The sequence below is a fragment of the Brachyhypopomus gauderio genome, chromosome 8 (assembly GCF_052324685.1).
Source record: "Brachyhypopomus gauderio isolate BG-103 chromosome 8, BGAUD_0.2, whole genome shotgun sequence".
In the NCBI taxonomy this organism is placed as follows: Eukaryota; Metazoa; Chordata; class Actinopteri; order Gymnotiformes; family Hypopomidae; genus Brachyhypopomus; species Brachyhypopomus gauderio.
Window position 1 is genome coordinate 972,223 of NC_135218.1, and position 72,089 is coordinate 1,044,311.

Genomic DNA, 72,089 nt, shown 5'->3' on the forward strand with positions numbered 1-72,089 from the left:
GTCTGAGATTTTTTATTATTAATTTTTTTGCTGATGCTGGTCCAGCGTGCCGCGTGCCAGTGATTATGCTTTGGCGTGCCATAGGTTGCCGACCCCTGGTCTAAGCCATGTTAGTAGTTGGAGTCTTACTGATTATGTGGGGTGGGTAGGTGTCGTTATGCAGCTAACAACCTCAAACAGGTGCTTCTAATATAGGATAATAAGTGGAGCGGAGGTGGATTAACAGGTCTTTGAGGGCCAGAATTTTAGCTGATTGGCAGATATTCAAAAACGTATTTGCAGCAGTAACACAAATACATTTTTTAAAAATCATACATTGTGATTTTCAGATTAATTTTTTTTAGATTATAGCCCTATCCGGACGGGATTAGTTTTTCAGGGGGACGTCTGTGAAAAATATTTCACCCTTGTACTCAGTGATAAAACTCTTGCATCCGGACAGCAATTGAAAAAACAGGAGGACCCGCGAGTTTTTGGCTTTCTCGGTCACATGACATCGCCTTGTCACGTGATAGCATGTTTAATAATGTCACACTGCCAACTCTGATGATTCCTTTTTAACTTTACTACTGTTCAGTTCAGCATTTAAGATCTCAGTTTAAGTTAAGCTATTTTGTTAAACCAATACAGAAAACACATTATAAAAAATCGCTAATGAATGTAAATAGCTAAATAAATCCGTTAAATAAAATAAAATAAATCCATTAAAAAATCCAGTAAATCCATTTTCGCTCGCCGCTGTCTTTACGTAGATCTCCGTGAAAACGCGCGCCCAACGTGTAACTACGGTGCGTGGCAGTGGACATATAGCTGTTTTATTAAACGCGAGGTGATGTCTGCATGTATAAACTCAGACATGTGGATCCGGACGGGACTAAAATTACCAGACGACCACGGAGTACAGCGAAAAACAGTAGGTAATTCCGCCTGTAATTTTCTCTGAGGACGTCTGAGAAAAACACGGACATGCTCGTTCCGGACGGGATTAAAATCACAGAGGACCCCCCGTAAAAGAGAAAATTACCCCAGGACCCCCTGAGAAACTAATCCCGTCCGGATAGGGCTTATGTCTCTCACAGTGGACATGCACCTAAGATGAAAATTTCAGACCCCTCTAAGTGGGAGAACTTGCACAGTTGCAGGGTGTTCTATTACTATTGCCTCAGATTCTGGTAGATTCTAGGCTTCTTATCATAGCTTTGTTGCTTGTTAGCTGATATTGGCTGTAATTAGTCACTCCAGGTGTAGTTTTGCCCTGGTCCAAGGTGTGAATTAAGGGGCGGATACAGCACTGACTAAAACAGATCAATTAGGACAGCTCCACTACAGATGCATGCATGCGGTATGCAGTAACTTTCTACGCTCTTTGATTCATCTACTTTCCTCCATAGACACTGAACCCAGCTAAGTATCAACTTATTCTGCCATTTTCTTTCCCTGCTAGTATTCATAAAAGCTTGTTTTATTCCACAATGTGTCTGCCAATTCCTGTGTATGTATCCCACAGAGCTCATAGATACCATCATAGCCATTGCAACACCAAGAACCTAATTTACCCACAATGTTCACCACAAACTTCAATCACAGTGACTGGAGGACTCTGGAATTGCCAATCTGCTGTCCAGAAGGCTGACTTCATCTCAGCTCTTGCATCCCTCCACTCGCTACACTTCTTGGCTCTGACTGAAACCTGGATCACTCCAGAGAACTCTGCAACTCCGGCTGCTCTGTCCTCTACCTTCTCATTCACCCATTCCCCACGACACCTTGGAAGGGGAGGTGGCACAGGTCTACTTTTATCTCCAGAGTGGCGTTTCACCCAACTCTCCTTTTCAGCTCTTTCAATTTCTTCCTTTCAGTTCCATGCTATCACTGTATCCTACCCCACTATTCTTCACATCATTGTGATTTATCACCCTCCAGGTTCCCTTGAGAACTTCATTGATGAACTTGATACCCTCCTTAGTCAATTCACCATTGAAGCAAACCCACTCATTCTCCTTGGAGACTTCAACCTTCCAACCGACAAACTTAAATCATCTTGCATCCTTCCTCTGCTGTCGTCATTTGACCTCGCCATCAACCCATCCACTGCAACTCATAGAGCAGGCAACATTCTGGACCTGGTCTTCACACGAGACACTGGAACATTGGACATCACAGTCACCCCACTCCACCTGTCAGACCATCACCTTTTATCCTTTTCTTTCCCCCTCCCTGCCATTTCCACTCATACTTCCCCTGTACATTCTTCTTACTTTCACCCAAGTTTGCGCTCCATCAATCCCTCAACCCTTGCTGCCACTATTTTGCCCTCCCTTCCTCATCCCTTCCTACTCTTCTCTCTCGCTGGACACAATTACTGATACTTTCCTCTCTATGCTCTCTTCATCCATCAATCTTCTCTGTCCTCCCTCCTCCAGGCTTAAGATATCTGTTCCATCCACCCCCTGGCTAACTGAAGTGCTTCACAGCCACAGGAGAGATCTAAGAACTGCAGAAAGGAGGGAAAGGAGGTGGAAGAGAAGTCGCCTAGATTCAGACCTCCGCTCATATCAATCTCTCCTTTCAAATTCTCATTGGAAGTCACATCAGCAGTCAGCCTACTACAGAAAGAAATTTTAATCATCTGCATCCAATCCACGCAAGCTATTCAGCATTTTTTCTTCACTCCTTAACCCTCCCTCACCCCCTCCTCCATCCTTTCTCACTCCTTAACCCTCCCTCACCCACTCCTCCATCCTCTCTCACTCCTGATGATTGTCATCTTCTTTGAAGAGAAGATTGCAGCAGTCCGTCAGTCCTTCTCCCCAGTTCACAATCTTCCTACTAGTACCCCTAACCCAACACTCAACTCATTGGCTTCTTTCTCCCCTCTCTCCTCAGACAAGATACATCAACTTCTGACTTCTAGCAATCCTACTACATGCCCACTGGATCCAATTCCTTCCACTCTTTGCCAGAATATGTCAAGAGAGCTCCTTCCGTTTATCTCGGCAATCATCAACAACTCCTTAGTTTCGGGTCATGTGCCTACTGTGTTCAAAATGGCAAGGGTGGTACCAATCCTGAAAAAAGCAACACTTGACACCTCTGACATGAACAACTACAGACCGCAATACACTCAAGTGTATCACTTCTTTCTTTTCTATCAAAAACTCTGGAGCAAGCAGTCTATGACCAATTATCTCTCTTCCTCACCCAGAACCAACTCCATGATCCTAATCAGTCTGGCTTCAAACGGGCACAATCATCAGTTTTAATTTTTCTAGATCTTTCTGCAGCCTTTGACACTGTCAACCACAACATCCTTCTCTCTGTTCTTTCTAGCCTAGGTGTGACTGGCTCTGCTTGGAAATGGTTCCAGTCATATCTTGAAGACCGTTCTTATCAGGTAACATGGAGAGGATCTACATCCAATCCATGTAAATTTTCTACTGGAGTCCCCCAAGGCTGTCCTAGGCCCTCTTCTCTTCTCTTTATATACTCGTTCCCTTGGTGACATTATTTTGTCTCATGGTTTCTATTATCATTGCTATGCTGATGACACCCAGCTAATTCTTTCCTTCTCTCATTCTGACACCCAGGTCTCTAGGCGTATCTCAGCATGCTTGGCAGATATTGCTTCATGGATGACTACTCACCACTTGAAGCTCAACCCTAGCAAAACTGAGCTTCTGTACATTCCAGGAACCCCAAACCCACACAATGACCTCAGTTTCCTTTGAGAACATCTTGTTAACACCATCAGAAACCGCTCGAAGCCTGGGTGTAACGTTGGACGAGTTGTCCTTCTCAACACATGTTTCAAAGCTGACCAGATCCTGCAGATTTCTCCTCTGCAACATACGGAGAATACGACCCTTCCTTACACAGGAAGCTACTCAAGTGCTTGTGCAGTCTCTAGTAATCTCTAAGCTGGACTACTGCAATTCTCTACTTGCAGGTCTTCCTCTATGGGTCATCAGACCTCTACAACTAATTCAGAATGCTGCAGCACGACTGGTCTTCAATCTACCCAAGTTCTCACATGTGACTCCTCTGCTACGCTCTCTTCACTGGCTTCCAGTAGCGGCATGCATCAGATATAAAACCTTGATGCTTGCTTACAAAGCCAAAAATGGACTGGCCCCTCCCTGTCAGTCCTGCCTCCCTCCAGTCAGTCATGTCTCTGTTTGTACTCTTATTTTGAAATTCATTGAGTCTGGTTTTAGTGTGTTTCTGTTCACTCCTTGTTTGTAACCCTGCCCCCCATTTAGGGTTCCCAGGTGTTTGTATTTGGTTTCCCTTGATTTCCCCTGTATTTTATCCCTGGTTTCTGTGCAGTCTGTGCTGGCCATGATATTGGTAACATCTCTGTGGTTCATAGTTCTGTCCAGTGATTTCTGTATGTAAGTCTGTTATTGTTGGTTTTGGTTAACAGTATTAAATATGAATGACTCTCTCATGGATTTGACCCTTGCCTGTTTATATGACCCTGATTTTGGATTTCCCTTCAAAACACCTTGCTCTGCTCAGCACATGCGTCCACCTCCTCACTTCCAGCTGCCACAAACGTTACACTCCCTACATGATGTCTTCATTGAAGACCAGGGTAAGATGTTCCTGACTGTTGATGAAGTTGGATAGCTTCCAAGTACACCATGCATCATTGTGTTTAGTATGACCCCTCTCCCCCCTATTGAGCTAAGCTATAATTTTAGTTTAGTTTATTTAATTTGATTAAAGCTTTTATTTTAGTTTATCATTTTTAGCAAAGAAGCTTGTGCAACTTCCTTACCAGCTAGATAATGGAGATGTCATTTATATGCATGCACCAATATCTCATCTGTGCGTACAGTTTGTCATTGTGCACTAAGATTCATTACAAAGTGCCCGTTTTCTACTCATTACTGTATTCTTTGACAAATTAGCCTTGACCTCATTAATTTCAAGAATGTAAAATTATTTCTACATTCTAAATTAAGTCTATTCTTAGTCTATTACCTCCATATTTATGTAATCTCATAAACCGCAGAGAAATTGGAAATTGTGCATTGGGCTCTCACATATTGTATCTTCTTAATGTCTCCTTTGTATGCACAAAATTAGGATAACAGGGTTTTAAGTATGCTGTGCCATCAGACTGAAATATACTGCACAATGTTGTGAAATTGCAGGATTTGTTGAGGGTTTGATTTGAAGAATATGCTTCTTAAAATGGATATAGGGAAATGGTCTGCAAAATGATTTAAAATGATCTTGTTGTATGCAATTGTTGTATGTTGTGAGGTTTAGGTAGCTATGTAATATGCTGCTGCATGCCTTGGCCAGGATTCTCCTGTAAATGATATTGTAAATCTCAGTGAAACTATTTTTTTCGCTAAAAATAAAAGTCTCTAATATTCTGGAGATGGGGGCCTCTAGTGATGAGAAGAGAAATTACCGTCAGTCCTGACAAAGAACTGCTTCTTGGAACATTTAGGATTAAATGGTTAACTCTAAATGAAGCTTCTGTAAAATCTCAGATAGCATCCAGCCAGAAGAGAGTCCACACCGGTCTGAGATTTCAATAACCTCACACCCCCATTTACCTACACGGAAGTATTGATCACTTACACTGACATCTCCACTTACACAATCAATACATATAATCTGCTCCTCCTTACTTACTCGTCTCTTCTTCAGCAGGACACTTGAAGTCAAGTCAAATTTATTTATATAGTGCTTTTCACAACACATGTTGTCACAAAGCAGCTTTAATCAATCAATCAATCAAAGTTTATTTGTATAGCGCTTTTCACAACACATGTTGTCACAAAGCAGCTTTAATCAATCAATCAAAGTTTATTTGTATAGCGCTTTTCACAACACATGTTGTCACAAAGCGCTTTACAGGATTTAAATGGTTAACAATACTACGGGTCCAGAACCCTAATGAGCAAGCCAAAGGCGACAGTGGCGAGGAAAAACTCCCTATGATGGTGGGGAATAGGAAGAAACCTCGGGAGAACCAAGACTCAAAAGGGAACCCATCCTCCATTGGGTGGCCCGTTAACACACAAATTACACAAAATACAGACAAGTACACAAGTCACACACAAATCACACAATCAGACAATGTCTGTTGATGAACGCCAGGCTTTCATTCCGTGTCCGAGCAGCGATGCTAGTATTGTAGGCTCCTACTGCAATGTTACTCTCCAGGTGAACCTCGGAGAAAAGATACGAGATGTAGTAAATATGTAACAGATTAATCAAAGGCCAAACTACACAGATGAGTCTTTAATCGAGTTTTAAACATTGAGACTGTGTCTGAGTCCCGAATAGAGGCAGGAAGATTATTCCACAATTGTGGAGCTTTAAAATAAAAGGCTCTTCCACCTGCTGTGATCTTTTTGATCCTAGGAACAGTTAATAACCCTGCATCCTGCGAGCGAAGTGAACGCGCTGGGTTATATTGTTCAATAAGTTCACTAAGATAGTCTGGAGCTAAGCCATGCAGCGTTTTATATGTTAATAAAAGTATTTTATAGTCAATACGGAATCTAATTGGCAGCCAGTGTAACAATTTACAATCGTATGGGTCCATACTTTACAAGTTGTTCATCTTATGTTCCTCTTCACTCTGAAATTACTCTGAATAAATTATATTGAATAAAGCCAGCTACTCTGAAGTTCAACCAATCAAATTTTATTTTATAGCGCTTTTTACAACAGTTGTTGTCACAAAGCAGCTTTACAAGTGTACGAGTCCAAGCCCCCAGTGAGCAAGCCAAGGGCGACAGTGGCAAAGAAAAACTCCTGAGGAAGAACTTTCATGAGGACGAAACCTTGAGAGGAACCAAGACGTCCCGGACGCATTTTGGACGGTTGTTCCAAAGCTGGGGTGACTTACAAGAAAAGGCTCTTGCCCCTGCTGTTACCTTATAAATTTTTGGGACTAATAGAAGGCCAGCACCCTGTGATCTTAGTGGACGTGGGGGTTCATAATAGGAAATAAGTTCCTGGAGGTATTCAGGAGCAAGCCCGTGCAGTGCTTTATAAGATAAATATAAAATAATTTTTTAATTAATATGGAATTTAACAGGGAGCCAATGCATGGCTGATAGGACTGGTCTGATATGATAAAATTATCTAGTTCTAGTCAGAACTCTGGCTGCAGCATATTTGAAGTTTATTTAGATTCCTATTTGAGTATCCTGACAGTAATGAGTTACAGTAGTCTAATCTGGAGCTAACAAAGGCATGCACCAATTTTTCTGCATCATCCTGTGATAATGCATTTCTTAACTTGGCAATGTTGTGGAGATGTAGAAAAGCTATCCTAGTAGTATTATCTATGTATTTATAAATGATAGGTCAGAGTCGAGTATGATGCCTTGATTTTTGGCTACTGTGCCAGGTGTAATGGGGTAGTCTGCGAGATTAAGCATTACATCTGGAATTTTTTGTCTTGCGGGCTTAGGGCCCAGGAGGAGAACTTCTGTTTTGTCCTCATTAAGTTGGAGGAAGTTTAGAGACATCCAGCATTTAATATCTCTTACACAGGCCTCAATATTTCCTAAACTGAGTTTGTCATCAGGTTTGGCTGATATGTAAAGTTGAGTGTCGTCTGCATAGCAGTGAAAATTGACACCATGTTTGTTTATAACTGTGCTCATTGGTAGCATATATAATGTAAATAATAGTGGTCCTAAGATGAAGCCTTGCGGGACCCCATAATTCACTTTTGTTTGTTTGGACGGAATATTATTGAGCTGTACAAACTGATAGAGGTTAGTTAAGTAAGAAAGCACTGCGGCTACCACTCTGCCAGTGCAAGAGCTGTAGAGAGAGGCAATGGCACAATAAAAGGAGGGCTTTCTAAACTGACTCAGGAAACAGGAAACGGTGTTGATCAAAGATTTCTGCAGACAGAGGTGGAACCAACCCAGGTGGCTGGGACCATTCCACGTGCTGTTGACGACCAACACAGCTGTAAAGACCAGCAGGTGAGCCACGTGGACCTATTATACACATTACAAGAAGAACCCTAACCCAGAGCAGCCGCCAGAGTGACAGTTTCCCTGCTGTTCTTCCACATGCTACTCCCTCACACCGGAAGAAAGATACAAAAGAAACACTGGCTGCCCAATGTCCATCACTGCCACCGCAGTGAAACCAAACCAGACCTGCCTGGTTTGCCACCCTTTCCATGTGCTGTGGACCCTGACCCCAATCACCTATGAAATGCCTACAATGCCCACTAGCGGGACCACGTGTAAAATCAACAGGTTAACAGGGCAGCTGTACAACATGATTCATGCTATTATTCAGAGTGGTAGCATCCCCCACTTGGTAGGCAACTGCATCGCAGACATGGACTACAGGAACCACAACTGTGATACCAATGACAAGTAGCCACAAGCTTGCATTTGCAACATGACGTTTGACACTACCCCTGTTGAAGGAGAGTGATGTCTCTGCTCAGAAGGAAGCAGGAGAAATTATCCTTGGCTGGGGCATATGAAGTACAAGGTTGATCTGGAAGGACCAACAAGGAAGGATCAACATGCACCATTAGATACAAAGATTCCACTGCATAACAAAACTACGCCTCATATGTAAGCATCGTTAACCCAGTGACAGATGGGGCAATGATGTGGGCCTGCAGAAAGAAAACCTACTCTGCCCTACCTGAGAAAAGAATCAATACAACAGGAGTTGGCATTCAATTAGCTTGGAAGGGGTGTGGCACCCTGGGTTTTTTCCCCTAATATCAATTTATGCTGCACAAAGCCATATCACATGGGACACTTCACAGGAGGGGACCCCATATAAGTTTAAAGGAAACACTCTAGCAGACCCCTGGACTACCCCAGGGGCTGCCATAGGCTGGTCACTGTTCCTCGGTGGAAGCACCACAGCAGCAGATCATGGCAAGTTTTGACTCTGGCCTCTTGCACCGAACCTGCATTGGAACTATTGAATAAGGAAGTGAAAGCAATCAGACAAGTAGTGGTTCAGAACAGACTACCCCTAGAATAAGGAAGTGAAAGCAATAAGACAAGTAGTGGTTCAGAACAGACTAGCCCTAGACCTTCTCCTCGCTAAGGAAGGAGGTGTATGTAAAAAGATCAATGCCTCATGTTGCTTCAGCACACGAGATTATTATGACAATATAACTGACCTCGCAGGCTGATGATTCATGGTCTGAGTGGATCACTGCATGGCTAGGCCCATGGGGGCATTGGGCGCTGACTGAAATTCTACTGATTGTAGCAATAATTTTGATAGTAATGTGTGTACTACCATGTATAATGTCTTGTTGTACATCCTGGATCACTGGCCTTATGCACAAACATAATCAGCTACTCCTGCAGGGAGACTTGGAGGAGCCTGAGATAGCATACGCATGTTTAACGAACTTAGCTGGGATGATCTTTCAGAATTCAGTGCCTGACTTAACCCTGGGAAAATATAACAAACCTGATGGCCTGAAATAAATTACTGTCTTATTCTCCCTTTTTAATGATTATACAGAATCAAAGGGGGTAAGTGTGGAGGAAAATACATCATTCTGATTACAAGAAAACTAAGAACAAAAGCAAAGAAATGTGCAAAGGTGCAGAGAACTGTGCACTCTGCACAGAAATGTGCAGAGAACACTTCCTAAACTACAGTCATGGCCAAATGTTTTGAGAATGACACAAATATTATTTTCACATGATCTGCTGCCCTCTGGTTTTGTGTTTGTCAGATGTTTTTATCACATACAGAAATATAATTGTAATCATATTATGAGTAACAAAAGCTTTTATTGACAGTTAGAATGAGTTAATGCAGCAAGTAAATATTTGCAGATTTGACCCTTCTTCAGGACCTCTGCAATTCTCTGTGGCATGCTCTCAATCAACTTCTGGACCAAATCCTGACTGATAGCAGTCCATTCTTGCACAATCAATGCTTGCATTTTTGTTTGTCCACCCATCTCTTGATGATTGACCACAAGTTCTCAATGGGATTAAGATCTGGGGAGTTTCCAGGCCATGGACCCAAAATCTCTGTTTTGTTCCCTGAGCCATTTAGTTATCACTTTTGCTTTAAGGCAAGGTGCTCCATCATGCTGGAAAAGGCATTGTTGATCACCAAACTGCTCTTGGATGGTTGGGAGAAGTTGCTCTGGACATACTGGACATACTGGTACCATTCTTTATTCATGGCTGTGTTTTTAGGCAAGACTGTGAGAGAGCAGATTCCCTTGGCTGAGAAGCAACTCCACACATGAATTGTTTCAGGATGCTTTACAGTTGGCATGAGACAGGACTGGTGGTAGCACTCACCTCGTCTTCTCTGAACAAGCTGTTTTCCAGATGTCCCAAACAATCGGAAAGGGGATTCATCAAAGAAAATTACTTTACCCCAGTCCTCAGCAGTCCACTCCCTGTACCTTTTGCAGAATATCAGTCTGTCCCTGATGTTTTTTCTGGAGAGAAGTGGCTGCCCTCCTTGAGACCAGGCCTTGCTCCAAGAGTCTCCGCCTCACAGTGCGTGCAGATGCACTCACACCTGCCTGCTGCCATTCCTGAGCAAGCTCTGCACTGCTGGTAGCCCGATCACGCAGCTGAAACACTTTTAAGAGATGGTCCTGGCGCTTACTGGTCTTTCTTGTGCACCCTGGAGCTTTTTTGGCAACAATGGAACCTCTCTCCTTGAAGTTCTTGATGATGTGATAGATTGTTGACTGAGTTGCAATCTTTCTAGCTGCGATACTCTTCCGTTAGGCCATTTTTGTGCAGTGCAATGATGACTGCACATGTTTCTTTAGAGATAACCATGGTTAACAGAAGAGAAACAATGATGCCAAGCACCAGCCTCCTTTGAAAGTGTCCAGTGGTGTCATTCTTACTTAATCATGACAGATTGATCTCCAGCCCTGTCCTCATCAACACCCACACCTGTGTTCATGGAGCAATCACTGAAACGAAGTTAGCTGGTCCTTTTAAGGCAGGGCTGCAATGAAGTTGAAATGTGTTTTGGGGGATCAAGTTCATTTTCTAGGCAAATATTGACTTTGCAATTAATTTATGTTAAGCTGATCACTCTTTATAACATTCTGGAGTATATGCAAATTGCCATTATAAAAACTGAAGCAGTAGACTTGGTAAAAATTAATATTTGTATCATTCTCAAAACTTTTGGCCATGACTGTACTGTAGAAGTGACAGAAATACTTTAATTACATTTATTTCCTAAGAATTGTTAGGGATGCCAATGATTTTGGAACAGGTGATTTTATGAAAAATAATTATTTCTTAGTCAGACATCATCCACAAAAAGGAGACGCGGGATCCTGAGGCCCCCAACTCCCTCCACCACTTGGCTACACCAAGAAATTCTGTCCATAAAAGTTATGAACAGAATCAGTGACAAAGGGCAGCCCTGGCGGAGTCCAACTCCCACCGGGAACCAGTCTGATTTACTGCCGGCCATGTGAATCAAGCTCCTGCTCCGTTTGTACAGGGACTGGATAGCCTGTAATATTATAGTTATATTACAATAATATTAGTTATTTTGTAAGCTACTAGTATTTAGCCCTGTCAATGCTGATAGTGCTAAATGTGTGGTAGGCTATTCATAGCTGTCTAAGAATGCTGGGTGTTTTGTACTAAAATTTAACTTTTATTCCAAAATGAATTCTATAGCTGTAGCTTTTTCTGAAAGGCTTTTCAGCATTTTTTCTCCGCCTTCTCTCTTTGTTTCTTTTCAAAACTGATGAACAGTTTGATATTTTGGAATTTCAAAAGAAGAACACTTGATCTTTTGAGTCAGAAAATATATAGCTGGAGCATTATGTTCATCTGACCCCGTAGTATGTTTTGCTTTTGTTGCATACTAGATACTGATATGAGGACCAGTAAGCACTAAGCAGTATCCAGTATGTAGTAGGCCATTTTGAATATAGCTCATGATAGCAGTAATTCTGAATATTCTTTTGATGGTTAACATTTTACTGAGCTATGATATTTTTATTAACTGCAAATTTGTATATTCAATTTTCAAATTCTAATGTTACATGAAAAATGGTTCTTTTCATTACAGCATGCAGACAGAAAAAAACTGACGATGCATTAGTGGATATGATTATGAAGTAACCATTTTCTGTTGCAGACATTAGGGGTTTTAGGGCATTTTATAAGTTATTGGACTTACATGCACTATTCCTGGGATGAAAGCAAAAAAATCCACAGCTGAAGCCAGGGTAGGGTTGACAGAGAGAAGGCTATTGCAGAGGTCAGCCTGCACTGTTGTCAGTATTGCTGCTGATATGTGGACATCCATGTCAAAGGATGCATATGTGGTAGTCACTTGTCACTATATTGGTGATTAAATTATGCTTTCCTTTGTCCTTTTGGTGATAAGACAATTTCCTAAAAAAGCTGCACACCTTGCTGAAGCCAAAGTACAACTTGTGGCAGAGTGGGGAAACAGGGCTATGATGAGATGCATAGCCATTTATGGGACAGTTAATGGGACTGTGTGAACATGCTACATTTGCAGCAGGTGACCTATCTTGCACATGACTTAAATTTAATAGATAGGAAATCACTAGGACAAACTCCATAATTGGATTTCATTCACGTAAATGCATGGAAAATAGTAGCACATTTAAAGCTGAGTACCACAGGCAAAGAGAAGCTGTGTGATATCCAGGCACACGTGGGCAGACCAGTGAATAAACCTATTCAAGAGGTGGACACAAGTGGAATAGCAATTTTCAACTTTCAATGCTCCAGAGGCTGAGCTGATGGAAGATGGAAGATGGGAGACCCTTGCGAGATGCTCACACCACTTTAAGAACTGACCTTGTGCCTTTCACTGCTAAGGAGTACTTTGAGTTACATATACAGTTGTGGTCAAAAGTTTACATACACTTGTAAAAAACATAATGTTATGGCTGTCTTGAGTTTTCAATAAGTTCTACAACTCTTATTTTTCTGTGATAGAGTGATCGGAACACATACATGTTTGTCACAAAAAACAGTCATAAAATTTGGTTCTTTCATAAATTTATTATGGGTCTGCTGAAAATGTCACCAAATCTGCTGGGTGGTTTTTTTCCTCTAAAATTGCAGATATGTACAACAAAAATGGTATGAAGCATAGCCAATGTGTTACTGTTATATGAAAGCAGTTTTTCACAGATAATGCATCATACCTGTCATGCTACGGAGGCACCCTGCCGGCTACCCCCATCAGCAGCTGCGGTATTTCATGTTTTCCTGTTGTGTTCCTCCCTCAGGTGGGCATGGCCCATTAGGAAACCCTACACGTGAGGGTCATTTATTTGTCTATATATGTCTTGTCCTTGTACCAATTGAATGCTGCTTATTGTATCTTTAATTTGGATTAGTTCATGGGGTTTGAGTTTGTGCAGTTTATCCATTATGTCCTCCATTTTCCCTGAAACTGGCATGATCACTTCATTTTGTATTTACACTGCCTTGCCCTTGATGGCCATTCTGTCTGGAAATTATTCCACACCACAGATCTTGCATAATCCTTATTATTGTTACCTCATTATTTTCTTCTATAATCTCACCTATAAGAAAACTCCTCTAACTGGGATTCTTTTGAACTATTTAATTTCCTGAGAATTTATGAGGTTATTCTGGTATATGGGATAAAATTACTGACTTGGTCTGTTAATCAATCACAGGTTGAAGCAGCAGATTTCAGTTGCTCCTTGACACATTCTGAAGCCTTGTTTACCTATGATCATTTTACATTTGCATTTCAACAGCACTTTGAAGAAGTGCATCAAAACGTATACACTTTGCAAACTTTTGTTTACGAATAACATATAACTAATTGTTATGATGGGACAGCTCTGTGACCTTATCACAGTTGTTATATTACTATCTCCCCAAATGTCTCTCTAATCACAAAAATTGGGATGAAGTTGGGGTGTGTTTACTTGAGATTTAAGCATTTATGGAGATTCGTGATCAAACACAGGAGAGGCAAGTATACTACTGTTAAAATGGGTGAAAAGCAACAGAAGCTTAGCTTATCCATGCTGACATATCAGTATCAAGATATATCCTTTTGTGTGCTCTTTTATTTCCTGTGAATATAACCTGGAGTCAGGGCTGGCGCCAGGACATATACAGTGGGGGTGGTGAACGTAAGTTGTTGGGGGGGGGGGGGGGGGGGGGGGGCAACCACTGGGCGCCAGTGGTTGGCCCCACAGCGACTAGTAACTCGTTGAATCATAAATATGGATCAGAGGTAGATAAACCCTGAACCCTGAATAATTGGGTCTTATTATTAAGGGGGTGGGACACTTAGCCTGAGGGGGCAACGCCCCCTTTCGAACCCCCCCCCCTCCCCCCAATTTCCAAATTGAAAAATTCCAAATGTTGTCTATTTGTCTATAAATGCATGTCTATTTGTATAAGCAAAACATATTTATTTTATGCATTGCATCTTTTTATTTTGTGCCTGATTGTTTATTGTTTATCTCCTTGCAAGTACTATATTTGTGATTGCATAATACCTAAAATATAGTCTATAAATAAGGACAAAAAAATAATAATGAGGAAACTCATTAGATTTGTCGTTGTATTTGCTGTGCCATTGACCTTTTTAGTTGCGTCTGCTTCGCCCTGCAACTCACTCCACTCATCCTTGAGCTATTTAGAACCGCATTAGTGTCACTTTGACCTACTTCATTAACATGGATAATCCAAAAATGAAACTTGAAAAAAGTATAAATAAAATGTTAATAGCCTATATTTATTTCGGTATCTTTTTTTAAAATTTAGATAACATTTATTCATTTTTACTCTATATTTTTAGTAATTTATGTATGGTTTTTGCATTTTTTTACATTTAATTATTTGTCACCTTTAGTTCTCCATAGAAAACAAGGCTAATAATAATGTGTTTGCATTTCCACTCTTCACTGTTGATAAGGCGTGTCCTCGCCCGCCACAGCGACTTTGAGGTTTGGGACAAGGAGCGTTTGCGCGGCTAATTTATTTATTTGTTATTTTATTACTGTGCTTGTCTTGTAAACATTTACTCGTCATTGACGTTAGGAAGCGACAATGTTTTTTTCTCAAGAAGCAAGGTCTGTTGTGTCTACGTTTCGTTATGGTAACTTTGCGAGAATACCGCAATACTTTGCATGGACATTGCGTAACTACTACAGTATTTCTCGCCCTGTAGGTAATGACCGATGCACAAGCACATTGTGTGTTTCACGTCGGTCGAGGGAAACGTTCGAAGACAATTTCCAGAGCAGAAGATGTAAGATTAAACTTAGTTCGGTTTCGGGAGTAACTCGGGCATGGAAAACCACATATGGCTTGAAATCGGATTCAGTGGGATCACTTGAATTCACTCTTTTTTGTCTTCCTCGCATGAACAATAGAAAGATACCCGATACACTACATGCATCTCAACGTTTATTCTGTCGGGGTGTCGGGGTATGTACCGTTCGGTCCTCCACGGATATGGTTCCGTCAAGAGCTTTATCCACAGGTACTAAGCAGAAGCAAGTCACTTGGGTCAAGGAAGAATCGTCTCCCGAGGATAAAAAGGTGCATAACTTAAATTAATAGCTAACTAGCTAGTTTATAAAACAGTTTGAATATCCCTTCTTTATACTAACTTGTTGTATTATAACTGCCTATGTTAACTAACTCATTGTCATTAAAAACACATTAATTTATTATGTCCGTTCAGCGGTGTTGCAGTTTTGTCGTTTTGTATATTTTGCTAGTTAGCTAGGTTAGCTAATTAGCTTTCTTGTTAGCTTCATAGTTGGTTGAGGCCGTGTTGCGTTAGGGTGTAACTACTGATATCGTTCTGCGTGTGTTTCTTGCTAGTGGAGATAAAGCCTTCTGAAAAATGGCAAATGACACCAGTGGAAAAGTGAAGTGGTTGTGGTGTGGCCTACTGAACTGCAGCTTCATGCTGTGTGTGGTGTGTTTATCTGCTCCTATGACTCTAGTTATGGTCTGCGGGGGTTCTGTAGGTGGTGTTAAGATTTCCAACATGTTGAACTATTGAAATTTGGAGAGGAACGGAATCACTAGACTTTCTGTTGTAGTACTTTGACCCATGGAGTTGTAAAATGTATAATTAAGCTTCATAAGTGCATAGCCATTTTTTATGCTAAAGAGAAACCATCTATAGTTATTTGTGGTTATTAGTTGCACAGTTGATATATATGGGCGTGGGTGTGGCTGTGTTTTTTCTGCCGTCTACTTGTATTATTAAAACTTTGACACTCACTACAGTATTACTAGTCTGCCCTTTTCTGAGCTAACAGGTCTGAATTCATGTTACCTTTGACCAGCTCCCTTGTAGACTGGATTGTAAGATAAGCATGTCCTGTTTTTGCTATTTGCTATATGTGTTTGCTATTTTGCAATGGCAACTGATAAAAAAACTTTTCAAAACAAAAGAAGCAGACTCTGCCTTATTCAGTCAGTATGAGGCAAGGACACCTTGGGAGGGCCACAGCTAGTACAAGTCCATTATTTGGATCACATATGTCAAAGTCAAGGCCCGCGGGCCACATCCGGCCCGCGAATTGATTATCTATGGCCCCCTGGATGATATTTAATTACTATTAGAACTGGCCCACAGGCCACAGCCGCCCGCTGGTGTTTTGCACGCACAAACACTACATTCCCCACAATGCAACGGTAGCCCGAGAAGTCACTGCAGCGCGCACAAGCGGCGAGGGTCAGCGCGGCGAAAATGACGTAATTGCAGTGGCTCTGCCCGTGCGCGAGGGCCTCGCGCGCTGTCGATTCGCGAGGTTGTGTATGGGGTGATTTTTGTTTCAATAGTTCCATAAAAGCAAAAGTAAATCCAAGAGCAGAAAGTATATGTTATGAATGCAAAACAGAAAAAAATATATCAAAAGTATATTTTTTAAATATAATTGGTTATTTGAAACTTATTTTCGTTTGCATTTTGACAAGTTTTTGGTTCCATTATTTTTGTTTTTTTGGATTTTCCCAGTAAGGTCTTTTGCTTCTGGAATCTCTCTTTGCCTCTGCTTCGTTTTTTGCTTCTGACTTTTGGAACACATTTCACGTGTGGGAGGGTCTTAGATGAAGGCGTTCCTCACCAATCTCCATTGGTCACTGATTCCGGACTGACACAGAGCTCTGAGACCGCCTCTGGGACCAAGCCACGCCCACCCCACCAGCTTCCCAGCGTTTTCAAACATGGCGGAACACGGGGGTTCTGTTTCACAGTAGCATGTAAACTGAGTTTTACCATAAGTTTCTACAAAGGTTATAATTAATTGCTAAATGGTCTGTAGATATTGCAAATGTACAGTGTATCCACTGTATCCATAGTCGTGCACCTCTCGAAATTTGTAACTTTGCACGCGCCGCGCCTCAGCGCAATGAACAAAGTCATATTTGCAGGGTTCATACACCTTTACAAGGTGGAATTCAAGCACTTGTACGTCATTTTCAAGGTCCATTTCAATATTTCTCAGCACGTTAAACTTAATTAAGTTAAATATTTATACATATATTCGAAATGATTCGAAATAATTCGCTTTTTATTCACATTATTTAATGGTTGTTTATTTTCAAAACGCCCAATTTTAACGTCTTCACGTTTTCTCATGTTTTGTCCTGGAATTACAAGAGGCTCGTATTTGTTAACGTAATACAAGTGAACTGTTCAGTCAGATAGCTATTTGTTGTGAAACGAAGTAGTTACAATTTCAAGCATTTTCAAGTACTTTAGCCTAAATTCCAGCACTTTTTAAACCTTTATTACTTTTTTCATTTAATGTACAGGACATGTTTTCTTTGAAGGAAATTTGTTTTTATCTGTTTGCTTGTTGAAAAATGATTTCACTTGAAATTACTGACAGATCCATAAGAAAGTATTGCTTTATTCATTTAAGCATTAAATAATAAACACTGTGTTAGGTCTTGGTTCAATAGGCTATGTGCAATCATTTCAATATGTTTTAATAAACATTGAACCAGTCCGGCCCTCGGCTTGTAGCAAATTTGTTTTTTTGGCCCTCGGTGTATTTGACTTTGACATCCCTGATTTAGATGTTAAGTCTAAGTAGTCACTTCAGTGTAATTGTGGATCCTGTTATTCTAGTGGATCCAGGGTATATGGGCTATTTCTGAGGTAGCAGAGTGGCATGTTATATGGTGAAAATGTAACATTTGGTACAATGGTACAATGTTGGCATCATTTCTGCATTAGTATGCAAATAAAACAGAAAGCCATGCCATATTATTGGTTAATATTATATTTGTATAATAATATTACCAAATTGTATAATATTATTTTGTCTTCCATGTACAGTGATGCAGGGAAATGTCAGAAGTGGTTCAGCCAAGCAAAAGTTGGTTTAGCTGAGGTGTATAACTGTCATCAGCATAACAGTGAATGCTATCAGTGTTTGTGCAAAATGTCACCCAGAAGTAGCATATATAAAGAGAAAATCAAGGGCCCTAGAACAGATCGTTGTGGGATACCAAAACTGACCTTAATGTATGTCAAAGAATCTCTGACAGTGATCAGATAAGTAAGATTTAAACCAGGAAATGGGTACACGCTTAGTCCCAACAATGTTTTCAAATCTATCTAGACAATGTTGTGATCCATGGTGTCAAATGCTGCATTGAAGCCACCAGCAGGTCATTAACTACTTTGGTTATTGCTGTCTGTACTTTGATTAGGTCTAGGTAAACCCTGACTGAAATACCTAATGTATCTGGTTCTGATTTAGGTACGATTTTTGTTGCTAAGTAGGGATGCAAATTATCCATTAATTCATTAGTTGATTGATCTTATCGATCGACTTTCAATTAATTGATAAGCGGTGTTTTTCACCTGAATTTCAGTGTTTCAATGGGGTATTTAAAATATCAGCTAAATGGATAAAACACTGAGTTCAAAAAGTATATATTATATTGTATATTATATTATATTATTATATTGATAATTGTATTATATTATATATTCCTCAAGTAATTATGTATTAGGAAAAGAAAGCAGATATGTTGTTTATGGTATAACAAAGTACATTCTTTAATTTAACAAAATAAATAAATAAAGGTTTAGCGTGTGTGCAAAACATGCAACTGATTTCCAGCTGACTTGTGTGGGGTTGTTTGTTTGGACAATGTTTCTTGCGTTGTTGTGAACTAGGGTTGCAACGGTATGAGATTTTGACGGTATGATAACCGTCTCAGAAAATACCGCGGTATCAAGGTTATCACGGTATCACATATTGTTACATATATTATTAAAAGATACACTGACCCTTAAAGAAATTACAATTTTGTTCAATGAACTATTTATTGTAAAAACCTTATTTTTTGTATTGTATACAAAATGTCTCCTTAAAAAAAATAAGCTGTACACCTGTTTATATAAATACTGCAAAATTAGAGAAACCTAAATCATGGATTTCAGTAGGCCTACAATTATTTAAGTTTAAATTATTTAATATCTGATAAACTGAGCCTGGGTCAGTGTCTGATCAACAACTGATCAAAAACGTCCGTTTTACTGCCAAGTTGGAATATAACCAGATACTGCAGAAAGAGAGGATTTATTTCTGACATGATCCTCACAACTGGTTTTAACATATGAAAAACATGCACGTCAGAATTTGAAAATGAACGCATGTAAATTAATGGCGTCTTTCACATCCATTGAAAGCAAGGACTAGGAAAAAGCTAGGTTTATACTTTCGCGAGTGACCGTAGTGTGCGACTCCGCACACCTCGCACGTTCATACTTGCCGCTACTTCGTTTCACAACAAATATCTGTCTGACTGAACAGTTCTCTTGGATTACGTTAACAAATACGAGCCTCTTGTAATTCCAGGACGAAACATGAGAGAACGTGAAGATGTTGAGATTGGGCGTTTTGAAAATAAACAACCATTAAATTATGTGATAAGTCATTTTGAGTATATGTATAGCCTAAATATTTAACTTAATTGAGTTTAAGTGTACAAGTGCTTGAATTCCACATTATAATATTGTATGAAGCCTGCAAACATGACTTTGTTCATTACGCTGAGATGCGGCGCGCGAAGTTACAAAATTCGAGAGGTGCACGACCTCGCGAATCGACAGCGTGCGAGGCCCTCACGCATGGGCGAAGCCACCGCGATTACGTCATTTTCGCTGCTGATTTTAGTTTAGCCTTTTTTTTGTTAAGTTTTTTTTTAGGTCTGATGCACTTTCTGCTATTCTCACCGCTGTGTGCTGAGTAGCTGAACCGGAGTGGAGTTGCGCATGTGCGGGTCAGTTTCTCCGCTGGCTTGCCTTTTACCAGTAATAAGCAAACGCACACGGTATGATAACCGTGCATTTTAATACCGTGATATACCGTGAAACCGGTTACCGCTGCAACCCTATTGTGAACACACACTGTAATGCGACCGGAGAGTCCCCAAGTCTCCACAACATCATTGAACTTGTCAGCTAAATTGTCAGCGGTGTGTCTATCCAATATGTTCGTCGTAATCAGCACTGCAGATTTTAGCTGCCAGTTCTCGTCAGTGTAGTGGCACGTCACGGTAATGTAACTTTCTGTTGTTGGAGCCGTCCAACAATCTGTTGTAAGGGCTACAGCAGTAGCAGTAGCTAACTTTGTTTTAGCTCACTCTTCTTTTTTCGTAGCGAGCTTCGAAAACGCTCGCCTTCCCAGTGTAGCTGTGATTTTAGGTTGACCAGGTGCACTGGTGATATGCAGGACAGCTGCACGGTGTTCAAATGATAATTGAGTGAGCTAGTGGAACTGTTGTACTTCAATACCGCATTACACAGAGAACATCTGACTTCTTTGCCTAAATTAACAATGTTGAAATTGTAGCGACTACTACTCCTCGCAGCGAGTTCCCTAACAGACAGGCACTTGGCCCTTTAAGTGACACTGGGAGAGCGGCGCCTGCGCGCGCCAGGGGAGGGGGAGAGAACAGTGCTGTTGTTTGAGTTGCGTGGAAAATAAAGTTTCCCTCCTCTGGTTTTTCTGGATTACGCAGTTTCTGCCTCGTTTCCCGAACCCGCTTCAAAATGGTCCCACACCGCACGTCTTTTTGCCCGCTTCATTTTGTTTTCCACTCTGGTCTTTCGCGACACGTGTTCACCTCTCGTTCTTACGCTCTGTTCAAGTTAATACAGGAGCGCTCTCTAATGATTAATCGTGATGAATACATTTTGATCGAGTAACGTCTTAATCGACAATTAATCGAAAGTCGATTAATCATTTGCATCCCTAATATATGTATATATTTATGGGTTAAATGTGTGTGAGTGCATACGTGTATGAAGGAAATGTGTGTCTAGGTGTATGTGGATGTGCGGACCGGCTGCTCTCTGTGGTGGGGGTGGTGTGGATCCGGGCTTGGATGTGGTGGTGGGGAGGATTGCTGGCACGGGACTGGGCTGGTGGCTTCCTAGGACCACTGCCGGTCCTTGCTGGTCCAGCCATTTGCCCCTGCCGCAGAGGGTGTGCTAGTCTGGATAAGTGTGTGTCTCTGTCCTTGTTTTCTTCTTGTTTCTGAATGGGTGGATGAATGAGTGCGTGTTGGAGGGAGGGGACATATGGCCAGGTTTGGAGGTGTGAGGATGAATTTGAGTGTGTGTGTGGGGGTGGGTGTGTGCATGGTGGGGGTGTATAGGGGCGAATGTAGTGTGGGTTTGGGTGTGTGGGTGAGGACAGCTGGTTCTGGGTCGGGGCTGGTCGTGCCCGGTTCACTCCCGGACGCTCCCCTGAGACTACTGCACCACTCCAGAGGGGGGGGCGCCTTGGGGCTCCGGAGTTCGGCTTGGCCCCTCGGCGTAGGGGCGGTTGGCCCGCTCCCCTGGGCGGTGGTGGTATGGGGTGGCCGGGTGCTCCTCGGCGGGAGGTTGGGCCCTGCCAGGTGGTGGGTGGCTTTCCGGGCGCATGGCGCCGTGGCTTTGCCGCTGGCCCCTGGGGGGGGGGGGGGGGGAGGCGCTCTGTTCCCTCTGGTTCCCCTGGACCTGCGCTCCTTGACTGGTGGGGCGCTCTCTCCCGCCTGCGGGGGCGGGCATGTGAGGGTTTCTGGGAAGTGCGGCTCTGGTACTCCACCGCTCCGTGGGGGGCCGTGGGCGGGTGGCATTCCCGGGTCTCTCTCCGCCCGCCTCTGGCCTCTGGGGGAATGTTGTCGCAGCTACCCACCCTTGCTGCTAAGTACATTCCATACATCTATCCTATGTTGCACTTCTAGGTTGCACATAAACACACACTCACACACACACCCATACATCGCAGTCATCTGTACTATATGTATTTGGTTTACTTTCTGTACTTCTTTGCAGTGGTCATTTGAGCTGGTTGCGTGTTTTATTTTATTATTATTATTTTATTTTATTTTTTTCTTCTTTTCTTTTTCTTCTTCTTTCTTCTCCTACCTCTTTGTCTTTTCCCTTTTTATTATTTCTCTCCCCCTCTTTTCTTGGTCCACCTAACCCCAATAATTATCACTTTGCATATTGTTATCACTATATATTGTTATCACTATACTATATATTATACAGAATTGTTATAATTGCCATTTAAATCTGTACATAAAAACAAAGTTGTCCTCCAAAGATGGGGGGTGGAGGTGGGCCAAAAAAAAAAAAAAAAACTTTAAACTGAGATAAAGTTTAAAGTCAGAGATAAAGTTTATTTATCTCTGATCCATATCTATGAGTTACTAGTTCGCTCTGGCGCCAACCACTTTCGATCGATCTCGATATAATACTTAATTTGTGTCCATTTTACAGGCCGCCCGGTAACAACTTACGTTCGCTAACCCCCCCCCCCCCCCCCCCCGTCAACTATTAATGTTCGCCACCCCCTCCAGGTTCAAATCTCACTCCAAGCGATCTTGAAAAGTTGGCAACCCTGAATAAATAGGTAAATAGATAATTAAAATGGACTACTAAATAGAGGAAACCATACAACATTTACTCCCTATTGTAATGTACTCACAAAAAAGCAAAAACACACCGCAACTTCCATCGCAATTTTTTTGAAAAACACCCGCAACATCAAACATTTTAGCCCGCAACAATCACAAAAAAGGCCCGCGAAATCCTGGTGGGACTGATAAATAAATAAATAGATAAACGGCGGTAATAAGCTTAACACAGCGGTAGGCATTACATAACCGCGGTAATGCGGTTATCATCACAGCCCTAATAGTGAGGTGAGTTCACTGTATTGTGGAGGATTCATACTTCAAATGAAATGAGGTCTGAGAGAGCATCAGGCTGGGGTAAGTCACCAACATTAATAACTGTTAATAATAACACTTCCAAGTGACTAGATTAGAGAGAAAATCTGCAGACTCATTAAAAAGAGATTGTCGGAGGATGGCTCTCGCTTTCCATCATGAACTTTGAAACAAAAACTGTACCAGACCAACCTCTGGATATTGATTTCGGGGATGTACAGTGTGTATATGTATACGGGTAATGCGGAATTCTTTCTATCATCTCTAACTCCATAGGGCCTTGTCTGACAAAACAAAAAATATTGAACATGTACTGTACATGCAAGTATTGGAGTTGTACAACATTGCGCATTAAATGTCCCAAGGAATGTCCATAGTGCCACACCCTTGTCTAAATGTGGCACACCCTGATCCAAGATGCTGGCTCATACATCAAGAGCATGCAACTTTTTTGCAATTTTGGACATTCCAAATGAAGTTAAAACATAATTTGCTAATAGACCAAGAGATGTCCAAGAGGCTAACTAAGCTAACCATGCTAGCTAAGAGCCTAAACAATGCTGAGAAGGTACTACAGTACATAAATAATCTAATATTTAGCTGATATTTTGTACGATATTCCACAATTGTTTATTTATACTCGCAATATCAAACGTGTCCTTCGTAGCTGTTGTCCATGCTACTTCCGGTTCAACACTGTTCAACTCGACATAAACTTCAGCCAAAGTTTTTTTATATGCCTTTTTTCTTTTATAATAATAATAATAATACTTTTATAAAGCACCTTTCAAGAGACCCAAGGACACTGTACAGTATAAAAAGAAATGATAAACAGATGATACAGCAAATATTATCAGCAATATATAAAATAGACTAAAAATCAAGAGCAACAATAAAATAGAATAATAATTTAGACAATAACTGACATAGCATTTATACAAAATCAAATAAAATTCTCACTCATATGCAAGCTGGAAGAGATAAGTTTTAAGACCGGCTTTAAAACAAGGTAGGGAAGAACATATACGCAGCTGTAAAGGGAGCCCATTCCAGAGTTTTGGGCCAGCGACACAAAATGCTCTGTCGCCTACAGTACGAAGTTTTGTAGAAGGCACGATTAGGAGATGAGAATTTGGGGAGCGTAAAATGCGAGTTGGAACATACATCTGAAGTAGATTCCTCAGATATGTGGGGGCAAGATCATGGAGAGATTTAAAAACAGTTACCAGTATTTTATACTGTAATCTAAACTGAACTGGGAGCCAGTGAAGATCCCTCAATACTGGAGTAATATGATCCCACGATCTTTTCTGGGTCAACACCCTGGCAGCAGAGTTTTGCACATACTGCAGTCTATTTAAAAGCCGGGTATGGAGACCATGTAACAATGCATTACAATAGTCTAGTCTAGAGGTCACAAATGTATGTATAATGATCTCAGCTGCAGCAGAAGACAGAAATGGGCGAATTCTGGAAATGTTCTTTAAATGGAAAAAGGCTGTTTTGCAGACATTTTTTATGTTGGGTTTGAACGACAGTGTTGTATCAAAAATGACACCCAAGTTTCGAACCTGTGCAGAGGAGGAGACTACAAACCCTGGAATAGAAAAGGGAAGGTTACTGAACTTCCTAGCAGTAGCAGGTGAAGAGATCAATATGGCTTCAGATTTGGTACCATTGAGACTTAAAGTTATCAACCATCCAAGCACGTACATCAAGCAAACAGTCAATCAGCACACTGGGTGGACAGGTATGAGATGGTTTAGTGTAAACATAAATCTGCACGTCATCAGCAAAACTGTGGAATTGGAGGCCATGCCTTCTAATAATGTTACCCAGGGGGAGCATATATAGTATAAAAAGTAGAGAGGGCCAAGTACAGAGCCCTGGGGGACACCACGAGACTGGAAGCCTCCAATAGAGACAAACTGCTGCCTATCTGAGAGGTAGGAATTAAACCATAAAAGGGCAGTACCACTTACACCTATAAGAGTTTCAAGCCTAGCAAGTAGCAGGTTATGGCAAACAGTATCAAACGCAGCTGTCAAGTCTAAGAGAATCAACACATTCATCATCCCCTGGTCAGCAGCTATTAACAGATCGTTCACAACCCTAAGTAGCGTCATTTCGGTGCTATGCTTCCTCCTGAAACCAAACTGGAACACCTCAAATAAATCATTCGATTCAAGATGTTCAGTTAGCTGAGCAGCAACAGTTCGCTCTAGTAGTTTGGCCAGGAAATGAAGATTAGATATAGGCCTAAAGTTAGCAAAATTCTCAGGGTCAAGGCCAGGTTTTTTTAGCACAGGAGTAACAACAGCTAACTTCAAACAGGGCGGGACCAAACCTGCAATGAGTGATGCATTTATGACCTTGGTGATAAGGGGACAGATAGCAGGAAGGCAAAGTTTCACCCACTGAGTTGGGATGGGGTCTAACTGACACGTGGTGGCTCTAGATTTCAAAATGTGCTGACCCACATAACTCATTGACAGTAGAAAAAGTAGAAAAGCAACTACCAGAAAATTGCACAGGCAGAAAATGAGAATTGACTGTAGACTGGGTAGAAGGGAACTGCGAGTAAATCAAGTCAATTTTCAAATTAAAAAAGTTAATAAACTGTGTACAGAGCTTAGCCGAAGATGTTAAGGGAAAACAATTCAGAGGGCGAGTCAACTTATTAACTAATTGAAAGAGAGCCCGTGAATTGCCAGTGGAGCACTGTATGATATTCGAATAATAAAATGTTTTTGCTTTTTGCAGTTCCTCTTTATACCTGCCAGCATGATCCTTGTAAGCGAGGGCATGCACCGTCAGGCCAGTTCTCCTCCAGCAGACGACCAGCAGATTTAAATTTACACAACTCTGGTGTAAACCAGGGGGCAGGCTGTGTGCAAGATACTTTGCGAGTCTTTAATGGTGCCAATTCATTAAAGATAGCAGAGAGAGTATTGCCATAGTGGGTCACAAGCTGGTTTGCATTGTCCCCAATAGGGTCAGTGTGATCAATCAGACTGAGCATGTCCATAAGGACAGAGGGAGAGATGTTTTTGGTGTTTTTAAATGAGAACTCGTGTAAATTGCGCTGCCCACGCTGAGAACATGGTAAAACAACATTAAAAAACACGGCCTTATGATCAGAAATAAACAGCTCAACTCCATGCAGGTTAGTAGGAGTAATGCCAGTAGAGCAGACAATGTCCAGCACATGACCTTTGTTATGGGTAGGAAAATCCAAATTCTGAGCAATTTAGAAGATCTAAAAAACTTTTGGCAAGTGAACAGTTTTCAGAGTCAACATGAATATTAAAATCACCAAGCAGCAGCACATTTGAATACACAGGTAAAAGAGAAGAGAGCATGTCAGCAAGTTCAGAAATAGACAGGCGACATTTTCGGTGGTCGGTAAATAAGCAGAATTAAAACAGATCTTGGGGTAGAGATGAGCAGTAAAAGACATTCAAACGAGGTCGCAGGGGGATGTGGGATCATTCTAACTTTAAAATTAGATCGGTACACCACCGCAAGTCCCCTACCCCGTCCTGTTAAACGTGGTTGACATACATATAGGAAGCCCGCCGGTAAGGTTTGATTCAGCGCAAAGTAATCATTGGGCTGCTGCCAAGTTTCTGTTAAAAACAGCAGGTCCACGTTGCGCTCCACAATAGCATCCGCAATGAGCGGTGCTTTATTATTAAGCGTGCGCACCTTGAATAGGGCACAGTTAACATTAAAATCAGTGTTCAAAGCGGGCACATTTACGGTTTTGACATAATGCAGTATCCGACCTCTAGCTTGAGTAGATATTTCCAGAGCAGATCGACGACGACGTGACGACCAAAGTGTAGAGACAGTGTTCGTGTGCTCCTTATACATAAACATCCGACCTGAGCCCCGGTGGCAGTATTTAGGTCTCCGTAAAATGCAGAGATAACGAAGATGATGAAGCGAGTCAGGGGGTTTACACCGTGTGTTTTGTAGAGCATATAGTTCACTAAAAGAGTACCTTAATGTCCTTGCTGCCATGCTGTAAACCTCCGTACACACCAATACAGAGACGTAGGGCCAGAAGTGATTCCCAATTGCCCAGAGAGAATCGGTGAGCAATCCTGGACTCACACTATCACAACAGCGCAAGCAAGAACAAGGCAGGGGTAGGTGATCCAAAAGTTGACACTGGTGCGAGTCCAAGCAACAGGCACAAAGATCAGGTGGAATAGGCTTGAGAGAGCAGATGTCACCCACAAAATAAGCGATCCAAATCCAGAGTAAACAATACGAGTGAAAATTTATACCTGAACATAACTAAAAAGCTTAAAACTTTAAAGCTTTAAAACTTTAAAACTTAGCGTGATTCAACGGGAGGAGAAGAGGCAGCTAGTCGCGCCAGCGTGTCTCTCGCAACCCGGCAGTGACACACACATTGCAATGTCAAATGAATGACGTCCTAGGAATACACAGGACAGATGGAGGATGACCAAATGATATGTAATCAAAATATCAGCTAACAAAATAATCCACGACTGCTTTAGTTTCGCCAAATGGAGTCAATCGCGTGGGCTCTGGAGATCTTGGCATGTTACAACCTAGCAGGCTTCTCTTGTGGTATGCGTCTCACCATGTTTCTGCTTCCTTGTCAAGGTGAAACTTTCACCAATCACGGCAAGTGAGGTGTTAATGTTTTCAGCTCTGAGTGAACTATTGGTTAAAACAGCCGTCGATAGATTTGTAATTGGAGCACAGATTTTGTAAAATTATATTGCATGGTTGCTGATAGGTCGAGAATTGCTTTGTTTCCCCAACATAGCATAGGATTATGCGTTTTTATGTGATGAATAGAGAAGGCAAATAAATGTATTTACCAACATTTTATACTCTATTTGAAAGTGATTCTGATTAGGGCTGAACGATAAATTGCATTTGCGATAATCTCGCGATATTTTAAAACACAATTCTCTAATCGCACAAGCTGTGATTTAAACTGGTCACGTGACTTGGGAGCGAGCCAAGCCAGGGACAAACGGAGCAAACCCGAGTAGGAGGCAGAGAAGTGAAGTTAACACTAGGGTTGTCCCGATCTGATATTTGGATCGGATCGGCTGCCGATATTAGCAAAAAATGCGTATCGGTATCGGATCGGCAGACACGAGAAAATGCCGATCCAGACTCCCGATCCAGTTTTTTTAAGTCCGATCCCGGTTTTCCTGCGCACCCATTTAGATAATCCATTCCAGTTTTTGCTAGTGAGAGTAAAATCCGGTCCGCATTTTCCAGCACACCTTCAGCACACGAGCGTAGTTTCTGCCCCAATTTAGCTCCGTGGCATCTCGGACCGCCGTGTAAATTTGAAGTTATCGGTCAGTTGTGTGGGATTATTTTACCTTAAAGGATGACAAAGACGAAGAGGTAGAATGCAACATATGCCACAGTAAAGTCAAGCGTTGTGGTAAAGCTGTAAGAACTTTTAATACCACCAATCGAATCAAGCATTTAGCGAAATACCACCATAAACAACATGACGAGTTTCTAATGAAAACCGAAGACAAAAAGAAAGGTCCTACACAACTAACACTGGCAGAAACGTTTGAATTGAAGGGAGTGTATAGATGGGGATGGAGCAGCAAAGTGTGGAGTAGAAGGCATTTTGCTTTTAATTAGTTTACGATATGTGCACGGATTTTTTTTAAGCTTTGGTTTACACTTGTTCAAGAGCACTGATGGATGTTAATGTTAATGTTAATAATAGACTATTTTCCACTCAGGTTGTGTGTTTTTTTTTAAATATAATTTACAATAATATTTGCACTTGTGGCTTTTTAATCCTTGGTTTGCTGATGCTATTTCTGTTTGTTATTTAATATTTTGTCTATTTTGAGTTTATTAATTGCTAAATAAACAGGTCAGTTTCTCCTTACCAACCATTGTGTATTATTCAAACACACCTAATTCAGCTGGCTACTTGTTATCAAGAGTAAAACGCTTTTCAACATGAGTTTGACAACAAAGTAAGTTGGCTAAATAACTTTAAACTTTAATACATGCTCGGATAGGCCGGTATCGGTATCGGCCGATATCGGTATCGGATCGGAAGTGCAAATAAATATCGGTATCGGATCGGAAGTTCAAAAAGCTGGATCGGGACATCCCTAGTTAACACAACTTTTAAACGGAACTTACAAGCTGGATTTTCAATTTCGTCTTCGTTTAATACGTGATTTGACGGGGCAGGGGGGCCCTTCTGCACAAAGGAATTATTTCTTTGGAAATGTTGGCATACTTGGCTCCATGTTTGGGCTAAAATGCCGACTTGGATTGTACTTTTTGTCAAACGCCACTGCTTCATAACACGGTTTTTCTCCTTGAAGCACAAATTTATTCACTTTCCCATCTTTCTTGAAACACCCTTCCATCATCTTCTTTCGGCCATTCCCGTTTAGGGGTCGCCACAGCGGATCAAACTCCTCCATCTGGCCCTGTCCTCTACTGACACACCAGCCACTCTCATATCCTCTACCACTGCATCCATAAACCTCCTCTTAGGTCTACCTCTCCTCCTCTTGCTTGGAAGTTCCATCCTCAAGACCTTCCTACCAGACAAGGATGCTCACTCTCTCCTTATCTATTCTCTATCTTCATAGAACCACTGGCAGCAGCAATACGACAAAACACAAACATTAAAGGAATCCAAACACCCAACATGGAACATAAAATCAGTCTATATGCAGATGACATCCTACTATTTCTACAAAAACCACATATCTCAATAACAAAAACAATTCAAACAATTGAAACCTATTCAATAATGTCAGAGTATTCAATTAACTAATAATAATAATAATAATAATTATTATTATTATTATTATTATCATTTTACTGAGGTTGGTTTGAAATGATCTTTTGAAAACCTGAGCGATTAAAAACAATGCCCTGAAATGAGCCACCACCTCGCACACACCCGACCTCTCTCTTCCTTTAACACCAGATGCAATGCAGCAGCAGTTCACTTCAGCGAGTGGAAGGAAGCGTCTTCAGCACAGCACGCACGGTCACAGATAGACTTCTTCTCCTGTGCCCCACCAGCCAGGTCACATACACATCAAGTCAAATCGTACCGTTTGCCCTCTAAGCCCAACGTGAAACCATTTTCTTGTGCAGTAAAATGTCTCATACAGCACCAAACTACTAAGCATTTTTAGCCGACTGGGCACCTGATAAACTAGTCGCTTTAGCCCAAATCAATGATAGATAACGTGAGGACAACCACATACAAATAATTAAGGTAGAGTTTGCAAATCTATGTGTTAAGCTGAACGTTTTCTGTTGTATAGGTTTTGTTAGGCAACATAAATTAAAACATTAGTTTGTGAAAGAAGAAACGGGAAGTTCCCCATTACCTGTGAAAAATGCCCATCTGCATTCGTGTAATGAAAACACTCAGTAGCCTATAACTCCTTCTCATACTTTTTGGTCTTTTTACTGTCTTAATTGTAGGCCTATATTCAGGGCCGGCGCTAGGGGGGGGGGGCAGAGGGGGGCATTGCCCCCCCAAATTGTGTCTTTGCCCCCCCAAGCACAATGCAAGCAACGGCTTATTTTTATTATCTCTGAACCAATCACAAAAATGCATTTTGCTTTACAGCGTGAATATATTTCCTTGCTTATTCCTGATTGGCTCTTTGAGTCATATAAAAATCGGCAGACCGCCCCAAACGGTTCAGTTCGGCAGTATATGTTCTGTTAGTGTGAGTGAAAGACAGGTATACTGGTAAACACTCTTCTGAGTTTAAACTGACTTCCACATGGTAATATTTGCTTAACTGTGGTTTTTCGTTGCTTTAATGTTACTCACCTCTTACATAGGTGTTGCTTAAATTATTTTATTAGCCGTTAGCGGTTAGGCTAACTTGGTTCTCCTAAACCTGCGCGAACGGCGGAAGCGTTTAAATACTTGCTGCGCAGTGTTGTCCGAAACGATATGTGGTAATAAAAAACAGGGGAATGAACATTTACCTGACGAATTTTAATGTTGCTTTTTCAGATTTGAAAAGTGCTGGAATTTAGGCTAAAGTACTTGAAAATGTTGAAATTGTAACTACTTCATTTCACAACAAATATCTGTCTGAATGAACAGTTCTCTTGTCTTAGGTTAACAAATACGAGCCTCTTGTAATTCCAGGACGAAACATGAGAGAACGTGAAGACGTTAAGATTGGGCGTTTTGAAAGTGTGATTAAAAAAGCGAATTATTTTGAGTATATGTATAAATATTTAACTTAATTAAGTTTAACGTGCTGAGAAATATTGAACTGGACCTTTAAAATGAGGTACAAGTGCTTTAATTCCACCTTGTATAGGTGTATGAACCCGGCAAACATGACATTGTTCATTGCGCTGAGGCGCGGCGCGCGCGAAGTTACAAAATTCGAGAGGTGCACGACACCGCGCGAGGCTGCTCTTTCCCCCGTGCAAGCCGTCGCGGCTCATGGTTTAAACCACATATGTCAAAGTCAAAGCCCGCGAGCCAGATCCGGCCCGCGAATTGATTATCTATGGCCCCCTGGATGATATTGAATTACTATTAGAACCGGCCCGATGGTGTTTTGTACGCACAAACACTACATTCCCCACAATGCAACGGTAGCCCGCGAAGTCACTGCAGCGCAAAGCGTCACGATGGTCCGCGCGGCGAAAATGACGTAATCGCAGTGGCTCCGCCAGCGCAATGAACAAAGTCATGTCTGCAGGGTTCATACACCTTTATAAGGTGGAATTCAAGCACTTGTACGTCACTTTAAAGGTCCATTTCAATATTTTCCAGCACGTTAAACTTAAATATGTTAAATATTTATACATATACTCGAAATAATTCGCTTTTTATTCACATTATTTAATGGTTGTTTATTTTCCCCAATCTTAACGTCTTCACGTTCTCTCATGTTTCGTCCTGGAATTACAAGAGGCTCGTATTTGTTAACGTAATACAAGAGAACTGTTCAGTCAGACAGATTTTGTTGTTTGTTTTGTTGTGAAATGAAGTAGTTACAATTTAAAACATTTTCAAGTACTTTAGCCTAAATTGCAGCACTTTTCAAACCTGCAACACAAAGCAACATTAAAATTCGGAGTCGCGCACTATGGTCACTCGCGAAAGTATAAACCTAAATCAGCAGTCAGAGCAGACATCAACGTTCAGCTATCCCCCTTCTCAAAAATGTCTAAACGTAAGGTGGACACTGAGAACAGGTTTCAAGCCAGGTGGGAGGCAGAGTACATGTTCACGGAGGTAAAAGGTAAACCTGTGTGTCTTCATGTGATTTTTCTTTGAAGGAAGTTTGCTTTTATCTGTTTGCCTGTTGAAAAATGTTTTCACTTGAAATTACTGACAGATCCATAAGAAAATAGTGCTTTATTCATTTAAGCATTAAATAATAAACACTGTGTTAGGTCTTGGTTCAATAGGCTATGTGCAATCATTTCAATATGTTTTAATAAACATTGAACCAGTCCGGCCCTCGGCTTGTAGCAAATTTGTTTTTTTGGCCCTCTGTGTTTTTGACTTTGACATCCCTGGTTTAAACGATTCCTCGCCATCACAGCCAGTATTGTTATACTGTGCATAAATACCGCATTGTACCAGTACGTTTCATAACATCAATAAAAACTTCAATACTTTACCAGATTTTTTACCATTAAAGTGCAGTAGATAGATTTCTTATTTTATGTACTTTCATATTTTTTTCTTTTTCAAAATAGAAATGTGACGAATACTCCCTTTTATAACAGAATTTGTATTCTTTTGTTTTCTTTATATTTTAATTTCCCAGTAATATAAATATTCTCACTCATTCCTATTTCCATGTTTGAATATTCTCAGTCTGTGTATAGGTACATTTGTCAGCCTTTCAAGAAATAGAGTTGTTCTATTAGTAATGGCAGTATTGAAATGAAATACAATTAGATAATCTTTGTTCTCCATTTACATAATCAACATGTATTTTTTTATCATTGTGTTTTAAGTTCGAAAATGTGCATTTTTATTTCTTTACCTAATACATCACTTTAAGCCAGTATCAATAGTCATCATTCATGCACAAATCAAGCCTTGAATATATTTCTGGCTTCATAAACATGACTATCAACATGCCCCCTCATTATGTTTTACTGCCCCCCCCCAAGCAAAGCAGTCCAGAACCGGGGCTGCCTATATTATATATTTACTAATTGCAAAATATATGCAACAAGGCCTGCAGACAGTGGAGGGTAAACAGAAGTTAACTGAAGGACTTAAATATGACTATATATTGGATATGGATTTTATCAGTTGGTGGTGTGACTTTTTTTACATTGAAAACTCACGTTTAGAGAATGTTACAAATAAAAGTCAAATTTCATTCAACATGTGCTTGTAATGTTTTAAATAATGAAGTGTTCCACGTGCGCTAAAAAGTGCACGTGGAAATGGTTCAGAGGGGCAAGTTTTGAGGTTTGCCTGGCAGGACCTTACAGGCATACAGCAGGCCTCTGAGCTTGCCCCTCTGAACCATTTCACCTGTGCGCTTTACTCAATATGCCATGTTTCCTGTTGGATTTGAGGCATAAAATGATGCTGGGCCAGGCCAAAGTCAGGTGTCTCATACATATAGAAACTAGTTATGTATGATGCAATTGAGGTTTGCCTGGCCCAAGACCTTACAGGCATCCAGCATACCTCTGAGCTTGCCCCTCTGAACCATTTCACCTGTGCGCTTTACTCAATATGCCATGTTTCCTGTTAGATTTGTGGCATAAAATGATGTTGGGCCAGGCCAAAATGAGGTTTCTCTTACAGATAGTAACCATTTACGTATGATGCATGTGTTGCTTGTCTGGCCCAACACATTATAGGCATACAGCAGGCCTCTGAACTTGCCCCTCTGAATCATTTCTGTGCGCTTACCTACTCAATATGCTGTGTTTCCAGATATATTTGAGGTATAAAATGATGTTGGATCAGGCTAAAATCAGGTTCCTCTCTTAAGGAGTGACCTGTTCTTCATGATGCATTTGTTATTTCTCTGGTCCACCATCAATAAGGCCTTCAATAAGCTTCTGAACCTGCCCATTTAAATCCGTTCACTTATATGCCCACTGCTCAATATTCCATGTTGTGTGCTGGTATTTCTTCTTCCAATTAATTTGTGTTATAGATTAGCATTTCTGTGTTTAGTTTTCAAATCTAAGAATGTTTCCTTACGTTAGAAATGCTGACGAATTCAATCATCATGTACAAATCGCATACAATTGGAACGACTTGAAATAGAAACCATTTTACATAAGGAATGCTTTCATTATATTTTTATTTTTTTTCTACATTCACAAAATCAGTATGGGAAACAATAACCTCTTAAATGTATGCTCCTATGCTCGTTTGTTTAATCTATCTCTTTTAAACAAAGCGCGCAGCAAACACGCATCGTGAACACAACCTTTTTGAATAAGGAACCAACTTCAGCCGCCGAATAAGGAGCTGCGAATAAGTAACCAAACGAATCTCAAACTGCGAAGATTGTGGAGTGGAGTGTAGTGAAGTGTAGTGGAGTGTTGTGTACGATAAGCTCATCTCGGCAACGCGATCGCTCTCTCACGCTGTACGCACGAGAACATTGTTCGTTTTTTATACTGTGTTTATGCATAAAAATTTAAGCGTATCTAAATCTAGGGTCACACTTAAACACGAAAGCTGCTTTACGACGGACATTTCAGTCTCTAAACCCATCGTTAAGCGGGACTCATTGTACATTTAACAGAACTGATCCGTTTCTGAACGGTGCCTGACAGTTCAGAATTCAGCCTGTAAGGTCTTTCGGCCGGTGTTGTGTTGAATTCGTTTATCCGCGCATAAAGACGCTACAGATTATATTGTCGATTTATGTTTCTATGCATAAATAAGAGCTAGACTTTAATTATCCATCACAGCAAACGGCATGGAATTATCTATGTCCAAAGCCACACTGGCTCAAGGGTGTTAATTATTTTAAATAAAATACACACTGGCTATACGAAGTTCACCTCTGACCACGACTTTGCAGTATTACAGCAGTATTATGTCTAAATATCTAGTTAGGACAAAACTAGAGTGCTCAATGAACTAAGTTAAAATCACTGTAACTCCGGAATATCATCTGTAGCGTTTTTATGCGTGTGCAAATGAGGGGACTCTGAATTCGGCACAACAGGTTCGTTTGAAAAAAATTCTCCATCGTGCCTGCTGCTTGCATATGTTAAATGAAAATGAGCACTTTCTTCTTTGATTTACAACTTTGTCCTACCACCTGATTAACTTTCTGTTCCACCCCTGACGGGTGAAGAAACATCTGCAGAAAAGCCACACCTCATTATAAGTTGCATGGTTCAAAGCGTGAGGGAATATAAGGGTAGCAATCGCGGGGGCTCCGCTGTGGCGGGTCGAGGTCGCGTTCCGCTCTGCAGGGTTCATTATCAAGCACATGTACAACACTTTCAAGGTCCATTTTTCAATATTGTCCAGCACCTTCAGCTTAACACTAGAGCTCCTGAGAATTCAGGATTCTCAGGACATCACCCCTCCTTCTTCTCCTTCTTGCCAGCAATTAGCAAAGCCAAACATCACCCTTTATTATGTTAATTCACAGAGCAAGACTGAGGCAGCAGCCTCACCCAGAAAGTCTCTGCACCCAGAAGTCAAACAGATCACAGATCACAAACAAGCAGAAACACAAATGCTTCTATCAAATGCTTCTAACACAAATATAGATAGATAGAGAGGTAGTATAAGAAATGTACAGAGCAAGATTCAAGCCTGCTGTTTAGATCACAAACAAGCAGAAACACAAATGCTTCTATCAAATGCTTCTAACACAAATATAGATAGATAGATAGATAGATAGATAGATAGATAGATAGATAGAGCACATGAATTTGTTTTCCTGTCTTTTCCTCTCCTTTTCCAGCCTGCTGTTTAGATCACAACATTTATCAGTGATGCAACGCGACCATGCTAATTTTCGCTAGCAATGATATGGGATTTCCTATATAACTTTAGCATCAAGCTAATTGCGCCATATAATTTCTTAGCTTTTCAAACGCAAATTCAAACGCGGAAACAGAAAGTGTTTGATTACAACAAATATTATATAGTATAGTATATGAAATATACAAAGAGCAAGATTCAAACTATTTTATTTATTTTTATTGTTTGACGGGACTCATTAGAGAAACTGTCGTCTCTACGTGCGATTGAATTGTAACTTTTGAAACACGAGTCTACAAATTTTCTGCCGTTTGTTGTAGTATCGGTAACATACAGTCTGCTTGTAACTTCAACTTTTTTGTGAAGTATCACGTTTGGTGTTTTGGTCATATGAGCTTGGGGGTGAGCCAGCTTGTGCTTTGGCAGGCGTATGAGCTGGGGGTGAGCCGCTTCCACCGCATTACCAAGACAATGGGCGTTAATCCCTTCACAGCAGGGGAGTGGGCTACATGGACCCTACCAAGCCCTGTGAAATTTTTCGCTTCTCTAGGAGCTCTAGTGTTTATGTTGTTGCAACTCACGTCACGTTTTTATGAGAGAATTTATATTTATCTTTCAGGCCAGTCAGTTATAATAAAATTTAACTCGTATAAAATACATATATTTATCCTCTCAGATAAAAATGGTCTGCAAGCGAGTTAAATTTAATTAGTGGGCGGTGTTATCGCCGTTAACGGCCCACCACTAATTTTATTTTATAATATGCATTACTGTAATGTCAGTGCTAAATAAATATTTTCAAATCAAATTTTGTAGTTGATTTATTGTTTGAATAGCAATGCCTTGATTTTAGTGAGGTTAGCCATAAATCCAATGTTACTAATAATTGGCATAATGTATTTCGGTGTTTCGGTTTTCGGCCTTGGTTTCCTCATTTTCGGTTTTCGGTTTCTGCTAAGAATTTTCATTTCGGTGCATCCCTAATTTAAAGGAGACATTTATGTCAGAAATACCGTACGGTGAAAAGCAATACCTCGGTGTCGTGATTACATTTCGAGCTGTATTATATTCAATTCTGGCACAAATTCAGCGTTTTGGTTTTGAATGGTAATTCTTGTGTATTGTTTTTCAATAGAGATAAAGTGCATTGAAACGTAATGTAATAGTGCTTTTGCATTTCATTGTGGCACGTATTCTGCATGTTTGTATGGAAAAGCAATAGGCCCTTTTCACAACAAAATGGAAATACGTCACCGCCGGGTAAAACAAGTTCCGGTACTCGCAGAAGATAGTTGTTGTCAATTCACCTCAGCATGGAGCGTGTGTTTACTTCATCCCTGTCGTCGCTGCCGAGACTGAATTTTAAATACGTTTCCAGTATCGTTGGAGAACATTCAACAACGAACGGTTCCAAGTTAAATAAAGGCTACAAATTGTTTGTAGAATAATTTATTCACTTATACCAGGGTAAGCTAACACCAGCTAGCACTAGCTAGGTAACTATTATTTAAGGTATAGCTGGTTCCATTAGTCATCCTACGGAGTGGTAAAACAGTCTATATTATTATGATATATATTATAATATTACAAATGATACTGACAGCTTTAGTTAACAATATCTAGCTAGGTTAAGCTGGGCGTACACTGTGCGATTTTTGGCCCATTTTCAGCCGATTTTTCACTCGTGCGACTATTTTTGCGATCGGGCCGAGTTTCAGCTCAATCGCGTGTCGTGCATCGTGTAGTTTACACAGGTAAACGAGGAGCGATTCACACCTCACGACCAACTCCCGATCAGAAATCGCAGCGTCGCAAGAATATCAAACATGTTTGAAATTCAAATCGCTCCTCGTGAGAGTATCGCACTGTTGAAGCAGCTCCACGAGCCGACTCTGCCTGCGATTTAGTCGTAGTTTGAGCTGAGTACATGATTTAAAATATCGTACAGTGTACGCCCAGCTTTAGCAAGTCAAGGGACGTCAGCTATTGATTGTTTGGTTTACATCAGTATCAATAAAGTTCATGACACACACCAAGTTATTACGTGTTATTGTTTATTCAGTGTCCAATATAGTCGACAGCAGAGTGATGGTCAGAGCTGGATGCTACCGAGCAGAGCTGGATGCTAGCGGATCACAACTAGTTTCAGAGCCGTTTCAGTGGAACAGTTGTCCGCATTTGAAAGAGCAAACTCTCAACTAGTAGATGTTCGTGGTGTACTGCCAGCCGAGAGCTTGCTCTTTTCTAGCTAGATGCTATCGGATCACGGCTAGAAGCTAGCGAACCGGGGCTAGAAGCTATCGGATCACGGCTAGAAGCTATCGGATCACGGCTAGAAGCTATCGGATCACGGCTAGAAGCTATCGGATCACGGCTAGATGCTAGCGAACCGGGGCTAGATGCTAGCGAACCGGGGCTAGATGCTAGCGAACCGGGGCTAGATGCTAGCGAACCGGGGCTAGAAGCTAGCGAACCGGGGCTAGAAGCTATCGGATCACGACTAGAAGCTATCGGATCACAGCTAGAAGCTAGCGAACCGGGGCTAGAAGCTATCGGATGACTGCTAGATGCTAGCTAGAAGCTATCGGATGACGGCTAGATGCTAGCTGTTTTTGTAATTCCAGTAGTCAAAAAAACTACAATTGTCATATTACACTGAATGATTAGTGTTTTAATTTCTATGATGCTTTATACTACAAAAGCAGTTTCAAAGCCGCTTTGTGGATACAGTGTGTTTAATGATGGTATATTCAGTGTTTAGTGAAATATAATAATTTCAGCCATCACTCATTTGTATGGATGTCTGTTTAAACTCTTTTATTCTCTCTCACTAGGTAGAAATTTCAATGAACCCACAAGGTGAAGCTGAAAAACCAGAGTCTGAGGTGAAGCAAAGTAAAGCAAAGATGCTGAAGAAAGTATTTAAAGAATATGGAGCTGTTGGTGTGTCATTCCACATCGGAATATCCCTCCTTTCTCTTGGGGTATTCTACCTTGGTCTGTCTAGGTGAGGCAGATATTTTTGTGCACTTTCACACCTCACATGCTCTGTTTGCAGGCTCCTTTCTGGACATAAGCAACTTAGCACCTTAACAAATGTAAAATAATGCAATTACCCTATTACCATCCTGTGCTTGTTTCATCTTTTGTATAATGATCTGTACAATTGTAAAGTGGTGTGTATAGTTTGTTTTACATGTATTGTGCTGTCTGCACATAGATTATATTATTTTATCTTCTGTTGTGAGTCTCATTTAAAATTTAGCACCATGTCATTTAATTCCCCACTCAACATGTCTGTGCTAAGGAATACTTATCTCTGTCTGAGACTGTCTGAGACTTTTCTTTGTATCTGTTGATTTAAATTTAGGAAAATTTAAGTGTTATGTTTTGAATGTTTGAAAGTAGGGCTTCGCTGCAAAGACCCAAACCACTGCAAACCATAAGCACATGATATAAACAAAAGTATAATTCTTAGAATTCAATGATTTTTGTATCTTGTCATTTTACTAAAATTTTCTTTAATTTTTTGTCAGTAACCATGAATATATTGACTATGTACTATTATGTGAAATATGAGATGTTGTCCTTATAGACCTCTTGGTCTTACTTCAACCAGCACTTGAAATTGCAGTAATTCATGTTAATGACCTCTCACTTAGTATAAATTGTAATGAACTTTCCAATTGTCCCACCATCAGAGATCTAGACACTCTACAAAAGTTGTCACTCGTCACTATATTCACCAATATTAAGCATGTCTTAATGTTTGTTCCTCTCCTCAGTGGGATCAATATGGCTGCTGTACTGTGTAAGATGGGCTTCACTGAAGCTGTAGTTCAGTCAAAGATGGCTGCTGGCACCAGCACATTTGTGCTAGCTTATGCTCTTCACAAGCTCTTTGCCCCACTTCGGATCAGTGTCACTCTTGTGTCTGTACCACTCATAGTACGATATCTGAGGAAAACTGGACTGTTCAAACCTCCATCATCTAGCCTGTGAATATGACAAGATGCACTTCACACTGCTGTATAACAAAAATTGAGCTAGTTAGAACAATCAATGATTACATGAATTAAAATATATATATTTACTAGGTACATTGTTTTTGAGCACATACTCTTGTATCATGCTCAGTAGGACAGTTTTCTCTACTGTGGCTGTGCATTTTTCATGATGGAACATTTCAACATTCAGTTTGTTTCCATTTTTCACAATTAATATATCATTATAAATGTATCTGCAAGTGCATATTTATCAGCTGGGTTCAGGTTCTTTTATCACACTTCTATCTTTGTGTACTCTTATCATATTACATTACAATCTTTTTGATAATTTGAAACCTAATGTTCTTCACACAGTAACGAAATACCACTTAACATACCACAATGTTCTTTAACCAATCCACTTTGTTTGTTCCAAGTCAGACCACATGCCATGGCAACATTTTCCCACAATCCGGTAAATGAGTTTTTTTATTTTTTATTATTATTAAACTTTTGGTATTTTTCCAATACATGTGTTAAAGCAGCAAATGTTAAAGCAGTGTGTACATTATATCATCCTAGTAGTAGTAACGTAATACCCAGGTGTTGTTTTTTTTTAAATTCTTTTTAGTGTTTATTGGATTATAAGTTGGTTATTGGAAGTGGTTGAATTGTAAAAATGAATAAATTTGGGGGGAACCACATTGGAGTAGTTTATATAACAACTGGGAAGGATGTGGTTTGTTTGTTTTTGTTTGATTGATTTTATTAATGGGCAAAACCTTCCTCCAACCTTGAAATCTATCTCTGGTTTTGGGCAAAATTCTAATTCAAGAAATATGTTGTTTTCAAGATTGTAAAGAAGATGAAAGACATTAGAGCTCACCCAATAACCCTCACCCTTGTCACTGTACGGCGGGCCCCCTGCTGGTCGCCCCCATCCACAGCGGCAGTTGTCTTCTTGTTGCGTTGTTTTCGTCCCTCAGGTGGGCGGGGCCTATGATCCACCTCACCTGGGGGGTATTCTAAGAAGCGGGTTAAGCGATAAAACCGGGTAAGTTAACTCAGAATTCACGGAAACTCAAGGTTTTCCGTTTCAGAAACCAAGCTTAAAGAGAACCTGAGTCAGTTACTATAGCAACTTATGCTCTGAAGCTAACCTGCTCGCGGACCTGAACCAGAGTTACAAACACGTCATCATGACGTGTCTTTTCCTCGAAGATCATGTGGATATTGAAGCTCAGTTTATTCGCTGAGCTCTTCGTCAGGAACGCCTTATAAAACCTCGAATAGACAGGCCTACTATCATTTTCGGATTAGTTTTAATGAACGTTATCGTTTTTCAGCACAATCCATTACTTACATCAATAACATTATTAAACGTCACATTTGAAATACTACACATTGCGGATTAGCCCTAAATTTTCTCCAGATTGTTATACATCGCTCTTCGTTTTTTGCTAGTGGAAGCTTTTTTTATAGTGTAGGAGATCTGTCAGCGGAATCTGTCAGCAAAGCTACTGTATGTCGGTCTGTCCGAAAACTATGGCATTAAAATGACTAGTGCCCAGTTTTGTGGTGTTTCCTGGTCATAAGCCAGTTATGGACATCAAAGAGGAATTCCACAGCATCGTTGGTTTGTCTTTAATTCACACGGACAATAAAGAAATAAGCAAAGGGGAAGCTATATATAACAAACTTCATTCCATTTACATTTTTAAGGATTTCCTAGAGTGATTGGCTGCATTGATGGAACCTACATATGCTACCTATTTCAGCACCATTAGAACATGAAGGCAATTACATAAACAGAAAATCCATCCATAGCATTAATGTACAGGTACTAACCTTATTAATCCTTAATGAATAATGTACTTATCTTTAATGGTAACAAAAATAACGTAGCTATTGTAACTGACCGTTCTCCCCATCAAGATCATATGTGATGCTTCCCACCTCATCACAAATGTTGAAGCCATATGGCCAGGATCCGTGTATGATTCCACACTGTACAACAAATCTGAACAGAGTAGGCCTGAGGTAGTTATGCTAGTTATTCACATGCAGTGTAATAGTTAAATCATTGCAAACCCTAGTGCGATTATAGGACACTATGATGGCCTCCTTCGTGGAGACAGAGTGTATCCCTGCCTGTCCTATAGGCCTACCTTATGACTACCTATTCAGATCCTGCACCTGGACCACAGTCCCGCTACAATCAGGCCCACAGCAAAACCAGGGCAAGAATTTAAATGACCCTAGGAATCCTTAAGGCCAGGTTCCAGTGCCTGAAGGGGCTCAGAGTAACCTCTGATAGGGCGTGCCACATAATAATGGCATATGTGGTATTACACAACATTGTAACCATCCAAGGAGAGCGACAGCCCACCATCTCTGACATGCCCACAGATGAGGAACCTTAAGTGCATGTGGGTGACAACAGAGATGGTGGAGTTGTCAGAGACTCCATCTGCAATCACTGCTTTCCACATTAAATCATGCACCACCACCCACCCCACCATCCACCCTGTAACCTTTTAATATACATTACAGTCAAATTCACTGTTATGTTTCATTATTTCATTTTTCCTGTAAATAAATTTATTTTAGAATATATTTTAGGAATAAGATATAGTTATGTACAGCCATACCACTTTGTACAATATTCTTATACTTCATTTTTATCTGATGCCATGTGTGTTTCACACCACTCAGATTAGACCTGGAATTAGTAAGTGTTGAATAAAAAAAATATTTAAAACTCAATACAGTATTATAAAGGTGGATAAAATAATATAATCGCACCCTTCTGCTAAATATAAAAATGTCATTTTCACTCACGCATTAACTCTGTTGGCAATTTTTTGACATGCTGACTGCCTTTCTCTAGCAGCTACTGCAGTATTACATTTACGTTTAATAATATCTAAATATTCTGCATACGCAGTCATTAATACTTCAAGCTACAGTGGTGTGAAATATGATGCTCGGCTGATTTTCGCTTTTAAGTCCATGATAAATCCTAATTATCTGCGTTCCATTAAGAATGCCTTTTATAGTTACGCGTGAACACGCTTCTGGGTCAACCTACTCAGAGTTGAGCGACCCTGATTACTTTAACTCCGATCAGCCGTTTTGGAACCGTAAACTCTTGAGTATGTCAGATCGGAGTAAGACAACTCGGAGTTCAGGGTTAAGTTTAGAGTTTGTTAAACCCGCTTTCTGGAATACCCCCCCTGAGGGTCATTTGCTTGTCTATATATGTCTTGTCTTTGTACCAGTTGACTGCTGGTCATTGTATCCTTAATTTGAATCTTGTCACAGGTTTTTGGTTTGCTCACTTTATTCATTAAAACCTCTTTTTTTTCCTGAGACTTGGTGTGATTGCTTCCATTTTATTTTTATTATCCATGTATTTCAAGCTCTGACTTTTTTTAACATGCATATATGGAAAATAAAATGCATTTTATAATAATACCTACAATTCCATAAGTGTACATATAAAAAATTCTGTATATAAGAAAAGTGCTTATGAATGTAATCCATTAAAAGCACAGCAATATAAGGGTGGACCACATAGGTCTATGTTGTTGTGTTGGCATCCATCTGTCTCAAGAGACAATGCAATTCGCGCCTTGGTTTTGGCCAGTATAGTTACAACCCCTAACATGGCTCAACAGCCCAATCTTCGAGCGGCACAGTCTGCCGCAATTTCTGCAGGCAAGGTCAGCGTTAGAGTCTAGTGGCACTACAGCCTGTTGCTTGCGCATTCTCTTAACCTCCCACTGGTCCACTCTAAATCAATGCTGGTCTTGACTGCACTTCTCCAAGCTGCACGGTCAGCAGCTATGACCTCCAGTTTACTCAGGTGGATGTTGCCGTCCCGGAGATCTCTCTTGCACACATCTTTGAAGCGGAGAAGTGGCCTGCCTGTGCGTCTGGAGCCCAGGGTAAGCTCACCGTATAAGATGTCTTTAGGGATCCGACCGTCCTGCATTCGTATGACATGACCAAGCCAATGTAGTCATTGCTGGGAAAGGAGAGCAAACATACTAGGTATTTTTGCTTTTGCTAGCACATCCTTGTTTGGAACACGGTCTTGCCAGCTGATACCTAGAATCTTTCTCAAACAGCGCAGATGAAAGGTGTTGAGTCGGTGTTCTTGACAAGAATATAAGGTCCATGTTTCACTGCCATAGAGCAAAGTGCTCAAAACACAGGCCTGATACACCTTCATCTTAGTGCTTGTGGTCAGCATGGAATTACTCCAAACCCTTTTATTCAGACGGGCCAACGCTGCTGCTGCTTTACCGATCCGAGTATTTAACTCAGGGTCCAGCGAGAGATTACTGGAGATGGTGGAGCCAAGGTAGATAAAGCTCTCCACCAGGGGCGAGGCTAGGGTATTTTTAGTGGTGCTAGAGCACCACCGTGAAGTTGCTCAGCACCCCCTGGCTCAACACATTTTTTAAATATTATATTATGCAAAAACCTTGCTCTGCACCTGCGCAATACTTTGGTATTGTGCCTCTGTGAGCACTGGGGGCTGGGCACCCCTAAAGACCAGATCCTAAAATCGCCCCTGCTCTCCACCACGTTTAGAGTGTGTTCACCAGTGTTGGGTATGTTACTTAAAAAAAGTAATTATAGTTACTCACTACCAGTGTTGTATAAAGTATTAGAGACCCATACTTGAGTAAAAGTACAAGTACTCTATCAAAAAAATGACTTGAGTAGAAGTTGGTGTTCTTTAAAAACTTTACTTAAGTAGAAGTACAGAAGTATTCAGCATTTTTTGTACTTACGTATTGCAAGTAGTTTATTCTAAAATTTATTACTCAAGTACTGAAAGTAAAAAGTACAAGTATTGTGTTTTGAATTAATTAAAGAAAGCCGTCTGTACATGTAGCAATCCCAGCTGAAGAATGGTCAAAACTCGAAACTGATGATTCGTTAGATTTATTTGATGTCTTCGGAATTCACCGTAAGAGCTTGTTCGCCATTCAGCTAGGTGCTAGTTTTCCTTTTATGAGAGTCCTAACCACCTTCCTTTCTTGATGTCGTTTTGCCTTCTTTTCGCGGCAGTGACATAAATACGCTGCGCAGCGTCACAAGTGGGCGGCGCAGCAGCAACCACCAAAATAAGAGTCCTTTCTCTTACATTAATAAGCAACAACAAAAAAAAACCAAAACAACTGAATGTGTCAGATCCTTTACACTCCCACCAAATCACAAATACGACACACTGGGAATCATTTACTAGTCATGAGTGATTTCTCTAGATTAAGGATCTTCGAATGCTAATGAGTTTACATACAACCTGAACCTGAATCAAATATTTCATTGTTAAAGCTAAACCTCAGACTGAGAAATGTGGACGTAAGAAAGTAAGTAAAACATTATTCAGACTCCAACAATAGTACAAGTTTCTGAATTGGCCGTTCAACTATAGATGGGGCACTGAGGCGCTCACCATTCTTGTCTAACTTTCGATCGCCGAGTTGTATTTTGACTCTCCTTACTAGTCCATCTTTGGCAGTAGTGGTTTCCAAGACCCTAGCCAGTTGCCACTCATTTCTTGGTGAGTTGTCACCTTTCTCCATCACTATGTCTCCAATCTGCAAATTCCTTCTTGGGACATGCCAGCGCTGCCTAGTAGCAATGTTTGCAAGATACTCCTTGCGCCAGCGACCCCAAAACTGCTCCGAGAGATACTGAACATGCCGCCACCTTTTCCTTGCATACACATCTTCCTTGCCAAATGTGCCTGGTGGGGGCAGAGGTGTAATATTCTTCAAGGTGAGCAAGTGATTAGGCGTAAGGGGCTCTAGGCTATTTGGATCACTGAGGTTGTTGACAGTTAGAGGGCGATTATTTACAATTGCCATTGCCTCATACAGAAATGTCCGCAGAGAAGAGTCATCTAGTCTGCCTGAAGTGAGTGAAAGTGTATTGTTCAGGACTGCTCTTACTGTCCTGATCTGCCGTTCCCACACTCCGCCCGCATGACTTGAGTGAGGTGCATTCATGCAGAAGTCACACTGATTCTGTGCAAGAAACACAGCCAGTCTTTCTGTATTAATTTCATTTAGTGCTCTCTTTAATTCATTTTTGGCCCCAACGAAGTTACTTCCTTGATCAGACTTGATCTGCCGTACTGTACCTCTTATCGCAATGAAACAACGCAGCCCATTAATGAAGGCATCGGTTGACATGTCAGTAAGCATCTCTATATGGACAGCACGAGAGCAGAAGCAGGTAAATAGGAGACCGTACCTTTTGTGAACGCTTCGACCCTGCCTTGTTAAAAAGGGACCAAAACAGTCCATTCCACAATAAGTAAATGGTGGTGATGGTTCCAATCGCTCTGGTGGAAGGTCAGCCATTTTTTGCTCCTCTACAGGTCTTCTTTGCTTCCTACAAGTGATGCAGTTGTGAATAAAGGATGCTACAATCCTATTGATGCCTGGGATCCAAAAACCGTTGGATCTAATCTCATTTATTGTAAGACCCTTACCTTGATGGCAGACCCTTTCGTGGTAGTGGGAAATTATCATTTTTGTGATGGGGTGATTTTTAGGAAGAATTGCAGGGTGTTTAAATGAGTTAGGAAGCGATGAATTATGAAGTCTACCTCCCACCCTGAGCACACCATCCTTATCTATGAAAGCATTAAGAGAATGCAATTCATGATGAGATGGCAGAGAGGTTCCTTTGCTTATTTTCTTCAACTCGCATTGATACACCTCTCCCTGCAGGGCCTTGATTATGGTGCATTGTGCATTGTCACGTTCAGTCACAGTAGTTAAGCTGTTAGACGTGTCCTTGTTGATTCGTCTGAGGATGCGAGCAACTGCCTGTGTCACTCTTCGCCATGAGGAAAAGTTAGACAAACGATCTATCAGGCTTAGATGTTCTGCAGCTTCCGTGTTCAGAGTGTGTACCACTTTGATTTCTGGGTCTCCAATGGGTAGTTCTAAAATAACATCTGATGGAAAGTACATGTCTTTCTCCCATAAAAACCTGGGTCCTGTGAACCAGTTGGAGGACAGCAGCTCACTGACGGTCAAACCTCTCGAAGCATGGTCTGCTGGGTTTTCTGTAGTAGGGACATATTTCCATTGCTTAGGGGTTGTGCTGAGATGAATTCTTTGCACCCTGTTAGCTACGAACGTGTGGAATCGCCGTGCCTCATTATTTATATAACCTAGCACCACCTTGGAGTCAGTCCAGAAAAATTCTTGAACGTTTGCATATCCAAGCTCCTCTTTCAGCATATTGCTGACCTTTACCGAAACAACTGCAGCTGTCAGTTCTAGCCTCGGGATTGTTGTAAGCTTTGTGGGAGCTACTCTTGACTTTCCGATGACTAAAGCACAGTGAACCTCTCCATCTTCATTACTGAGTCTCAGGTATGAGCACTGACCATAGCCACTGATACTTGCATCCGAGAAATGATGCAACTCTGTTCTGATGATTTTTCCAAAGTTAACAGGTGCATAGCTTCTGGGAATGTCAATCTTGTCCAGATTGTTCAGATCACCTTTCCAGTGTTCCCACCTTGGCTGAAGTTCAACTTTCAGGGGATCATCCCAGCCAGTGCTGTGTCTACACATCTCTTGTAGAATTTGTTTTCCAGTGAGCACTATGGGTGCCACAAACCCTAAAGGGTCATACAAGGACGCAACTGTTAATTTAATTGATAAACTGTTAATTAACTGTTAATAACTGATAAAATTCCACGACGAGTGGCTGGCTGGTTTTTGAGCTTGATCTTGAACTTGAAACAATCAGAATGTGTGTGCCATAGAATACCTAAGGCTCTTTCCAAGGACGTGTCATCAAAGGCCAGATCCAGCTCTTTAACATCATTTGCTCGTTCTGTAGGAGGTATACTTTCCAAAACAGCTTCATTATTCGATACAAATTTGTGTAGCCGTAAGCCACCCTGAGCACAGAGGTCTCGTGCTTCTCTTGCAAGCTTAATGGCATCTTCTACACTTTTTGTGCTAGTAATCCCATCATCAACATAAAAGTCCTTCATCACAAAGCTTGCACCTAGGGGGTACACATCACTGTTTTCTTTGGCTAGATGTTTCATCCCATAGTTTGCACACCCAGGGGAGGAGGTGGCACCAAAGAGATGGACCTTCATGCGGAACTCACAGGGCTGTGCATTGAGCTCTCCATTTTTCCACCAGAGGAATCGCAGGTAGTCTCTGTCAGATTTGTCCACATGAAACTGATGGAACATTTTTTCAATATCGCACATTAGTGCAATTGGGTGTTGACGAAAACGAATGAGGATACCAAGCAGGTTGTTAATTAAATCTGGTCCAGAAAGAAGATGATCATTCAAGCTTGTACCTCCATACCGTGCTGAACAGTCAAATACTACACGCATTTTGTCTGGTTTCTTTGGGTGGTAGACACCATGATGAGGAATGTACCATTTCTCTCCTTCTATTCCATCATCCCTTATTTCTTCTGCATCTCCTCTCTTTATGACCTCGTTCATGGACATGACATAATGTTCCTTATGCAGCTCATCTCTTAACAGCCTTCTCTTGAGATGGTTGAGTCTAATTGTAGCAAGCTGTCTATTGCATGGCAGAATGGGCCTTTCCTTAAAGGGCAAAGGCATCTCATAATGGCCTTGAGCATTTTTCTTTATGCTGTTCTTTAGTTTACTCAGGAAGAGAATATCTTCCTGAGACACCTTTCTACATGCATCGTCAATGTCCTTAAAGTCTAATTCTAGTATACGAACAGCATCTGCTGGAGTGACAGGGGGGAGCTCCCTAACAGCCACACGATGACACATGCTACTGGATTCAGGCATATCGAGATATGGTAGTGAACATCCCACAATGCTCCACCCCAGATCAGTTTGCACAGCATACGGTTCTTCAGACCCGCCTACAATTACTTTCCTTGGTGCCAAGGCCCTCGAGCAGTTGTAGCCTATTAAAAGGCCAACCTCACAGTCCATTAGTGGTGGGATTTTGTCTACAATGGCTGCAAGATGCTTCCAGTGCTTGGCTGTGTTGCTGGTAGGAATATGGGTCCGATTTACTGGTATACAATTCTTGGTGTACACAGGAGGTAGGTCAATATAAACAGCAGAGCTATAGCCTCTAACGCGAAGCCCTGACACCCTTTGGCTCTTTAGAACTGTGTCCTTACCAATCATGGTGGTCAATTTCAACTTCACTGGATGAGTGTCTGCTTGTAAACCATCACTCACCTCTTGATCAATGAATGTAGTATCACTCTGTGTGTCAAGTAAAGCATAGACAAGCTTTTCAGAACTCGGACTGGTCTTTGATGAGACCCATACAGGCACAATCATTGAAGTGTTGATAGACGGTTCTTCTCCAGCTACGTTGAGAGCAACGGCTTCCACTGCCTCACTATTATTAGCTTGTGCTGAGGCCATAGGAGGTGCGGGTTTCTGAGTTTTCTCATAGGCATCATCATGAAGACATGTGGGATGTTTCCTCTTGCAGGTTCTGCATAGGAGACGCTGGCGACAGTCTCTTGCACTATGTCCATGCTTTAAACATCCATAACAAAGTCTGTTCTCTCTAACAAACTTCCGACGCTCTTCCAAAGGCTTTGCTGTAAATGCAGTGCAGTTATGAAGCCGATGTTTATTATCTTGACAGAGCATACATGTTTGTTTAGTATGCAACCTTGTTACCCTATCATCATCTGTGTTTGTTTGTGTGCTGAAAACACTGGCCTTGTTCCTCTTGACATCCTTGGTGGTTCGTTTCTCTGATGCAGATTCAGAAGAACGGAGTGCATATAGAGAGGTTATTGGATTGCAAGCAACCTCTGCTTCCACTGATACAAAGGCTGCAAATTCTTGGAAGGTAGGGAAATCTTGACTTTGGTTCAGTGTTTGCGTGACTTGTCTATTCCAACGAGAAGCTGCCCAGTCTGGCAGTTTTTGTACAAGCTTTTGATTTTCTTCGCAGTCATTTAATATTTGGAGACCCTTAACATGAGGCATGGCATCCAGACAGGCATTCAAGAAGTCAGAGAATTCTCGCAGTCCCACAGCATCCTTGTGTTGAACCTTTGGCCAGTTTGCCAACCTTTCTCTGAAAGCCCTTTGTATAATGAATGGTTGACCATACCGCCGATCCAACTTGCTCCAGGCATCTTGATACGCTTCAGCATCATTTCTGTAAAAGGTACCATCTAGAGTTTTACGAGCTGGACCTCCTACAAACCTTTTTAGATAGTACAACTTGTCAGCAAAGGAAGCACTCTTTTGATCAATGAGTGACATAAAGGAGTTTTTCCACTCAACGAACTGCATTGGATCACCAGTGAAGACAAAGGGTTCTGGCACTGGAAGTCTATTTAGGGCTATGCTGTCTTGAAGAGCCTGTGCAAGAGAAGACATGTCTGTCTGTGGTACTGCAGTTACAGTGTTGGATGAACTTTGAATAGGGAGTTGGCTAATGTCTTGATCTGTCCTTGGCTCATACGCAGTGAATGAATTATCAGTTCTGTATACTGCTTCTTGGCTATAGATACCCAACCTAGCCTGAGCTACTTTTAGATCTTTCTCTGCCTGTAACCGTTCTAACTCACGTTTTTGAGCTTCAACAGCTTGTTTATGTTGTTCTTCCAAATGCTGAATCTTTTCTTTTTGTTTATTTTCTTCCAATAATACCTCATACATAGCTTCCTTAGCTGCCACATCTGCTGCAGCGTCTGCACACTTAGATGCCAGGCATGAAGTCACGGAGTGATGACTGGAGTAATGACTAGAATGGATGATGGACTTGTGGCTCACCCGTGAGATAGTAGATCCATAAATGGAACGAGCATGGTCACAATCGAGCAGTGTGAGAAGTCGACCTTTTTCCCTATCAGAGTCAAACTCTCCATCTACACGTGATATCCTTTCATAAATGATTTTGGTAATATCAGCAGTTACTGACACACATGCATCAACCTGTCGTCGTATTTCAGGGTGCGGTGCATTATGACGTCTGTTTTCTTCATAAACACCTGTAACATCATCCCTTGCCTTCTCCAAGTTGTCCACTAGAGCAGTTAACTGACCATCTGAAATATCTGATTTAAGTTGTTGGCGTGCACCTCGGGCCTGAACTTTCCATTGGTTGTACATGGAAATAAATTTTCTTTCCTTTTTATGAGCCTCCTCCTTTTGGAGAGAGAGCATTTTTTCTGTAGGTTTGGGTGCGCGTTCTGAACGGCGAGGTAGATTGGATTCATTTTGAGATTCTTGAAACTGACCTTCTAATTGTTGGTTTTCTGCAATGCCAGTTTCATTTTCAACCATACGCACATGTTTGGAACTATCAGTTTGCTTTTTAACCCTTTCAATTGGATTGGCCATTTGAATTGTAATTTAGTAACACAGTTAAGAGCAATGATCACAGAAGAAATCACAGCAAAACAAATCAAACAGACAATTATATAAAAACTGTAGTTAATCGGCACTGCTACTAAAGATATGCCACATTAAACTAAAAGTGTCCACAAAATTACTATACATGAACTGTAAATTAAAATTATATATAAGTGTCCGTTTACCAAGACAAGCACCAAATTTATTTTCCCAGTTCATAAAACTAATTTGGTTTCAGTCACTGTGATTGGAGAAGATATTTTCTTCCTTTCTGCCTTGCTATTCAGCTCTCACCTTGAATAGCCGTGTAACTTTTGACCATCGCATCTAATCCATTTCAACTGCCGCCTGTAGGAGGCGCAAAGTCACTACCGTAGGCCTTGCTGTAATCCGTATGAGAACTGGAAGTTAGCAACCCGAGATGAAATGCTACCGTGAAACCTTTCGTCGCTAATTCCAGCCGTGTTCGCAGCAGTCGTCAGGATTGATGAGGGTCAAGCTCTTACTGTAGCAATCCCAGCTGAAGAATGGTCAAAACTCGAAACTGATGATTCGTTAGATTTATTTGATGTCTTCGGAATTCACCGTAAGAGCTTGTTCGCCATTCAGCTAGGTGCTAGTTTTCCTTTTATGAGAGTCCTAACCACCTTCCTTTCTTGATGTCGTTTTGCCTTCTTTTCGCGGCAGTGACATAAATACGCTGCGCAGCGTCACAAGTGGGCGGCGCAGCAGCAACCACCAAAATAAGAGTCCTTTCTCTTACATTAATAAGCAACAACAAAAAAAAACCAAAACAACTGAATGTGTCAGATCCTTTACAGTACAAACAAGTAGCAACTTAAAAAACTGGGCTTAACACTTCGTACACAAAAAACAGATAACCTATGTCCCGCTACGTCGTAGGTTTGGCGCAGAAGTACAAGTCAAGTTCGCCTTAAGCTGGGCGTACACTACGATATTTTAAATCATGTACTCTGCTCCAGCTCAAACTGTACGACTAAATCGCAGGGTTTAAAAAGTTCACAGCTCACGATTCATATAGCCTACTCACACTATACGACCCGACGCTCTCATGCGACCTGACTGCTCACACTATACGTCCTTACACCACATATCGGACTCTTGTATCCGGAACTGCATCATAAAAACGGGAGAAGAAAAAGTATAAGAGCCTGGAAGTGGAGAGACGCTCACCTGAAATGTCCACAAAAAAAACGCGCTGCCTTGGCAATTTGTGCCATTCTGTGTCTAGAAACACTTTAAAAAAGGCGACGTGCATGGACAAAGAAATGGCTGGGCAGACGCGGGTTTTCACCTCATTCACTGAAAAAGTACCATTAACTTGTGTTTTATGATGTATATTTGCAACTAGCAATTATTGCTTGCTAATCAAACAATATTTCAATGATTTCATCAAAAAAGAAATTCACTCGCACATGCGCGCGCGCACACAGAGGATTTTGCGTCCTCTTCTGCCGTTCACGCATGCGCAGTGTGAGAGGTTGCGGAGAGTCGGCTCGTGGAGCTGCTTCAACAGTGCGATACTCTCACGAGGAGCGATTTGAATTTCAAACATGCTTGATATTCTTGTGACGCTGCGATTTCATGATCGGGAGTTGGTCGTGAGGTGTGAATCGCTCCTCGTTTACCTGTGTAAACTATACGATGCACGACACGCGATTGAGCCGAAACTTGGCCCGATCGCAAAAATAGTCGCACGAGTGAAAAATCGGCTGAAAATGGGCCAAAAATCGCACGGTGTATGCCCAGCTTTAATTTAGCTGAGAAAATGAGTTATATTTTGGAAGTAAAATCCGTTCGTTGGATTCTAAAGCTGGGCGTACACTGCGATTTTTGGCCCATTTTCAGCCGATTTTTCACTCGTGCGACTATTTTTCGTTTCGGCTCAATCGCGTGTTGTGCATCGTACTGATGGAGTATTCTGTTATAGAAGAGAAGCTGTCTATAAGTTTGATTGTATTCGGAAGAGAAGCTTGTGTGTTCTGCAGGAAAAGTAATACATCATCTGCGGTGAGACTTATCTTGTGGTTTGTGGTTCCTGTGTTAATTCCTGTAATACTTGCATTTTGACGAATTGCTGCTGCTAATGGCTCAATGAAGAGAATGAAAAGTGAGGGCGATAGTGGGCAGCCCTGCCTGGTACCCCTCTGCAGAGTGAAGCTTTGTGAGGTGATATCGTTCGTCCTAACACGTGCATTAGGAGAGCTATGTAGGGTTTTGATCCAGTTTATGAAGGATGAGCCAAATCCAAATTTGTGTAGTACTGCTAATAAATATTTCCAGTTTACCCGGTCAAATGCTTTTTCTGCATCTAAAGATACAATAGTAGTCTCTATTTTGTTAATTGTGCAGTAGTCTATTATGTTTATTAGTCTGCGTGTATTGTTGGCCGATTGTCTACCCTTGATAAAACCTGTTTGGTCTGGATGTATTATAAGTGGGGTGGTTTTCTCTAATCTTCTGGCAAGTGCTTTGCCAATAATTTTAAGATCTACATTTATGAGTGAAATGGGGCGATAGCTGGAAGGAAGTGTAGGGTCTTTGCCTGGCTTTAGAAGTACGCTAATGTTAGCAGAATTAATGTCTGGGGACAGTACGTGATCATTTTAAATTTGAGTGACCATTCTAAGAAAGGTTGGTTCTAGCACCGACCATCATTCTTTGTAGAATTCTACCGGAAATCTATCTGGTCCTGGAGCTTTGTTATTTGGTAGCTGCTGTAGGGCTTCATGTAATTCAGGTAGAGCAAGTGGTGAATCCAGTGCAACAACTTGTTCGTTTTCCAGTTTTGGGAGATTTATATTATTAATAAATTCTTCAATAGCTGAATCAGATGGACTAATCTGTGATGTATATAAAGCTTTATAAAACTCTTTAAAAGCTTTATTTATTTGTTGTGGGTCATGAATAATGTTACCTGTTGAGTTCTTAATAGAAGAGATAGTTGTTTTTTCCTTATTAAGCTTTAACTGATTAGCAAGGAATTTTCCGGATTTATTGCCATGTTCAAAATTTTGCCAACGCAGTCTTTGCAGTAAAAATTGTGTCTTTTTATCTATTATTTCATTTCATTCCAGTTTGAGTTTTCTCAGCTTGTTCAGTGTGTGTTCTTGTGGTGAGGCAGCATGGGCAGCTTCTAAAGATTTTATTTTTTCTTCCAATTCTAATACCTTTTTTTGTCTTTTTCTTATGTGTGCAGTAGGATATTATTTTCCCCTGCATTACTGCCTTCCCTGCTTCCCAAAGAACACACGGTGAGGTTCCTGGTAGATCGTTATATTCTAAATATGTTGCCCATTCTTTTTTGAAATAATTAATGAAATCTTGTTCTTTAAGTAATGATGTATTTAATCTCCAGTTCCTAGTTGCTGGTGTGGTTCTTTTCTGTGTCAAAGAGAGAGAGACCGGTGCATGATCACTGATAGTGATAGGATGAATATGGGTGTCTGTCACATCTGTCATAATAGAATTGCTAACTAAGAAGTTGTCTAAACGAGAATGTGAATGGTGTACTGCCGAAAAGAAGGTGTAATCCCGGAGAGTGGGGTGGTGTGAACGCCACGCATCAGAAAGCCCAAAATCGTTCATATATTGTTTTAGGGTGCCTGCAGACTGCCAGTTCCTTTGACTCACTGCTGTACTGAGCCTGTCGATATCTGGATCAAGTACCAAGTTGAAGTCTCCTCCTATTATTAGTTTGGTGTCAGAGTGATCAGAGAGTGCAGTGAAAATATTGTGAAAAAAGGAGGTGTCGTCAACATTCGGCCCATATATGTTAGCAATACATAAACGCATATTTAGAATGGACAGGTTAAGTATTATGTATCTACCATCTGGATCTGTTATATTGTTGCTAATGGAAAAGCTTATCCTTTTGTTAATTAATATGGCCACCCCCCTTTGTTTTGAGTTGTAACAGGCTGAGTACAGGTGTGGAAACTGAGGACAGATCAGTGTGTATGTAGGTGTTTTGGACATATGTGTTTCCTGTAGAAAGACAATATCTGCTTGTAAGTCGTTTAGCCGATTAAAAATTTTCAATCTCTTTTCCCTCGAACCAGTTCCACGTACATTCCATGTTACGAACTTCAGTGAATTAATGTTAAAACTACTTGTTTGAGTGTTGGATGGTTGCTAAAGGTGTGTGTTGCACATCTGTGTTGTATGCCTGTGTTGTATGTTTTGTGTATGTGTCTGCGCTATATGTCTGTGTGTGTGTGTCTGTGCCTGCATGAATCGGTCGTGTGTGTGTGTGTCTCCTGTGTGTTAGTGTGAGATTGTGCTGTATGTCTATGTGTGTGTCTGTTTTGTATACCTGCCTGCATGTGCGTGTGTGTGTGCATACAATACATTGCAGTCTTGAAAGTGGGTGAACAAATTGCTGGGTGAGTGTAGAAAAAGAAAAGAAAAGGGAAGGGAAAAGGAAAAGGTGACACTGAAAATGCATATACAACAGAAAAAAAAGCATAAACAACTAAGACTTATGACGGAAAACATATGGTACGGTGCTAATTAGACCGGCATTAGAGCCTGGGAACCTGCTTGAATGAAACTCTTGCGGATGGGGAACAAGACCTTGCGTCGCTCCAGGATTTCTTTGGGGAACTGATCATTGATACTAAAGTCCGTTCCTTTCAGCTCCCGGCCGCGGCTCTTTAGCAGTTCTTTATGCTTGTAATGTTCAAACTTGGCTACGATCGGTCTGGGTCTCCGCGCATCCGGCCATTTCCCTCCCAGGCGGTGAACGTGGTGAAAACTGATGGTGTTGACGGTGGACTCCGAAATTTTTTAGATGATTTTGGATAAATGCTTTTACCATGGTCTCGGGGTCCTCGTCTGCCTTCTCCGGAATACCTGCAAATATTAAGTTGTCTCTCATACTGTGGGACTGGAGATCGATGACCGTTTCTTTGATTTTCTTGTTTTCTTCCGAGAGTCGGGTCATTTCCTCGGTGAGCAATTTCACAGACTCTCTAAGAACCGTGTTTTCTGCAGCGAGTGCCTCCACTTGCTGCTGGCTGAACTCCACCGACTCTCGCAAAGCCTGAAACTCTTAGTGGAGAATTTCCACCAGCGCCAGGCGCGCGTCAAACCTGGACAGTTTGGTGTTAATAGACTCCAGAATGTCCGCCGTGTTACAGGTGTGTGGGGAAGCCGCTCCTGGGGAAGCTTCGGCACGGCTCCTCTTGGTGGATGGCGTCTTCTCTGCTTTGCTCATGATAATTCTTTCAAAGCAGTCGTCAATATACATGAGTATACTGTCCAAATCTTCGCGGTGCTCCAGAGTGGTTGAGTTCGTTTATATGTATTAAGTAAGAGGGAAAAAAAAACACCTAGAGATGATTATTAATATATTTTTTTAATATTTTTGTCTTAAATTTATCTAGCGGATAATAAGGATATTAACTGATAAGTTTGTTAGCAGCGGCCTGCCGCCATGTTCAAACGCTTCCGCCTTCTGCCGGTTTGCAGTCTGCCGAGCTACTCCGTCATTTCCCCCTCCACCTGCTCTCTTTTACCATCTCTTTTAATGAGATAAAAAGCTAATTATTTGGAATAATTTCGAGTATATGTGTATTTGTATAAATATGTAAATTAAGCTGAAGGTGCTAGAAAATACTGAAAATTGACCTTCAAAGTGCCTCAAAGTACACATCTCTGTATTTAATACGTTGCGTGAGAATCTCCGGTGTATCGTCTTCCTAAAAGGCAACAGTGTGACCATGGTATATGAGCTTACCCCTCCTGGAGCGAGCTTCACAAATAATGTTCTCTTTTACCTGGTAACGATGCAGTCTGATGATGACAGCTTTTGGGCTGTTACCTTGTTGCGGCCTGCTGATAAGTGACGGATGTGCTCAGTCTATCACCGGTGGTGAAGAATGTGCGTCCCCAAACACCTCCGCTAGGAAGTCGGTGAATGCGGACCTTCAAGCAACTCTGACACTCCAATAACATGGATATTGTTGCGCCTGCTGTGAGATTCAAGGTCGGTAGTTTTGGCCTGTAGCTTAGTCGAAGTCAAATTTATTTATATAGCACTTTTCACAACACATGTTGTCACAAAGCAGCTTTACAATTGTATGGGTCCAGATCACTAATAAGCAAGCCAAAGGTGACAGTGGCAAGGAAAACCTCTCTATGGTGGTGGGGATTAGGAAGAGACTCAAAAGGGAACCCATCCTCCATTGGGCAGCCCATTAGCACAAGTCCGTGGTGCACAGGATGGTTCTACAGATAAAGTTAAGGTCCTTGTTCTCCGGCCAAGTAGTCACAGTCACTTCGATGTAGATGGTGAGCCTCAGGTAGGAGCTAACATCAGCACGTCCTTTTGCGGAAATGGCACATCCAATCCTGGCATCAGTACATCCACCGGCAAACCAGACCATATCCCAGGTGCTTGTAGGTGTATGCAAAAAGATAGACAATACAGACTGAGCATGTGGACATCAATATAAACCACCATTAATTTAAACATGCAAAGCTCACGTGCCAGTGATTAGCATGTGGCTCCGGCAGGCTAATCTATAGCAGCATAACTAAAGGGAGGGGTTCGGAGGTGACCACAGTCATGAGACATTGCTTTCTAGTCAAGTAATTGTCACAACTGATGCCATGACACAGCTGGATGACAGCATCAAAATCTCAGATTACCAGAAAGCTCAACGTCTGGGGGCCCCACGAGCCCCACAACTTACAAAGGGAATATTAGCTGAAGGCTTGAGTGATTGGAGTCTTGATTGGAGCTGGAAGACTATTCCATAATTGAGGGGTTTTAAAGGAGAAAGCTCTGCCTCCGGCTGTAGTCTTACAAATTTTTGGAACTAGGAGAGATCCAGCATTTTGGGAGCGCAAAGGGCGAGATGGGTTGTAGTAAGCAATGAGTTCACTCAGATATTGTGGGGCAAGACCATTTAACACCTTATAGGTTAACAGAAGTATTTTAAATTCAATTTGATATTTAATCGGAAGCCAGTATTATGCCGCGAGAGTGGGACTAATATGATTGAATTTTCTAGCCTTAGTTAGGACTCTAGCTGCAGCATTTTGAACAAGTTGTAGCTTCTTTATGGACTGTTAGAGCAGGGGTGCCCATTACATCAATCGATTGTCCAATCTTGTCCAATCTTGACAAAAGCATGGGCCAGCTTCACTGCATCAGCTAATGAAAGTGTCTCAGCTTGGCGATATTTCGTAAATGGAAAAAGGCAGCCTTAGTGACATTGCATATATGTGTGTCAAATGAAAGATCCAAATCAATAGTAACACCCAAGTTTTTTGCAGTAGATTTAGGTGTTACTGAAAAACCATCTAGGGTAAGGGGAATATCAGCCCAATTGCTTCTAGCAGCTTTAGGCCCAAGACTCAGCACCTCAGTCTTATCGGAATTTAGTTGAAGAAATTGTTTTTTATGTCCTGGACGCAGTTCTCAATCTTGAGAGTAGTAGTGATATCATCTGGATTGGAAGATATATACAACTCAGTATCATCTGCGCAGCAATGGAAGCTAATACCATGCCTATGAAAGATGGTGCACAGTGGTAGCATATATAATGAGAATAATATTTTACCTTAGAATGCTGTGAGCATTTGTTATTTACTAGTACAAATTGGTAACGATCTGTCAGGTAGGACCTGAACCAAGAGAGTGCTTGACCTCTTATGCCAATGAGTGTCTCCAGCCTTTTAAGTAGAATATTATGATCAATGGTGTCAAAAGCAGCACTGAGGTCTACAGTCCCTGACATAAGTTTAGTGCTGGCTTCTGGGCACTGATTCGACCATGGAGGCCATTTCGAGACAGAATCCTACAAACTGTTCTAGTTGATACAGGGACTTGAGGTGACCAGGCCTGGTGGAGCTCTGCTGCAGTGGAAGAGGGACTGGCTTTGGATTTTCTAACCAACAAACGTTTCTCCCGAGCAGTTGTCTCATAGGGTCTGCCGGACCTGGGCTTGTCAAAAACATCTTCAGTCTCTTCAATTCTTTTTTTTAATTCTTTGTACTTGTGCTGAGACACATTAAAGGTGCCAGCCACCTCTGCAGTGGATTTGGTCTTCAGCATCTTGATAATCAAGGCTTTGGTAACAGGATGGATTTTTGGCATGTTGTCAGAGGTCAAGTTGCAGTGCAAGTGAAGGTCTGGGGTGCTGGAGTTCTTTTTATACACACCCACTAATTAACCAGTCAATTAGTGAGCACAGGTGAGGCTGTAAACTAGGTTTGGGTGCATTATATGACAAGGCGACAAAACTTGTCTTGCCAAAATCTGACCTTTCTGTGTTCATTAAATGATCAATATTTCTGCAGTAAAGCAAATTTATTTTTGTAAATTAAATCTAATTTGGGAGGGTTTCAGCTTCCATATGAGTAATTTGAAAACCACTCGATGAATTTAAAGTCAGGTTATAAGCTTTTGTTTGCACAACATGGATAAGCGACAGAACTTATGTCAGGGACTGTAGCAGTATGAGAAAAGAAATGTTATCCTTTATCAGAGGATATTAAGAGATCGTTCAGTACTTTAGTAAGTGCCATTTCAGTGCTGTGATGGGGTCTAAATCCAGATTGAAATAACTAAGACATGTTCTGTCTGTAAAATGGAAGAGAGTTGTTAGGAAACTACTTTGTCTAAAATTTTGGATATGAATGACAAATTAGAAATTGGCCTATAGTTGAACAGTTACTGGGGGTTAAGACCAGGTTTTTTAATTAGCGGCTTGATGACTGCTAGTTTAAATGAACTGGGAATGTAGCTCAGACTCAGAGAATAGTTAATTATAGTAAGCAAAGGTTCTACATTGTTATGCAGTAATTATTTAAGTAGATGGGTTGGTACGGCATCTAGTATGCATGTGGAGGGCTTAGCACATTCCACCAGTGAAATAAGCTCCTCACGGCCATTTGGGGAGAAGGACTAACAGGTCATCAGAGATTACCAGACAGCTGTCAAGGTGCATTTGCATGTTGACAGGCTCTGAGATAGCAATAAGTATGAGGATTTTGCCATATGGAGGGCATGCTTATATTCAATAAGGCTGCTTTTCCATGATAATCTATACACCTCTAACTTTGAATTTCGCCATTTACGCTCCAGGATCCGCACGGCTTGTTTGAGACTATGCGTGTACTTGTTGTACCATGGCACTATTTTTCTCTCAGTGGCTCTCTTATATCGCAATGGTGCAACCTTGTCTAAAGCTGTACGAAGAGAAGTGTTTAACTCCAGAAATGTTTAAATTTCATCTGTCCCACATATGATCCTATACAGACCTAATTTTCCCTGTTTTATTTTTCCATACGGCTGCCCGCCTACCGGAGAAATACTGAGACGAGGAGAGATGATGGTTGATGGTTGGTAATAGTCAAAGCAGGGCAGAATTCGGGACAGTGAGAGGGTCCAGGGCAGTGGGTTTTTCCTTCACACTGATTAGACAGGCAGTGGGTTGATCCTTCATCATAGCTGGTTATGCAGGAGTTGGGTGTCCCAGGATGGATCTTGGGAAAGTCTCAGTATTTCTCTGGTAGGCGGGCAGCCATATGGAAAAATAAAACAGGGAAAATTAGGTCTGTATAGGATCATATGTGGGACAGATGAAATTTAAACATTTCTGGAGTGTGGCAGCAATGGCATTAAATTAAATTATTACAGCCTAGTTAAAAAGGCAGAACCAGAAGATAACATAGATTTGGGAGCATTCTGAGACATTGACATCCATCCACTGCACTGTCAACAAACTTGAGTGACCCAGTGGGGAACCGTCAGGGCCCTCTACGCCCTCTCAGAGGGCCTAAAATATTCTTAAAACATTATATATATAATTATCCAATTTTATTTGATCTACTTACAGTTTTACAATCGACATTAAACAATTACAAAAGCAAATTACATATAAGCAAATAAATTATTCAACCATGTCTATTCAATCTGTGTTGGAAGGTGAGGGGTTAACTGGAAGCCTGTGAGCCTGTGTCTCCCCCTATCAGGACTGTGATGCCCTCTGTTCGTTTACAGAGGGCCTGGCAGTTATAATTCAGCACAACACCAGTTTCAAATGACAGTAAAATTGACCAATCATATCTTCCCTCTTAGTGGGCGGGATTAACTGTATGATAATTTCCACCCGCTGTGGCGACGCTAGCTGTCGTTAGTCTACCGCCGCTAGCTAGTTTCGATTCGGCCCTTTGACGTGCTCATTTACATATTCCGCTTCCGAGAACCACGGAGCTGTGAAACCTTATTTTGTTTGGAAACTTAACAAGTTATGTAGTACAAATGTTATTTGAACGCACTACATGCGTTTCTAAAGCTATACTGTCGTCTCGGTTTTTTCTTTATTCTTTATTGCAATTTATTAGTAGAGGAAGAAAAAATTTCAGGGGGGGGGGTGTAGCGGGCCCAGGTTTAATGGTCACGGTTCGCTACTGGAGTGACCATGTGCAGTGACAGGATGACAGCACCAGTGCCCCAGTTTGCCAAAAAACCATTCGCCTATGAACCCCTGGATCTGTACCTTTATCTAAGGGGGCACATTAATTACCAAACGCTAAACTAAATAAGTAAGTTTTCAACATAGACTCAAAGATTGAGAGCGTGTCAGAGTCCTGGACACATTCTGGAAGGTTATTCCATAGCTGGGGGGCCTTATAAGAAAAGGTTCTTCCCCCTGCTGTTACCTTAGTAATTGTTGGAACTAAGGGCGTACTCACACTAGGCACGGTTTGCTCGTTCCGTGCTGGGGCCCGGTTATCCCCCCTCCCCACTCCCCCGCTGGCCTGCACTCACACTCGCTTCAGCAACCCGGCCCGAGCACGCTTACGTCATCACAACGCCGCTTTATTTGGAAAAAAAGCGCGCTCGCACAACACTATAGAGTTCACGATTCTCTTTTTATTGTATTTTTGGAGTGCAGAAACACGGTGCAAGCACAGATTTATCGATAATTTAACACAACGATTGTCTGCTAATCGCTTTGCCGCTATGACTGTTTAACGTGAGCGTCGCATCACTGATGTCATGTTTGAGTTCCAGCGAAATGAACCAATCACACGAGGCACCAAGCGGGCCCGGGCACGGATAGCGCTCACACTAGAAGCGAACCGTGCCCGAGTCCACATGAATCGTGCCCTGGCCCACCTCTTCAAAGCGGGCCCGAGCACGGTTAACTGATCCGGGCCCGGGCACGGTTGGAGCGCTCACACTAGCCAAACGAACCGTGCTTCGGCAGGCAACCGTGCCCGGGCCCGGATCACAGAGCCTAGTGTGAGTACGCCCTAAGAGGCCAGCACCCTGTGATCTTAGTGGACATGGGAGTTCATAATATGAAATAAGTTCCTGGAGGTAATCAAAAGCAACCCCGTGCAGTGCTTTATAAGTCAGTAGCAAATCAATGCGAAATTTAACTGGGAGCCAAAGCAGGGCTGATAGGACTGGCCTTTTTTCTAGTTCTAGTCAGAACTCTGGCTGCGGCATTTTGAACTATTTGAAGTTTATTTAGATTCCTATATGAGCATCCTGACAGTAATGAGTTAAAGTAGTCTAACTATAGAGCATTCCCCATCTAGCTCATCTATTGTCTGTAATTTGTGTTTGTGGCTGTATAGGAGAGCTTGGTTTGATTTTTTTCACGCCATTAAATTTCTCTTTGTCTGAAAGACCTCCCCCCCATACGCCCTTACACACACACGCGCACCCGCACGTACCTGAATACACATCCACACACACACATACACACACACACACCTACACACACACACATACATACACACGCTAGACCAGGGTTTCTCAACCGGTGGGCCGTGGACCACCAGGGGGTGACGAAGCACCATACTGGTCTGTAGTGAGCACTTTAAATCTTAAAAGTATACCTTTAAAATTTTTAAAAACACACACACACTAGTCAAACCATCGTTCATGAGAGGCCAGTATATATTTTCATAATAATAAGATACAAAAATAAAATTTATTATTTACACAACCTTTTCTGATGAATGCTGGATATGGTTTGCCACGGTTGCTACTTTGTAACCAGGGACTCTAAAACGCGAAGACGAAGAAGCCAGAATGGTGGCAGCTGAAGAGATAATGGCAGTCAAAAAAGCTAAAAATTATCACTTTAATCCCGAGTGGGAAGAGGACTACTTTTTTACTTATTCAAATTCAAAAGTTGGTGTGTCTGATCTGTAATGCTACTGTGGCCATACCGAAGAAGGGAAATTTGGAGCGACATTTTCTCACAGTTTACAAGAGGTATGCTAATGATTTCCCGGCAAAATCAGCTCTACTAACCGAAAAGGTAAATGAACTAATAATGAAATAATTAAGTCGAAGTAAAGAACCACATTGACTGATGACTACCTCGCGGCCTGTTTAAGGCTGGCGCTCAGCACCCACTGCCCGGATTATGAGAAGCTAGCTGACTCGTCCCAGTGCCAGAAGTCCCACTAAGGTAGAGAAGTGTTTTTTTTTTTTATTATTCTCATCTTGAACTAGGCATAGGCCTATTCAGGGTTTAATTTGAGCCGGATCCTGCCGGAACAGGATCCGTGAACTCTTTCATTTTGAAGGGTGCGTTCCAGGAACTGTCTGCCTCGATCCGGTATCTTTCAAGCCTACTAATTATAAGTTATGAAGAAATCTGTCTGCGTTGAACCAATTAATTGAACAAACAATTCTATAAAATAAATTTTTAAACACAAGATCCACATTCAGGTTCCTAAATCACATAAGAGCTCTCCTTTTTAGCGATGCCTTTCTGCGTCTCCCCAATAAAGCTAGTTATACTTTCGCGAGTGACCGTAGCGCGCGACTCCGCACACCTCGCGCGAACCTCCGTGAACGGCAGAGGCATTTATACTAGCTGCGTCACATTCTATGCAGTGTTGTCCGAAACGATATGTGGTAGTATAAAGAAACACCCCTCAAAAACAGGGGAAGGAACATTTACCTGACCAATTTTAATGTTGCATTGTGTTTCAGATTTGAAAAGTGCTGGAATTTAGGCTAAATACTTGAAAATGCACGTAAAATGCACTTAAACACTTATAAAACTTATAAGTGCACTTTAAAACACTTATAAAACACACGTAAATAATTTAAAAATAATTTATATATACGAATTGGCTTGTTATTTTGACATTTGTGCGCCTAAGTGTTGCGTTTTGTGTGCGATCCGGTGACATTGTTGGCCTCAGTGACCCCTTGTCTGATGCCGCTGTTTGCGTTCCGGAATCATTTGATTTACAAATTAAGCACTGGGCCTATTCATATCCACATACTGGACTTAGAAGAGTATGTTACTATCTTGAATTACACATATTCATATCCATATACTTAGAAAAGTATGTTCCGATTTTTATGTTTTCGAGTTGAATTTAAATCCATCTGCCAGTTTCCCTGCCAGTGCCACTGCCCAGTGAAGTTTAGCATTCTTAAATATTGGACTTATCTTCTCCTCCTTCCTGTTTTAAAGTTATCTTTTCTAGAGTTGTTGTTATTGTGTGTGTGTGTGTGTGTGTGTGTGTGTGTGGCTAAGAGAGATAGAGATGGTGTGAAGTTGTGAGATTCTTGTTCTGTTTTGACAACCTATTTTTGACTCATTGATCATTTCCTCATTGGTTGGATTTACGTCTTATTCTCCACCTGTGCAAATAAAAAAACAACTACATTTGAACTGCGATTAGGGTTCCTTGTTTAAATTATTGCCCGGCCCTTGTGTTTGACTTGGTAGATCTCGGCATGCCATCAACTTCAAAAGTAGATCTTGGTTAAAAAAAGGTTGGGCACCCCTGGTCTAACTCATCATGTGATCCCTCCGCCACACGGTTCACACTACTGAAACGTGAATAAATAAGTCCGCATTGCCGTAAAGATGGAGCAGTCTAAGCCAGGGTCTAAACAAACTACGAAACGTAAAGGTGGCGCTGAAAAGCTGAAAGAGAAATAAAGAAAAGCTGCAGAGGTTACTCACTGAGTGAACAATGTAGGTTTAAGAAGCTTTCCAGTTGTTTTTCCCCTGTATTTTGTCAGGGTCAAGTTGTTAAGTTTGTTAGTTATTTTGTTATGCCTTTTTAATCATTATTGCTATTATTGCTGGAAGTAATATTGTCCATATGACAATAAAAGCTGTCATATACACTACGTGCCATGTATAGATTCATATACACAGTATACACACACACACACATACAAAAAAATATATATATGATGGAGCAGTCTAACGTTTATATGACATTATGTGACAGCTCATATTATAGATGATCAATCAATCAAATTTTATTTATATAGCGCTTTTTAGAACAGTTGTTGTCACAAAGCAGCTTTACAAGTCAATCAATCAATCAATCAAATTTTATTTATATAGCGCTTTTTACAACAGTTGTTGTCACAAAGCAGCTTTACAAGTGCCAAGTCCTAGCCCCCAGTGAGCAAGGAAGAACTCCCTAGTTTTTTTGCATGAGGAAGAAACCTTGAGAGGAACCAAGACTCAGGGGGGGAACCCATCTTCCTCTGGCCGACACCGGTCACCATGACAACAACAACAATTTAGACAGAAAGAAGAGAAAGAAAAGGAAAAATATGTAATAATGTCCATCATGATGTATGCATCCGGTTAGGCAGGAGGAGGTGGCTGGCCCAGGATGGATCGCTGGTCTCCTCATCTCATTATTCCTCAAGCAGGCGGGCAGCCATGTGGAGAAATGAAACAGGGAAAATTAGCTCTGTATGAGGACATATACAGGACAGGTGAAATTATAAACATTTCTGGAGTGTGGCAGCAACTCCAGCATTAAGTTAAATTATTACAGCCTAGCTAAAAAAGGCAGAACCAGAAGGTAACATAGGCTTGGGGGCATTCTGAGACAATGGCATCCGTCCACTGCACTGTCAACAAACTTGAGTGACCACGAGCAGTGACAGGACGACAGCACCAGCGCCCCAGTCTACCATAAAACTCTTCGTCTATGAACCCCTGGATCTGTACCTTAATCTAAGGGGGGATATTAATTATCAAACGCTAAACTAAATAAGTGGGTTTTCAACCTAGACTTAAAGATTGTGACTGTGTCAGAGTCCCGGACGCATTTAGGAAGATTATTCCAAAGCTGGGGGGCCTTACAAGAAAAGGCTCTTCCCCCTGCTGTTACCTTGTTAATTTTTGGAACTAATAAAAGACCAGCACCCTGTGATCTTAGTGGGCGTGGGGGTTCGTAATAGGAAATAAGTTCCTGAAGGTACTCAGGAGCAAGCCCGTGCAATGCTTTATAAGTTAATAAAAGAATTTAAAAGTCAATACGGAATTTAACTGGGAGCCAATGCAGGGCTGATAGGACTGGACTGATATGCTGAAATTTTCTAGTTCTGGTCAGAACCCTGGCTGCGGCATTTTGAACTATTTGAAGTTTATTTAGATTCCTATTTGAACATCCTAACAGTAGTGCATTGCAGTAGTCTAATCTAGAGCTAACAAAGGCATGCACCAATTTTTCTGCATCATCCTGTGATAATGCATTTCTTAATTTGGCAATGTTGTGGAGATGTAGAAAAGCTATCCTAGTAGTATTATCTATATATTTATCAAATGATAGGTCGGAGTCGAGTATGACGCCTAGGTTTTTGGCTACTGTGCCAGGTGTAATGGGATAGTCTGCAAGATTAAGCATTAAATTTGGAATTTTCTGTCTTGCGGCCTTAGGGCCCACAAGGAGAACTTCTGTTTTGTCCTCATTTAATTGTAGGAAGTTTAGAGACATCCAGCATTTAATATCTCTTACACAGGCCTCAATTTTTCCTAAACTGAGTTTGTCATCGGGTTTGTGTCACGGTGAGTCGGCCCGGACGCCACCAGAGGGCGTCCCAAGCGACCCGCACACGCACCACCACGCCCTCAATCTCACAACACACACCCTCACAGCGCAGGACACTCCCACGCTCCCAATCACCTGTGTTCTGACACCTGTTCCGCGTTAGGCTCTCGCTTTATATTCCCACAGGTCGATCCTTCCAGCGCTGCTCATTCACCTGCCTCAGCGCCTCGCTACGCGGGAGAGTCCTGCCACTTCAACTTAAGAGTTTTACTTCGGTGTTCACCTTTCTGTTTAATACCTGTTTTGCCTTTGAGCCTGAGTCCTTTTGTTGTCGTTTTGCTATGGATAATAAACCCGAGCATCCGATACCTCTGCCTCCTGCTGCCTCTGTCCCAGCGTCACAGAATGAGCAGCCGTCGACAGCAGGAGCTGAATCGCCGTCACCTTTGGAAATTCTGGCGACGCAAGGTAGGGCCATCGGAAGGCAACAGCAAGAGCTCACCGAGATAAGAAATATGATGCAGATGATGTCGAGTTGCTTGCAGTCTCTCTCTGTCCAGGCGAGCAGCGCCTCTCCTCCAGTAAGAGAGGAGAGAGGTCTCATCGCACCTCCCGAGCCCTATGGATGGGAACCAGACAGGTGCGAGGGGTTTCTAATGCAGTGCGGGCTGTATTTTACGTATCGCTCTAAGTCCCGAGAGAAAGATCGCATACGTTTTGTCCCGCCTCACCGGTAAGGCGCTAGAGTGGGGAACAGCGCTTATGAGAACAGAATCAGTTCTGCTGGTGGACTATGACGCGTTTGTCACAGAGCTGAAAGAGGTGTTTCACCACCCGAGACAGGGCAGTGCCTGCGGACAAAGCCTACTACGGATGCGTCAAGGCACACGGCATGCTGCAGAATATGCCCTGGACTTTAGAACCCTGGCCGCCAACACCGGGTGGAACGACGCGGCTCTTATAGATGTGTTCATTGCGAGCTTACGCCCGGAGCTAAGGGCAGAGCTAGCGTGTCGCCAGGAGGGGGCGAGTTTCACGCAGGTGGTACATCTCGCGGTCACGTATGATCGTTTGCTGCAGGAGAGGACAGGCAGAGCTCCTCACGGACCTGCTGGCGACACCACCCAGGCTCCAGCGAGCCCCAAGGAGAACCAGAAGCCCGAGCCCATGCAGATCGGGGAGACAACCACGGCCAAGGAGACTGCTCGCCCGAGCGGTGGCAGAGCTCGGGTGAGTAACTCCTTGACGGGCAATTTGCTTACCATCCAAGCCTGGTTGTCTTACAGGGGCTGTTCTGTGGGGGTTTTCGCCCTAGTGGACTCGGGAGCGTCGGGGAACGTGATGGAGCAGAGCCTGGCGAAGCGGCTGAGGGTCCCCTTGAAAAGGCTGGAGAAACCGAGGCATGTGCAGGCGCTGGACGGACGACCTGTGGGCAGGGGCGTGATCCAGTACCGCACCGCTTACCTCCGTCTCACCATACAGGGTCATACAGAATACATATCGTTTTACATTCTGTCACACTTACGTCACCCAGTCACGTTAGGTCTTCCCAGGCTCCGTCTGCACAATACCCTCATTAAATGGTCCACGGGTCGCATTCTCCGTTGGTCCACTCTGTCTAAACATTCACGTGCGGGTCGCAGAAGGCCCTGTAAAGTGCTAACCACCAGCATAGAGAGCCCCAACGTCGCTCCTCCCCAAGCGATCCCTAGTCAGTACAGAGATCTCGCGGAGGTATTCAGCGTGTCTAAAGCTGCGCAGTTGCCGCCACAACGCCCGTGGGATGTCACCATCACCCTGAGAGAAGGCACGACTCCCCCTAAATGCAGGATCTACCCCCTGTCACAGGAGGAGGAGCAGGTGATGGAGCAATACATCAGAGAGGCTTTGGCTCAGGGCTACATCACTCCCTCCACCTCGCCCGCCTCAGCCAGTGTCTTCTTCGTGAAGAAGAAGGACGGTGGTTTGAGGCTCTGCGTGGATTATCGGGGGCTCAATTCCCTCTTGGTGAACTACTCGTACCCACTGCCTCTGGTGCCTTCGGCTCTGGAGCAGCTGCGGGAGGCGAGTGTGTTCACCAAACTGGATCTGCGCAGCGCCTACAACCTCATCCGGGTCCGTGAGGAGGATGAGTGGAAAACGGCGTTCAGTACATCTACTGGTCATTACCAGTACCGGGTCTTACCTTACGGTTTGGCGTCGGCACCGTCGTTTTTCCAGGGGTACATCAACGAGGTCCTGAGGGAGTACCTGAATAGATGTGTCGTCTACATTGACGACATCCTCATCTATTCTCCTTCCCTGGACCAACACGTCCGGGATGTGCAGGCAGTCCTGAGCACTCTCCTGCGCAGTAGGCTATACTGCAAGCTGGAGAAGTGCGAGTTCCATCTCTCAGAGGTGAGCTTCCTTGGCTACATCATAAGGTCGGGCTCTGTGCATATGCAACCGGGAAAGGTGGAGGCGGTGAAGGGATGGAACCGTCCTCACACACGGCGCGAGCTCCAAAGATTTTTGGGCTTCGCGAACGTTTATAGGCGTTTCATCCGCTCGTACAGCCAGATAGCCAAGCCTCTCACAGATCTACTGCGTGGAGGGGCGAAGAGGGTAACCTGGACCGCGGAGGCGGAGAACGCATTTAACAGTATTAAGCAGGCTTTCACTTCCGCACCTATGCTGCACCAGCCCGACCCGAAACGGCCGTTCGTGGTGGAGATAGACACGTCCGATGTAGGGGTCGGGGCCGTGCTATCCCAGCGCTTCAGGAAACATTGTTCGCTTAAACCTATCGCCTTCTTTTCCAGAAAACTCAATTCTGCAGAGCGAAACTACGGAGTCGGCGATCGAGAATTACTAGCCATGAAATTGGCTTTTGAAGAAAGGCGACATTGGCTGGAGGGGGCTCAACATCCGTTCACAGTGATCACTGATCACAAAAATCTCGAATATATTAAATCTACGAAACGTATGAATGCGCGTCAGGCGCGATGGTCGCTGTTCTTTTCCCGATTCCGTTTTCAGGTCACGTACCGTCCCGGAGAGAAGAACACGCGCGCCAACGCTCTCTCTCGCTCCTTCCCAGAGAGCCGAGAGTCTACGGAGAAAGAGCCCGTCCTCCCAACGGAGTGGTTCCTACGCGCGCTGGACTGGGAGATCGACCGGGCGATCGCGGCGGCTAACCCACACCCCCGGTGTCCTCCTCACCGCAGGTTTGTTCCACCTGCGCAGCGAACTCCTCTCATCAGTTGGGCGCATTCTTCGCTAGGTACAGGTCATCCCGGATCAACAAAAACGTCACAGGTGCTGGGAGCCCGTTACTGGTGGCCGGGACTACACTGAGACGTCATGCGGCACGTGGCCTCCTGTCCGGACTGCGCAAGGAGCAAGGTGCCCCGTGTGCCTCCTGCGGGTAAGCTACTGCCCTTGCCCATACCTGTTCAGCCCTGGACTCATATCGCGGTTGATTTCGTGACAGACCTGCCTGACTCCGACGGAAACACCACCATTTTTTCCGTGGTGGACAGATTCTCCAAGATGGTACGCTTCATACCTCTACCAGGACTACCTACGGCTTGGGAGACAGCGGAGATCCTGTTTAAGGAGGTATTCCGGCAGTTCGGGTTACCGGAGGACATCGTCTCTGACCGTGGGCCTCAGTTCACATCTCAGGTATGGAGGGAGTTTCTGTCCAAACTGAACGTGACGGTCAGCCTCACCTTAGGATACCATCCACAAGCCAATGGGCAGGTGGAGCGTATAAACCAGGAGCTGGGACGATTCTTAAGAGCCTATTGCAGTGAGTACCCGGACACATGGAGCTCTTTACTCACCTGGGCGGAATACGCACAGAACTCCCTGGTACAATCGAGCACAGGCAAAACGCCGTTTGAGTGCGTGTTGGGCAGACAACCCCCTCTCTACCCATGGAACGCCGCCTCCTCGGACCAACTCATAGTCGAGGAGTGGTGCCAGCGAAGCGAGAGGGTTTGGGCGGACACTCATCGCAAGCTGGAGGCAGCGGTAAGGAGGTTCAAAGCCAAAGCTGACCGCCGACGGAGCGAGGCGCCCACATATCGAGTCGGTGACAAGGTGTGGATGGCTACAGGCGAGGGCCGCCTGGGACCAAGAGGAAAACTGACAGACCGTTACACAGGTCCGTACACCATCTCCAGACAAATAAATCCAGTCACTTACCAAATACACCTGCCCGTGGACCGCCGAATCTCGAGGACATTCCACGTGTCTGCATTGAAGCCGTTCCGGGAGGGCCCGTTGAGTGCAGAGGGTGCACCGCGTCCCCCTTCTCCGCTGCAGCTGCCAGACGGGCAGGCTTATGGGGTGAGTCGTTTGCTGAGCTCCAGGCGCAGGGGCGGTGTTCTGCAGTATCTGGTCGATTGGGAGGGCTACGGACCAGAGGAGAGGTCGTGGGTCCCTGCCTCCCAGGTGCTGGATCCTTCCTTACTCGCCTCCTTCCATCGGGAGCACCCTGGTCTTCCTGCTCCGCGTGGCCCGGGGCGCCCGAGGAAAGCTCGGCTGGCTGGATCCTTGGGGAGGGGTTCTGTCACGGTGAGTCGGCCCGGACGCCACCAGAGGGCGTCCCAAGCGACCCGCACACGCACCACCACGCCCCCAATCTCACAACACACACCCTCACAGCG

At 42.3% G+C, this 72,089-nt stretch overlaps 1 protein-coding gene and 1 pseudogene across 2 annotated transcripts; both read left to right on the forward strand.

Moving 5' to 3' along the window:
- The first annotated feature begins 1,472 nt into the window (after positions 1-1,472).
- Positions 1,473-2,718, forward strand: LOC143521113 (uncharacterized; annotated as a pseudogene).
- A 12,210-nt stretch (positions 2,719-14,928) lies between these two features.
- fam210b (family with sequence similarity 210 member B) lies at positions 14,929-43,582 on the forward strand. Of its 2 annotated transcripts, XM_077013720.1 has the most exons (5): positions 14,929-15,097; positions 15,196-15,276; positions 15,401-15,569; positions 39,057-39,229; positions 40,008-43,582. In XM_077013720.1, exons 2-5 carry the CDS (start codon positions 15,206-15,208, stop codon positions 40,222-40,224), a joined length of 630 nt encoding a protein of 209 aa, XP_076869835.1. In that variant the 5' UTR covers positions 14,929-15,097; positions 15,196-15,205; the 3' UTR covers positions 40,225-43,582. The 2 variants fall into 2 exon arrangements, with proteins under 2 accessions (XP_076869835.1, XP_076869834.1); XM_077013719.1 differs by having other exon boundaries at positions 14,930-15,569.
- The last annotated feature ends 28,507 nt before the right edge of the window (positions 43,583-72,089 follow it).

What these genes read in the sequence shown, in the direction of transcription:
- fam210b (XM_077013719.1), top strand. Translation starts at nt 15,075, where the DNA reads ATGTTTTTTTCTCAAGAAGCAAGGTCTGTTGTGTCTACGTTTCGTTAT. An exon ending in CGTCTCCCGAGGATAAAAAG is followed by an intron (nt 15,570 to 39,056) that starts GTGCATAACTTA and finishes CTCTCTCACTAG; the next exon opens with GTAGAAATTTCAATGAACCC. An exon ending in TTCTACCTTGGTCTGTCTAG is followed by an intron (nt 39,230 to 40,007) that starts GTGAGGCAGATA and finishes TCCTCTCCTCAG; the next exon opens with TGGGATCAATATGGCTGCTG.